This window comes from Schistocerca piceifrons, chromosome 2 (genome assembly GCF_021461385.2).
Source record: "Schistocerca piceifrons isolate TAMUIC-IGC-003096 chromosome 2, iqSchPice1.1, whole genome shotgun sequence".
Taxonomy (NCBI): Eukaryota; Metazoa; Arthropoda; class Insecta; order Orthoptera; family Acrididae; genus Schistocerca; species Schistocerca piceifrons.
The window spans coordinates 853353526-853425614 of NC_060139.1; the positions used below are offsets into that span (position 1 = coordinate 853353526).

At 43.9% G+C, this 72089-nt stretch overlaps 1 non-coding gene across 1 annotated transcript; it reads left to right on the forward strand.

Annotated features, from left to right (window-relative positions):
* Window positions 1-32676: 32676 nt before the first annotated feature.
* On the forward strand, window positions 32677-32763 carry LOC124778184. Its single transcript, XR_007015888.1, has one exon. It is a non-coding gene; the product is annotated as a U6atac minor spliceosomal RNA (small nuclear RNA).
* Window positions 32764-72089: the final 39326 nt, after the last annotated feature.

The following is a 72089-nucleotide window of genomic DNA, read 5'->3' on the forward strand; positions in this document are numbered from 1 at the left end:
TCGTGCCGCCAATTACCGCACAGCCAGTGACTTGCGCGTTTGTCTTTGTGCTTGCTGGCTCCGAGGTACACGACGCCCTCTTTTGCAGGCAAACTGTTCTGCTGCTCACTTTGTCTTGTCGCCTGAGCCGCAAGAGCGACGCTCGTCGTCGTCGCTTTCGGTGAGTGAAAATACGCTGTCCCTCAACTGTTGCTTTTATGTCAGAAACAGGATTTTCTAAACCGTATATCGTTGGGTCATTACTGCGAAAGTCCGGCTTTTTGTTGCGGTGGAAATGAATTTTTTCTTGCATCGAAGCCAAAGATAAAAGTGGGACGCCCGTCGACCGGTAACGTCAGTAGCGGTAACGTGCAAGAATGATGAGAAACCAAAGAGTCACGCTCCACTTCCACCCTTGCCCTTGGAGTGTTTTCATGGTATTTACAGTGTGTGTCATAATTAATAGCGAAGGCTGACATACAAAATTATACTCCTACAGAAGCAAAACCGTTCCAAAGCGCCAGGGTTGGCACTGTACACAGAGGCTGGCAGTACTTCCGATGGGCGCAGCCTCGAATCCTCCCGCGGTCAGAAAAATGGTACCGAATCCTCCCAAGCCCGCAAGGGTCTGAAAAACGATGGGACCGAATCCTCCCATTTGCAGCAGGCAGCAGTTAGAAACTGGAATCATTTACAGCCTTGATTTCTTCATAATTAATTTAGTAAAATAGCAAATCTAGTAAAATTAGAGGCCCCGGCCCCCAAGGCGACCGGCGCAGCGCCAGCGACTAAGTCCCGCTCAAGGTCTGGCGCAAAGCGTGCATAAGTGAATCAACATTTTTTGTTTAAAACGTGGGAGTGGTAGGGAAGGAGATAAGGAACATGGAAGAGATAATTATATTATTGTCTATAATACAACATACAATGTGTCAGTTTGGGAGGATTCGGTCCTGTTACCTGCTTACCTACCTGGTTTCGGGAGGATTCGGGGCTGCGCCGATTCCGACTCCTGGACTCTTTATATCGCTGGAGAAGCAGGTTGTTTATCAGTGACCAGGAAGTGCTGGTTGTTGATGTCCAAGTAGTGGAAGTGCAGTCCCCACTTGATCGGACGGGTAATACTGGAGCTATGGGTTGGCTGTGTGCGTTGTGGCGGCCATCTGTCCGGCGCCTCATAAGTAGGAAGAGTGTGAATGTAGACGATGTGGAAGTAGCCCTGCTCTTCCTAGGCTCCGCGTTAAAAATTTCTGTTCATAATGCATTTCACTTTAAAGTCGCCATCTACTAAAGATCTACCCCATGTAGGAAGCAGTGAAGCGTGGCCAGGGAAGCTATATCTGGCACATGCTTCATACTTCAGAGTTTGGTACGGACCTGCGTATAACAAAACAAAATTATATATTTACTAAGATGGTATCTGTTCTTTCGGACATGTCCGAAAGAACTGATATCATTGGTGACCATGCAGCTCGTTAGAATCAAATTACTATGAAATTACAATCCTTAGCTGCTTAAATGCGTTGACATACGTCAACGAGGACAGATGAAAGTGTGAGCCCCGACCAGGACTCGAACTCGGGATCTCCTGCTTACATGCCAGACGCTCTATCCATTTTTTTTTAAATCTCGTTTTGTTCGCTTTTGTTCGTTGCATCTGCTCGGGGCGGACGTCGTAAGACATCCGTTTAAGTTCGTTGTTGATCGATTAGCTCAGTTTTTTAATTACAGACGGCAGCTAATTCTCTGACCGAACACGCTGAGCTACCGTGCGCGCTACGACTGCAGGAATTTATCTCTGGCACGCCTCCCGCGAGACCCACATTCTCAACATATTGTCCCGCACTACATTCGTAGTGCCCCTGCCCATTATACCCATTACTCGCGGCGCGTTGCCGATTCCCGTAAGAGTTCGGGCACTGTTTGTGCATTCACACAGAAGAAGAAGATGGCCAAGTGGCCGGTGAGCCTTAATTATATATATACTAAGATGAAAGAACAGATAGCATCTTAGTATATATATATAGTTAAGGCTCACCGGCCACTTAACCATCTTCTTCTTGTGTGCGAATGCACAAACAGTGCCCGAACTCTTACGGGAATCGGCAACGCGTCGCGAGTAATGAGTACAATGGGCGGGAGAACTACGAATGTAGTGCGGGACAATACGTTGAGAACGTGGGTTTCGCGGGAGGCGTGCCAGAGATAAATCCCTGCAGTCGCGCTATCCTCTGTGTCCTCGGTGGCTCAGATGGATATAGCGTCTGCCATGTAAGCAGCAGATCTCGGGTTCGAGTCCCGGTCAGAGCACACATTTTCATCTGTCCCCGTTGACGTATGTCAACGCGTGTAAGCAGCTAAGGGTGTTCATTTCATTGCAGAACAAAATTAGTTACTCCTGTGTGATGTCGAAATCGTTGAAATTTCCTGGCACATTATAATTTTCTGCTGGACCAGGATTCGAAACTATGACCTTTGCCTTAGCGGGCAAGGGTTATACTGACGGAGCTATGTGGGCATCACGCCCCAAATTTTCACTTATGACAGTACTTTTTCTTCTACTCTAAAAACTTCACAGAAATGTTCCTGCCTTCCTCAGGAAACTAGCACATCTGGAAGGAACGGTATTGCGGGGAAATACGGCATCGTTTCCAGAATTAATATTCATTCTGCAGCGGACTGTGCTCTGATCTTAAACTCGTTGACCTTTCATAAACCGTGCGGCTGGTCCCGGCGGAGGTTCGAGTCCTCCCTCGGGCATGGGTGTGTGTGTATGTCCTTAGGATAATTTAGATTCAGTAGCTTAGGGACTGATGACCTTAGCAGTTAAATCCCATAAGATTTCCCACACATTTGAACATTTTTTTGACCTTCCATAAAAAGCAAAGTACTGGCGGAAGTAAGGCTACGAGGAAGAGTCGTGCCTGGATAGTCGCTAGAGTTCAAAAATGGTTCAAAGGGCTCTGAGTACTATGGGACTTAACATCTGAGGTCATCAGTCCCCTAGGACGTAGAACTACTTAAACCAAACTGACCTAAGGACATCACACACATCCATGCCCGAGGCAGGATTCGAACCTGCGACCGTGACAGTCACGCGGTTCCGGACTGCGATCGGCCTAGTCGCTAGAGTGTTCCCCCGTGAAAGGCAAAGGTTCCGGGATCGAGTCCCGGTCCAGCACCTGCTCTCTCCGAAAGTCTCAGACCATCATTTGATCTTGATGTCGCGTTCCTTTTCGCTTCGCTGAGGTCCAGTGCGAACCGACATTAAATCCCGCTGATGATGTCGCGGCAACCTGTTGACAGAGCGCGGCGGCTGGTTTTGATAAGGTAGACTGGGCTGGATGCGCCAAGTAAGGTGGGCCACAGCCGCACGCGCAGTGTGAGCAGGCCGGCGGTTTGTAATACTCGGCAGCGCGGGGCGCTGTCCCCCAGCCCGCAGCTCATCAGCATTCCGCGGCTGCGTGCGCCCGATTTAAATGCGGCGCCCGTATTTGCATAGGCCGGCCTTTCGCCACTATAAACTAACCGGCACACTCCCGCTGCGCCACTCGCGGGAATCCTAATAACTCCGCGTTACAACATCGCCCACAATACACCGCCTGCGTCCGGACAGCAAACTGCAGCCTCTGATAGGTCCTCGCATCCGGGAAGAGGTGAGCTGCAATTCCTAGTAGTTTTCTACAGTTTTATTCCTGCGACCCCGGTTACGTTTCGTTTCATGGCCGACTACACGTAGCGGAATACCGTGGATGAATATCGTATACTGTTGCGGTTCTTTGTTTCCTGGCTTTCGGAATTGCAGCCGCATGACGCTGACATCTCACCGCGATATTTCGGCTGACAGTCATTTGGCCATCATCAGGTCAGATTTACATCGGAGATTACTGGGTGCACGTCACCGACTTTAAACTTACCTGATATTACCTCGGGCGAGAGTTAGTTTTATTATTTTCACCACTGAATTTTATCTTCGCGCGCCCGCTGTTCTACAGTGGGTCTACATGACATACCACAGGGCTCTACAAACTGCAGAGGCCCGTCACGCAGTCATGACATATGCGATTACGCCTCCACACCATATTTTGTGTAAACTTACAAGGAGACCGTACGAAGTTACCCTTGCCAATTTGGTTCATATTGACAGGGTGTATAGGACTCGACTAGGACTTCAACATTTGTACACTGTGAGATGTAACTCACGGCTATTTTCGAAAAAATCGAGTTTGAAAACTGTAGGCGTGCTTATATACTTTGAATGTCTTTTTGTCCAAGGAGTCCACAGCCGTGCGAGAGAGTGCTTAGTTTCTTACGTGTGAGGGCTCTCGATCGAATCTCGCCGCCGGTACCATTATTTTTTTATTTCCACGTAATTCTACCAACAGATTTATTATGAGTGTGCAAAATATGGATATTTAATGGATATTTTATGGATATTCTTCTGAAAAAACGAGAGACATTTTTACTTAAGGAGACTGGAAATAAGAAAAAGGATACAAGAGAAACTTTCATTCATTACACTATTTTTATTTATATTATTGGATGTACATTTGTGACAAGTATAATACTTACATAACCTATGAAACACTGCACGAATCAGGATGATACTGGTCGTAGAAACATGGGAAATAATAATTATTGCGATGTACAGCACATGTAATCAACAGCAAATTTTTCGGTATGCATGATTTCTTCAATGTGTCTACTACAAAAGAAATTTGGTCTACATTCATCAACGGTTCTCGGTCGTGACACAGTTTCACGGCGTACTATGCATATCGAAGCTTATTACTGAACATTAGTGCAGAGAACTTACAAAAAGAATAGTACCGGCACCGAGATTCGATCCAGAGCCCTCTCTCGGCTGCCAGTCCTACGTAGTATTTATCCAAGCCTAAAATTTTCAAACTGACTTTCTCGAAACACAACCTAAAATGGTTCAAATGGCTGTAAGCACTATGGGACTTAACATATGAGGTCATCAGTCCCCTAGAACTTAGAACTACTTAAACCTAACTAACCTAAGGACATCACACACATCGATGCCCGAGGCAGTATTCGAACCTGCGACCGTAGCAGCAGCGCGGTTCCGGACTGAAGTGCCTAGAGCTGCTCTGCCACAGCGGCCGGCTGAAACATATACTGTCAATATGAACCAAACTGGTGAGGGGAAGTTAGTACGGTCCTGTTGTTAGCGACGCGCGCCAGTGCAGAACTACGTTAATGCGGATGCCTGGTTCTCATTCTAAATATCAGTTCAGTTCATTATCTGAGATAGAAAGATGACTGAAGTCTGTTTGGGAGAGCACTGGAGTGTATGTAGGTGTAGGATTGGTGGGATGTGTAAGTAAGCCGCGGCAACATACGAGGAGAAACTATAGGATAATTGGAGTCGAGTTTGCAGATAGTGTAAATTGTTCGGAGGTGTTGAATGTGACCGAGGAGAGGCGGGAATTTGATGATTTGGTAAAGGATCCTTGTGGTGGATGGTAAACCGATTGTTCACTGTAGGCTCGGTCCACAGGTTATATAGTGGCGCGGATTGCTATATCGAATTCACGCGACTGGCTGCCGCTGTCGGAGACAACGTGCTCCTAACCCGTTGCTTCTCCACGCCGGGTGATGTCTTCGTTACGTCTGGTTGCCGCCCCTTGTGGGTGTGACACTGTTATCCGGCCGCTGCGGGCGCTCCGTGTGTACAACCACTGAGGCTTATGCTGTTTCTGGCCTCGCCTGCGACGTATACTACACTGCGCGCTGCTACGATGGAGGGGTGGTCTATCCGGCAGGGATGGTAGCGGATACAACTGTGATGTTCAACCTCTCAATAAAAATAGGAATAAAACGAGCGCGCGCCCGCGGGGGCTTGTGTGTGTGTGTGTGTGTGTGTGTGTGTGTGTGTGTGTGTGAGGGGGGCTGCAATGGCGAGAATCAACTGACCAACTGGCTTTTTTTTTTTTTTTTTGTAAATAACAAACTAGGGCACACAAACAAATGGATCAAAGAACAGATGGCTTAAAAGAGGTAACTGCGACCATTATGAAGAACCAATGAAAGTGTTGAACATGTATCAAGACGAGTGGATGGTAAATGCACCAACCGAGTTCTTTGCTTAGATCAGATTGACGCGGTATTAGAAAACAACCAGGCGGCACATGTAAGCTTACAGCTTAAGTGTGTAATAAGTACTTCAAAAAGTCTAGACGGTCACATATACCTAAACTATGTCAAATAGATGATTTAATTCACTATTATGCTTAAGCGTTTATCTAGGTTAGCTATTTGTTCACGTAGGACTCACACAGTAATGGTGCAATTAAAATTTACTACTGTTTTTGAGTTGGTTGTCGAGCCTGCAACATCTGTTTCATGCATCACGTAATCTACCCTGAACCAAGATCGACACAATGATTCAGCGAATTACAGAGCTAGGAAAAGTTCGAGGAAAAACTGAAATGTAGCCAAATATAACGAAAGTCGAATGACAGTGGTACGTACGGCTCTAGTTGCAGAGAGACGCCGAGCAACGTAGCAGCGCACAGTCAGCTAACTGTCAGTATGCCTCGACTTGTAAGTGATCGAGCGAGATGGCGCAGTGGTTATCACACTGGACTCGCATTCGGCAGGACGACGGTTCGAATCCGCGTGTAGCCATCCAGATTCCGGATTTCCATCATTTGCCTAAATCGCTCCAGGCAAATGTCGGAATGGTTCCTCTGAAATGGCACGACCGATTTCCTTCACCATCCTTGCCCTGCAACATTCAGAGATTTTGCTCCGTCCCTAATGACCTCGACGTCGACAGGACATTAAACCCTAATCTCCCTTCCTTCCTTTCTCGTTAGTGCAGAAAGGCCGAAAGGGTGCGAAAGTTAAGTTTCAGGGAACACAGGTATTTGATGAAAGTTTTTTAAATACTAGCTAGGTACAACAACTCAAATGTATGCTGTATGAATGACCTAATATTCAAATGTCCGAGATGCGATTCTAGAGAGTCGGATAAAAGCCCGCACAGGACTACGCTGAGCACAGGTAAAAGAGTAAGATTTCGTCAGGTGCATATGGGGAAAGAATATGGATTCCTAGGAGAAGACTCTATTTAATTATGAGCGTAGTTATAATCTTCAAATAACTTACATGGATAAATCCAGATAACGTCCTCAGAAACCGCCTATATTTCGACAGATACATTCAAAGCACATTCCCATAAATTATTTTAACTTTCGATTCGCCGGGAGAAGCTCCAGTTTCACACTGTTATAATCTGTTCCAAAATGATGGCAGAATTCTAGCGAAGGCACAGTCGAAGGTTGAGCATGACGATAGTAGCATACGCAGTGTATCGTGTTGGTATCAGCAAGCCTTGGCACGCCGAAATAGTACGCGAAGTGTGTAACACGTAGCGAGCGTGCTGTACGAATACTGCGCTACAGTAGTGGACGCAGAAAGATCATGATGTGCTCCACACATGCTGTGCTTAGGGACGACAGTTCAGTACTAGGTTCAGTAGGGTATTTGCTATCGATACACGACCTAAAACTGTATCGCTCTGTCGATCATGTAGAATAAGGTAGCAGCGAGATGTGTGGTACACCTCCTTGCCATTTAAAACTGACACATTCTGGAGTGGTTAGTCGTTTTGAGGATAGCTTGTAAAAAACATCGATTTACAGAGATTGCAGATGTTACTCCTACGAAAAAGTTACTGTTCTGAAGCATTCGGAACAAATTATCCACTAGGATCTGCCGCACCCTACACTTCACACTGCACAACCATTCCTCTAATAACATTTATGGGATGAACTCGACAGGTGTCCGGAAGAGCACCACAGAAGCATCTAGGTGCAAGTGAAGGAAGTATTTGTTCGAGAATGGAGGAATATTTGCCACTGTTGGCGCGCACACACAGCTGTGTTCCACGCCAAAGACGATACAAGAAATTACGTACAAGGAAGGCACACACATAAAGTATTAAATGTTAAATGGTATATTTCCGGTACGTAGCCTCACTAATCCACTGTTATTCCCAGCAGATTTTAGGCACCGTGAAATGTTTAAACATGGAGCAGCTATAACATTAAAATATTTTGTTCGTCACAATAACTGTAAAGATCCACATTCTAGAACGACGTTAAAATCTTAGAGCAGCTAACAGTGCGCCCGGAGGCTACGCGTTTGTCTTGAACATCAGCATTCAGAACAAAACGACTTTCGTAGCTTTCGGCAGCAGTAGAGCATTCCTGGCGTATTGAGCTCTTAAGACACAACAAAGCAGTTAAGGTGAAAACACACTGTCGAGGTACCTGCATACATACACGAGAAAGAACTCACACATGGAATTACACATAAAAGGATTTGATTGAGACTGAAAAATCTTTTGAATAAGTAGTAAGCAAAAATTTTCGTATTTACCAAAGTTACTTTTCGCCACTGGCTCTCCCCGTACCTGTAACAAGAAGGAAAGAAACTGTTGGTGACTCCACTTCACATAACCTGTCGGCGTATAAACAGAACAAAAGTTCACGAAAAATGAGAGACATGATATAGGCGCCAAGCAAACACGGAATAAGCAACATGTGAAAGTCCCATCTTGTCGAGGTTATCACGCAGGCAACACTAGCAGGTCAAGGATGTCAGAGACAACCGACAGCGATTTTAACGAGAGAACAATTCGAGCATTTGCTAGAAGTGATTTTGCTTATGTGTAAATCAACAAGATACGGGTTAAATTCTTAATTACGAGTAGAAGGTTGAGGGACAAACTATTAATTACGAGTAGTAGGTTGCAACATTTGAGTTCCAGAGAGGTAACAGGTTCAAGAAAGCTGTTAATTATGTAACAAGTTCGACGTAGTTCACGAAGCACGCTGAAACCAGCGAAACAAGAAAGCAGAAACGGAAAAGTGAATGAATGTAAACGAGGACACGTTATTACAGTTTCAAGCGTATCCTTGACGTACAAGTACGTCTAAAAATAGCAAAGTTTCGTAGCTTTCATAGCACTTTTGGTGACATATTCCTTACAGTCGTTTTGAAACAATGTTTCTCTACAAATATGACACAGTGCAGTTTTGTTACTCTCGCCTGTAACAGAAGAATCGTTCCATAAGAAACTAGATTTCTCTTTTCTGTTCAACGTTGACCCATTCGAAACCATGTCACCCTGTATTAACATATCAGGCTGAATTAATTTTGGGTTGCATAATGTACGATATTTCGGCTGATGATTATTTTGACGGCTCCGTAGCTAAGCTGTTATTGGAACCAACTGCAACGCGAAGCACCTGGGTTCGAGTCTCTTCACGCGTGAGATGCAACACCAAGAAAAAGAAGCGACTCCAGCAGCTAGCATTAACCACTGGTAGCGTGGCACGCAAACCACATTTGTTTCAGTGCTACCGTCCAATGAAGTCTTAGGCAGGCAGAAATACAGCGACGCGTCGCAGAGGCCATGTCCAGTTGCGCTAAGGGCTGTAATTCAGTACTAGGTGTCCGGTGAACCACGACTGGAAACGAAACGTTCCGTTTCGCCGGCGACCGTCGTGGCATTCATCGTAACTGATTCAGAGAAAACACGCTAAATCCACGTCTCGATGGCCAGATGCAAGTTTGAATCCCTCTCCTTCCGTGTGTCAGTCCAGTACTCAAATCAGTGCCCCAAGTGGCTCACAAGCGCTGTTCCAGAGGGTGGGGGATTCGTGGGAATCATGACGCCATCCTCCACTTCTTGATAGAAGCCTTTATATTTTTAAGTATACCACCTTCCAAATTTCCCAGCAACTTTCAGAGTACAAAGTGGCGTGAAAAATAAGAGTCTCGAACCAGGGTTAGGAATTCTAGAAATTACAAGTAGCACTTTTCGTTTGCTTTAGTGAGGACCTGCCTCCAGCTAGGAACTGCCGCCCATTTACGGGTTGACCGTACTCGCTGTCGACAACAAATCCGATACGTTCCGTGAGTCCAATACTAAACCTGGTAAACGACAGAAAGCAGAGTGAGGCAAGAAAGACATGGAAAACTAACTTCACGAACACATGTGTAAACTACTGAAAGAAACAGCATTTCACTCATTTACATGCTCGTATTGCGGTAGTCTGAAAACTTGTATACAGCATCGAGGTGCTTCGTGAAATACTAATGATCGTGAACGCTCACTAAGATATTGCGTAAAATATGAAGTTGTCGAAGATGTCAGATTTGGTTCCAACTGTAGTTCTTAACTTAATTTTTCTCTCAAATTATCGTACGAATGCTTGCGGTGTTTCCCTGAATTGCAGTTTCAAAAATGTTCAAATGTGTGTAAATCTTATGGGACTTAACATCTAAGATCATCAGTTCCTAAACTTACACACTACTTAACCTAAATTATCACCCATTACACCCATGCCCGAGGGAGGACTCGAACCTCCGCCGGCACCAGCCGCACAGTCCATGACTGCAGCGCCTTAGACCGCTCGGCTAAAATTGCAGTTTCTTCGAATTTACGCAAAAGCGATGTATAAAGCATTCATCTACAAAAATTATGTTATTGTTGTAAAACATTTTATACGTTTTAATGTAATTCAACAATTTATTATCTGTATATAAAAAGTAACGTCCTGACTTACTAACTGACTGACCGACTCACTCACTCACTGATTCATCGTCCAGGATAGAAACTTGAAATTTCGAGAGGGTGTTGATATTATACTGTAGGCGTCACCTACGAAGGGATTTTTCGAAATTACACCCCTAAATGAGTCGAATTGGGAAGGAGAGGTTCTTTGAAAATATGTCGCTACTAAGCCAATTTTGAAGCTAGACCTACAAAAATTGGTATTTGATTTCTCGATCAGAAATAAAGAAATACGTGTTTCAGCATTTATGAAAATTTAACGCCAATGGGGTGAAATACTGGGTGAAAGTTTTTTAAATAAACCATTATTAATGAAGTACCAAAGTATTTTCAAAGCCACTTCTATGAAAATTAGTATCTATATTCTCGGTTAGAAACAAAAGAAAAAAAAAAGAAAGTGTTTCACTGTTTTGGAAATTCAATTCCCTAAGGGAGTCCAGTAGGGGATGAAAAGTTTTATGAAATTATTTGATTACGATAGGTAAATCTATGACAATTTGTGTTTTGCTTCTCTGTTAGAAATAAAAAAAAAATGTGTTTTAATGTGCTTGAAAACTCAACCCGTAATGGGCTGAAATAGGGGATGAAAAATATTAAAGAAAATATTTGATTATATTCAAATATTTTTACAGCTAAATCTGTGAAACTTGGCTTTACACTTTTCAGTTTGACGTAAAGAAATATGAATTAGGATGTAAAACTTTCTACGAATCGCTTTTTGGTCAGAAGTACATTCGTAAAAGACCTTGCTTCTTTGGCCTTAATTACTTGAACAGTTTAGAAGGTGTAATTTGTGAACAATAAAAATTCGATTAAAAAAATTATCTGTGCAGACCATAGAATATACGTGAGCGAAGCAACGGGCGCTAAGCTAGTTATTATTAAAATAATAATCGTTATTATTATTAAAGCCGTGTTCATCTTTGACACGTTAAAATTGGGGGTGAAGGCAATTTATATCTGTGGGAGGAGGGGATAGACAGTAAACAAAATCGTCCAGAATCAGGACTCCCTTCTGCTCTAGCAGAGGAATCATTCGTCTGGGTGCCCTGAGCGCGTGGAATTCGTAGGAACGGGCAAACTATCGATGCACAGGGGGGCGACTGTGATGGCCATGAGGTAACACACAGCGCCATTCCATTACAAGCAGTTACGTGACTGTGGGGGAACGGGTGCTGCAGATACAAACCAATCATCAGGTTACCTTCCATTAGGTTCAAATGGCTCTGAGCACTATGGGACTTAACTCCTGAGGTCATCAGTCCCCTAGAACTTAGAACTACTTAAACCTAACTAGCCTAAGGACATCACACACACCCATGCCCGAGGCAGGATGCGAGCCTGCGACCGTAGCGGTCGCGCGGTTCCAGACTGTTGTGCCTAGAACCGCTCGGCCACCCCGGCCGGCTCCATTAGGAAAGTGGGTGTACTCAGCGACTGTTACGTAATTTATAAATGATACAGCACAGCAATCAGTCTTCCTTTTTATTGAAGATTTTATTACTCAAATCCCGATTTCGGCTAGTGCCTACCCATTATCAGTGCACTATTTTTTTAATCTCGATGCATGTTAGTTCCCTGTCGGTCGGGCATCAGTCACAGAAAAGAACTGTGACTGACGCCCGAACAACAGGGAACTAACATGCATCGAGATTAAAAAAATAGTGCATTGATAATGGCTAGGCACTAGCCGAAATCTAGATTTGCGTAATAAAACCTGCAATAAAAGGGACGACTGATTTCTGCGCTCTATCATTTATAAAATACAAACCAACTAGCTACGCAGGGTGAATCCTACTAGGAAGCCATGGAGGACATCATTCCAGTCACTCAGAAGGAAAGAAGGACGCTAACAAAGGAATATGAGACTGTCCTACGACACTGCCCAGTTCCCCACAGGCGGTGTGATTCTTACAGTGTGCTACATATAGACTGACTGCGCTCTGAATCCATAAATAGGAGCAGACACTTATTTGGTTTGTGACCTACTGTCTATTTTGAGTGTACAAAAAGTACGGAAGTTTTGCATGTTATCTGAACTGCTACTCAAACTATTGGGTGCAACTAGAATATTTTAATGTCACTCAGAGTGGCTGGTTGATACACCTCAACGATGAGATAATCATATTTCGTAGATATTTTTTGTACATTTTTTAATGTCTTTCACGTTCACTATGTGCGAGTTTCAACTATATTCGGTCTTCACATTATTTTTAGCACGTGCATTTCTATGTCTCTCATATCATATTGCAATATTTGCCCATACTCGCATTACAGTAACGGCGCTAATGACGCATATGCCGTGCGCCCGAAAGTCAAACCCAACCAACCATCTATCTTCATCACTTGTAGCCAAATTACCTGAGAGTAAAGGCCATGACTGTTGCGAAATGATGGCGTTACACTGGTATCCGTCACAATACATCCCTATTTATGTTACGTTCAAAATACGACGACACGTTTCGACCATGTGAAGATATATGTGCATATACAATATAAGTTAAACAAACATTCCTGTTGGTGAAGTAATGTAAAGCTGATTGTGAAACTACAGAGTGTAAAGTATGTCGAACGTTTATCAGTGGTATGCTAGTTGGAGAAGGATAGGGGAAGGAGAGAAAAATAGAAGTCGACTGGGGTTAGTCGTTGTTTTTATGATGTAGGAACTAGTACGTTGAATGTCACGGCTTGTGAATATGCATAACAGGACTTGAAAGTTCGTAGTAACATATTTCCGCTGCAGGTGCTTTAACGCAAGATTCGTACAGCACTTTCTCTGAAATCCAAACATTTCTCGTTACTGTTCTCCCCTTCCAGTGTCTCATTTGTGCCGCATTTATTGCAGCACTACGTCACAGAGCAATCTGTCATTGGTTTTCAAGAATGACACTGCGAAACGGCTTGTCCGCCCCTGTTGTGCTGACTTCCACAATGTCAAAATACAGCTGTAAGGCAACATATACCGATGTGTGTGGAGTGTAATGTCCAGTCTCACCAGCCCATATATTGTAGTACTGCATAGCAGCGTAGTGTCGTGGTTTGAGCGAGCCTTGGATAGCCAAAACAGCACGCAAAACATGTAGCACAAAGACTGCTATTAGAATACTGCAGTACACCAGCCGGCGCATAGGCATCTTGATGGGTCTCTCACAGGCTGTATTTACGGAGGCTTCAATGCGAGACTCACAGGGATATTTGGTGTCGATATTATCATACCAGTATCTTAAAAGGGATGGAGGCAGGACAGAGGAGGAGCGCTAAATGATACATCACTTGTTTGAAAATATGTTCTCGAACCGAACCTGCAGGTGCCCGTATTGTATTATTATGCATGTATGTGAGACTTGAAACGAATGATCAGCCAGGCAGTGCGCAACTCTCGACACATATCAGTGCCGGTCAACTCGTCGTTATGAAGCTCCGACTTGGTAGCCACAAGTAGCAGCTCACCTCGATCATGTCGTGCCCACATGTTAGTTCCCCGGTAAAGCGATACAGCGAAGCGACGGGTGGGCGTGAAACTACAAGAGCACTTGACTGCAGCCGGAAATCGTAAATCTCTCTCTCCATGATGGGAATGCAACCACGTTCTCCGGTACCACGTGAGCGTCGCCCGACATAGCGCTGAGCTCCGCGGTCCACAGATAACTCTTGTGCTTCTTTTACCCGTTGCCTGGTAATGGCCCGTGCTGCTCCCGCCTGCACTTGGCGGAGACGCCACGCTGCAGGTGTCTGCTTCGCCTCTCCTTCCCCCCACCCGCTAGCTCTGTCCCTCTCTAGAAGCGGTCGCACTGTCAGCGGCTCGTATTTCACCGATCGCTGCAGCCATGCTTCACCGCCGCTTCGAGGACAACAGCTTGTAGCGGCGCCCCTTACGTGGCGCAAAGAAACCAACGCAGCCCAGTCGACCATGTTAGAGAGAGAGAGAGAGAGAGAGAGAGAGAGAGAGAGAGAGAGAATGTATAACGAATCGGGCTACTCATCCTCTATGCAAACCAACTCTTCCACAATCATGTACCGTCCTCTGCCTCCAATTTTGTCATATTTTTTCAACTTACGGCAAGTGAACCCGTATGAAGAAGACTTCTTTTTTTTGAGGCATCAATCTTATGACTGGTTTGATGCGGCCCGCCATGACTTCTTCTCCTGTGCCTTCCTCTTCTTCTCAGAGTAGCACTTGCAACCTACGCCCTCAATTATTTGCTGAATGTATTCCTATCTGTTTTCGTCTACAGTTTTTACCTTCTACAGCCCCCTCCAGTACTTTGGATGTCATTCCCTAATGTCTTAACACATGACCTATCATCCTACCCCTTCTTGTCAGTGTTTTCCACACATTCCTCTCCTCTCCGATAGTGCACAGAACCTCCTCATTCCTTACATTATCAGTCCACATAATTTCCAACATTCTTCTGTAACAACACACCTCCAATGCTTCGATTCTCTTCTGTATCGGTTTTCCCGCAGTCCACGTTTCACTACCACACAACCCTGTGGTCCGAACATGCATTCTCAGAAATTTCTTCCTCAAATTAAGGCCTATGTTTGCTACTAGGACACTTCTCTTGGCCAGCAATGCCCTTTTCGCCACTGCTAGTCTGCTTTTGATGTCCTCCTTGCTCCGTTCGTCATGAGTTATTTTGCTGCCTAGGTGGAAGAATTCCTTAATTTGGTTTACTTCATGACCATCAATACTGATGTCAAGTTCCTCGCTGTTCTCATTTCTGCTACTTCTCATTACTTTCGTCTTTCTACGATTTACTCTCAGTCCATATACTGTGCTCGTTAGACTACTCATTCCATTCAGCACATTCTGTAATTCTACTTCACTTTCACTCAGGATTGCAATGTTGTCAGCGAATGTTATCATTGATAGACTTTCATCTCGTATTTTAAGTCCACTCTGGAACCTTCCTTTTAGTTCCATCATTGGTTCTTCGCTGTACAGATTGAATCGTAGGCATCCCTGTCTTACACCCTTTTTAAACCGAGCACTTCGTTCTTGGTCTTCCACTCTCATTACTGTCACTTGGCTCCTGTACATATAGTATATTGCTCGTCTCCACCTATAGCTTACGCCTGTTTTTCTCAGAATTTCGAACGTCTTACACTATTCGACGTTGTCGAACGCTTTTACCAGATGGACAAGTCCTATGAAAGTGTACTGACGGAAAGTCATCTATTAAAACAGAAGTAATTTCTGGCGTTCCCCATGGTAGTGTTATAAACCCTTTGCTGTTCCTTATCTATGTAAACGATTTAGGAGACAATCTGAACAGTCGTCTTAGGTTGTTTGCAGACGATGCTGCTGTTTATCGTCTAGTAAAATCGTCAGAAGATCAAAACAAATTGCAAAACGATTTAGAAAAGATATATGAATGGTTCGAAAATTAGCAGTTGACCCCAAATAACGAAAAGTGTGAGGTCATCCACATGAGGGCTAAAAGGAATCCGTTAAACTTCGGTTACACGATAAATCAGTATAATCTAAAGACCGTATATTCGACTACATACTTCGGAATTACGACTACAAACAATTTAAATTGGAAAGAACACACAGAAAATCTTGTGGGGAAGGTGAACCACAGATTGCGTTTTATTGGCAGCACATTTAGAAAATGTAACAGTTCTACTAAAGAGACTTCCTACACTGCGCCTGTTCGTCCTCTTTTGGAGTACTGCTGCGCAGCGTGGGATCCTTACCAGACAGGATTAGCGGAGTACACGGAGAAAGTTCAAGAAAGGGCAGCACATTTTGCATTACTGAGAAATAGGAGAGAGCCTGTCGCGGATATGAGACAGGATTTGGCGTGGACATCATTAATACAAGGGCTTCTCTCGTTGCGGCGTGATTTTCTCACGAAATTTTAATCACCAATTTTCTCCTTCGAATGCGAAAATATTTTGTTGACGCTGACCTACATAGGGACAAACGATCACCATAATAAAATAACGGAAATCGGAGATCGCACGGAAGGATATAAGTGTTCGTTTTTTCCGTACGCTGTTCGAGAGTGGAATAATAGAGAATTGTTGTGACGGTGGTTCGATGAACACTCTGCCAGGCACTTAAGTGTGATTTGCAGAGTATCCATGCAGACGCAGATGTAGATATAATTTATTACCGCTAAGCTAGCTAAATCGTCTGCACGTAGGAACTTAGTACTACCCGTGCGAGGCCGCAGCGGATCGTTAGTTAATTATAATTTTGCAATTGCAGGTTATACTTTCAAGTCATTTGCAAGAGGTTAAAGTGCTGAAAACACAAAAGTTGTCAACATTAGTAAAACAGGTAAAAAGGATGTAAGATTATACAGCTCATGTTACCGTTCGTCACATACGCCGTCGACATGTAACAGAAATAACACGTATAGTAAGCCAAAACGCTGCTATATTCAAAGACTTTTCTTAGGATGTTTTTTTATGGTGCTATAAGCTTACTTTAGCTCGATGGCCATCGTCAAACGTATGGAGTTGTTAGTGCACATATCTATGTCTATTTGTAACTACTAACAATTTTGCATAAATGTGTCATAGTACTTACTTTCACAACACAAAGTTAACGCTGTCGCTGTCTAACATCTTGTACTCCTCTGTATCGTAGGCAAAGCACAGACGAAATTGTAAGTATGTGTCACTAGTGGAATTTGTTGCTGAGCACTATTCAGTAAGACCTATTTAATATTTTCCGTAAGTTTGGCAGCTAATTCAACGATGTTATATGGTTACATAGTTGGCTTATTCACCTCTGGAGCTCAGGGTAGTAGTAGTACATATTTTGCTAATGTTAGCTGGTGTTGTCTTTGCAACTAATTTACTACTGCCGCCCTGACCTCCACAGATGAATAAGGCAACTATATAACAAAATAACATCGTTGACGTAGTTGTCAATTGGAGCTGTCAGACTTGCGGAAAAAATTAAATAGGTCTTAGTGAGGAGTATTGCTCAGCAACAAATTCCACCGCTGAGACACTACACATCTAGAGAATAACAATTTCGTCTGCACTACACCTACAGTACGCAACTATACAATGCATCAGACAGCGACAGCGTTAACGATGTATTGTGGAAGTAATTAATGGGTGTTACAAAAAGGTGCGCCCAAACTTTCAGGAAACATTCCTCACACACAAATAAATAAAAGATGTTATGTGGACATCTGTCCGGAAACGCATTTTTTCCATGTTAGAGCTCATTTTAGTTTCGTCAGTTTGGAGCACGTTATCATGATGGCATACAGGATACTCTACCTGTGCTGCTAGAACATGTGCCTTTACAAGTACGACACAACATGTGGTTCTTGCACGATGGAGCTCCTGCACATTTCAGTCGAAGGGTTCGTACGCTTCTCAACAACAGTTCGGTGACGGATGGATTGGTAGAGGCGGACCAATTCCATGGCCTCCACGCTCTCCTGACCTCAACCCTCTTGACTTTCATTTATGGGGGCATTTGAAAGCTCTTGTCTACGCAACCCCGGTACCAAATGTACTGTAGAGACACTTCGTGCTCGTATTGTGGACGGCTGTGATACAATACGCCATTCTCCAGGGCTGCATCAGCGCATCAGGGATTCCATGCGACGGACAGTGGATGCATGTATCCTCGCTAACGGAGGACATTTTGAACATTTCCTGTAACAAAGTGTTTGAAGTCACGCTGGTACGTTCTGTTGCTGTGTGTTTCGATTCCATGGTTAATGTGATTTGAAGAGAAGTAATAAAATGAGCCCTAACATGGAAAGTAAGCGTTTCCGGACACATGTCCACGTAACATATTTTCTTTCTTTGTGTGTGAGGAATGTTTCCTGAAATTTTGGCCTTACCTTTTTGTAACACCCTATATATATATATATATATATATATATATATATATATATATATATATATATATATATATAAATTACAAACAGATATAAATATATGCATGTACAACTCCATATGTTTGCAGATAGCTTGATAATGGTCATGGACCCGAAATAAGCTTATAGCGCAAGAAAATGACATCTTAATAAAAAGCGTTAGTAGCGTTTTGACTTACTGTGCATGCAATGTCCTAACAAGGCATTTATAACACTGCAAGCCCAGAAGAATTCAAGATAGAAATAAATCTCGTGAAACTGGCGAATCCTGGCAAGAACCATATAAACTCAGAACCCTCTTACTCATTTTATAAATGTTGACAACCATGGTATTTTCAGCACCCTAAGCACTTGAAAACTTGCAGTTGTGGAAATTGTAATAGATAATGCAGTCCATGGCGAAGAGGTTGTCACTTAAAAAACACGTAACTGTTTTAAGATAGCAAATTTCTCACATAAGGTATAGAATAATTTTCTGGCGAAATTAGCATTCTATCAGAAATGTTGTAGCACAAGCTTCTTCTGTCCTAAGGGCTTCCTTCCTTGGTTATAATATTTACTTTGTTTTCAAAATAAATATTGACTCTGCAGCCGAGTGTGCACTGATTTGGAACTTCGTGCAGTTTAAAACTGTGTAAGACAGAGGTAATGACAGAACTGAAGCTGTGAAGGGGGCTGGTAATACAATGGAGTTTAAAAATCATCACTCCGTTATATCTTCACAGTGGCTTTTAAAGGCAATGAATGGTTATTAGGTAACACTTCTGTATTACAGTAATTCATATTTTAAGTCACCCTATGCTACTGGACTTAGAATATACATTTACGATTTGTTTCTTAAAATAAAGACGTATGGGAGGTGGTTTGAAAAGTTTGTGATGACTAATAATGGAGCAAGGGCGTCAATAAAATCATCTGTTGTTTCAAACAGAACACGCAACAACCATTCGCAGCATTAAGGATGACAATCGGGCTCTATAATGACTTCTATTTGGTTCATTCACAGTTATGACACAGCAAACACATAGACCATTCGTTCTGTAACTAATATTCCGCTAGTGTTAATGCATGTAACAACATGATGGGCAAAATTTATCCCCGACTAGACACAGAGAGAGAGAGAGAGAGAGAGAGAGAGAGAGAGAGAGAGAGAGAGAGAGAGAGAAGACCCATGGCTTTGTTTCGCCTCGTCCTCGTACTATTATCCCATTGGGGTTTCACTGAGGAAACAACGCCATAAAAAGAAAGTCCGAACTGTAGCGCGAAACTATGCCAGCTTCTTCTTAGCCTGGAACTGTAGCCGTAAAATACTCGTCAACAGAAAAAATGATGACTTCGCGGAATTACACGATGAGCCGACCACCCTACGTCCTCGAGACAGCAGTTCGGATTCGTTCCAAAGGCGCGCGCGCGCGCGCACACACACACACACACACACACACACACACACAACTGTGCGCGTGGGATACGCAAAGAGAGAGGGCGAGCAAAGGCGTAAAGAAGAGGGGGGATGAAGGGGGGGAACAAAACGAAGACAAGGAAAAGGCACGTTGAAACGTCTAGGAGCTATTAAGAAGTCGAGAAAAGGTGCTCATATTTTTTAATCTTAACTTCTATTGAATTCCAACCATGGACATTTGTTCTGCAAGTAACAAGCCAACTTCCATCATCTTGCAGTCGAGAGGGAAATCAAGTTTCGTGTGTTTTTGCTATCTTTCCTTTCCTCTTTGCCCCTCTTTCTCTTGCGTCTATCATTCACTGGGGTTCTGTTGTTCTGATGGTCAACCTCGCCAGGTCTGTCGTAAACGCATTTCTTTTTACACGAAAATGCTTCTTCAAAAATCATATATTGTATATCAGAAATGGTCGGACTTATCGGTGAGGAATATAATAATGCATTTCTACGCAGCCCTCATGCTGGTAATTAATGCAAAAGCAGTAACGCCTGTAGAAATTTCAGTACCCAGTAAGAATAGTCATTCTGAACAGAATCCGTGAGTCAGTGAGATGAAGGTCACAGCAGCTTTTCTACCGGGATATCCTGTGTGAATAATTCATTCGTAAATAATGAAGAGAAAAATGTAATGGATAACCAAAAGAGATAGGTTTGTTATTCATAGACCTAAAAAGAGCCGGCCGGAGTGGCCGAGCGGTTCTGGGCGCTACAGTCTGGAACCGAGCGACCGCTACGATCGCAGGTTCGAATCCTGCCTCAGGCATGGATGTGTGTGATGTCCTTAGGTTAGTTAGGTTTAATTAGTTCTAAGTTCTAGGCGACTGATCACCTCAGCAGTCAAGTCGCATAGTGCTCAGAGGCATTTGAACCAAGCCACATAAAAAGAGCGCACGATAGAGTACAAATGGTTAAATTATGGACGGCAATAGAATTAAATGGTAAACATTCAGGATAAAATAATGCAACAGGAAACTTACTTAAAGGTAATATGAGTACGATGAAAACATGCGGGGTTTCCAGATCGCTTTTCTGTAACTAGGGGCTTCGAGTAAGGCTGGAACATTACAGATGGGCTGAACAACACTAAAAAGATATCAAGACAAACGAGACGAATATTGGGAAGTGTATGTTAAATATTATCCAACGACCCTGCCGCAGTGGTAACACCGCTTCCTGTCAGATCACCGAAGTCAAGCGCTGTCGGGCTGGGCTAGCACTCGGATGGGTGACCATCCGATCTGCCGAGCGCTATTGGCAAGCGGGGTGTACTCAGCCTTTGTGAGGCAAACTGAGGAACTACTTGATTGAGAAGTAGCGCCTCCCGTCCCAGAAACTGACACACGACCGGGAGAGCGGTGTGGTGACCACATGCCCTTCCATATCCGTATCCAATGACGCCTTTGGGCTGATGATGACACGGCGGCCGTTCGGTACAGTTGGGCCTTCATGGCCTGTTCAGGCGGACTTTTAGTTTTTATGTTAAATATTAATTCAAAATGGATATTTAGAGAGTGCACTATAAAATTGTAATAAAATAAAATTACCAACAGACTTTTCTAGTTTAAAGAAAGTACGTGGGACATTGACAACTGATTTGGGTTGTTCAAACTATGTCGATTGAAGGGCCCACTCCGCGATGACAACGATGATGAAGATTATGCAATACCAGTGCCACCTATGTACAGAAATGGAAGCTCTTTACATGACCGACGCCGGCCGGTGTGGCCAAGCGGTTCTAGGCGTTTCAGTCTGAAACCGCGCGGCCGCTACGGTCGCAGGTTCGAATCCTGCCTCGGGCATGGATGTGTGTGTTGTCCTTAGGTTAGTTAGGTTTAAGTAGTTCTAAGTTATAGGGGACTGATGACCTAAGATGTTAAGTCCCATAGTGCTCAGAGCCATTTTGAACATGACCGACAGACTGGTAATCTTATTTGCAGAAGGAGTAAGTGTCGCAACAATACAACAGAAAATCGGAAACTGTCAGGTCTAAATTAAATAAACGCAGATATACTATGAGCGCTGAGCAACCGTAAAGCACCGGTAAGTAAGTGCTTGATCCTCAGAAAACGAGAAGACAGAGATCCAAAGTACTGAAATTTTTATTAAATTCATTGTGGAAATTACATGAAAAACTGCTATGTAGTAGCCTGAAATAACACAGAAAGAAGATGTAAAAGAATCTCAATTTAGATCCAAAAAAAGGGAAAACAACTGGAGAGGCTCGGGCAAATAAAAGTGATCAACACATTGTAAGAAAAGTTCGTAATTGGTGTAATGACATGGCGATTTACCTTATTCTCTACAATGAGTAAATAGGGGCCCTAGAAATCTCTGCTAGAGTCTCAGGACTACTGCAGAAAAGGGAAAGCAAATTTGGTTTGTTCGAGAAGAGGAAAGCATCTAACTGTTGGATACCCACAGGTCTCAGCTCACTACTTGGGACGGACATCTGGGATATTGCTCTAGAACCTACAGCAGAAACTAGGTGGCCCATCCCAAGCAAAAGATTGCATATACGCCCACAACCTGATGATAGTAGTAAGCAGAACTTTAGGTATGAGCTAAAAGAAAATAATCACTAAATTATGCCACTGCTTGAGATATAGTGTTCAGGAAAAACTAAAAATAACCGCACATGTAACATTTTACGAGCTGCTCAAAGAAAAACGTAGAAATTCGAATGGAAACGCGACCTATATAACAATTCGATTAAGACATATGCTTAACTGCTTGGGACAGCACACTGACGAAAAAAAAGTCGTCAACATATTCAAATTGTCTGGTGAAGCGTTCCTAGACTCCTGAACAAAATTCCATCGTAAAATGACGATTCAAAACACGTTCGGCAGTCTAAATTTCTAATTGTTATTTTATTGATTAACCAGTTTCAGCGCTACATTACGCCATCTTCAAGCCGCCTGACCGACTCGTACAAAGAATCCCATCTCTGGTTCAGTCAAAATGGGGGCCAGTATTCAGTGACTAATATCCGTAGATTTCTTCTTAACAGCGATCCCTTCGATCATCACTTGCCAAATGTTAGACAAGCATTCTTCCTACACGTCGGTTAGGGGAGCTGAAGTGGCGTAATGTAACGCTGAAACTGGTTGCTCACATCAAGTAACAACTGAAAATTTAAACGGCTGAAAATGTTTGATACGACATTTTTTACTGAGCAGCCGAGGTTCTGCAACGGTCTCTATTACAGAAAATTCAAACGGGTCTGCAAATGAGTTCCACTTACCTCTAGACAGCATTATATTGTATTACGAAGTTATACGCAATCACTTCGGGAAGAATCGGCTGTCATTCCTCCACAGGCATTAAGACACCTCATTTAAAGTGTTCGCAATAGATTTTATCGATCATAAAGGCGATGCCACTCGCCTTCCATAACAAAGGGGCGTTGTTGTGTGTTTGTATGAATCTTGACGAGATGCTCCTTCGGCGTGTAATACTAGCGGCGCACACTTCCGTCGTGGCGCGGCACAGAGTCGTAAATCGTGTTTGGAGCCGGGCCGCGTGTTGGAGGCACGTGGAGTCACGCACGCGGCTGGCGAGACCACCGCAGTCGCCGTGACACGCTGTACCAGTACAGGGGAGGGGAGGCGAGGCGGTGCTCTCTTGGCGGCGGGCCAACGGCTACGTTAATGAAATTCTGGAACTCAGTTCTACAGCACCTACCAACATTCGGAAGCAGAAATACAAGTAATCCTGAAATGGAAAACAAAAGTCGTAGCCGTCAATAAATTCTTCTGGGCTGCTGTCGAATGCGTTGTGAATATATAAAATTGTCTGGCGTTTGGCCACTATTCCATCTGGCCTTCCTCAGGGCTTTGTGCTGAGCTGACTGCTGAATGAGAGAGACTTTAGATCTTATACAGTAGCTGATGAAGCTGTTTATGCAATTTGTTGGGGTATTTGAGAGTAGGAGGAGGGGTGTTAGACGTTCTTTATTGGTCTTTATATTATTCCCCGTCTTTGGCAGATGAAGGCGTGCTTGATTGGTGTTTACATTATTTCTGGCAACTGTTGCAAACAGGTGAATTAGGAACGGGGGGGAGGGGGGTAACTGTGACGTAGCGCTGTTTACTTGTTGCCAGATGCGGCCTGCGGCGTGTCTGCGCTCTGCGTACTTACGGCCATCGCGATCTCCCGCTCGACTGTGTGAGTTGCTTTGCGTGCGCTGTAATCCCGTAGCGTTGTCACTACTGGCACCCAAAAGCCGGAAGCCTGTACCCGTCCTCTCTACACATGTTGGCGGCTCGCTTGGCTATTTCTATCACCTCTTTAATCTTCCTCCTCAATGTAAATGCCTGTTTCGACAGTAAGCGGTCTTCACGGAACAAGCCGGCTGCTGTGGCCGAGTGGTTCTTGGCGCTTCAATCCGGAACACGCGTCTGCCATGGTCGCAGCGTCGAATCCTGCCTCGGGGCATGGATGTGTGTGATGTCCTTAGGTTAGTAAGGTTTACGTAGTTAAAAGTGTAGGGGACTGATGACCTCAGATGTTACGTCCCTTAGTGCTCAGAGCCATTATTTTTCACGGAACATTATCTCTTAATCGCACTCATCGCCGCCGCTTACCTTGTGCATTGTCCTTTCCTGCTCTGAAATTCGTGTGCTGAACGGCCGCCCCGTCTCGCCTACAAACGTCACTCCATATTCGCAACCTATTTCGTAGACTCCTGCGGTGTTTAGCGTATCGACCGCATCTTTCGTTGAGTCTAGAACATCTTTTAATTTGTTATTTCCCCTCCTCCTACCCTGAAGTACCTTATTAAATTTGCCGGCCGGAGTGGCCGCGCGGTTCTGGGCGCTACAGTCTGGAGCCGAGCGACCGCTACGGTCGCAGGTTCGAATCCTGCCTCGGGCATGGGTGTGCGTGATGTCCTTAGGTTGGTTAGCTTTAATTAGTTCTAAGTTCTAGGCGACTGATGACCTCAGACGTTAAGTCGCATAGTGCTCAGAGCCATTTGAGCCCTATTAAATTTCATAACAGCGTCTCCTGTACTGTATAACATCTGAAGTCTCTCTCATTCAGCAGTCAGCTAAGCTATTCACGTTGGTGTGTAGAATATATGAGTCTGGCGACATACCATCTGACTTTCGGAAAAGCATCATCCACGCAATTCCGAAGACGGCAAGAGCTGACAAGTGCGAGAATTATCACACAATCAGCTTAACAGCTCATGCATCGAAGCTGGTTACAAGAATAATATACAGAAGAATGGAAAAGAAAATTGAGAATGCGCTAGGTGACGATCCGTTTGGCTTTCGGAAAAGTAAAGGGACGAGAGAGGCAATTCTGACGTTACAGCTAATAATGGAAGCAAGGCTAAAGAAAAATCAAGACACTTTCATAGGATTTGTCGACCTGGAAAAAGCGTTCGACAATATAAAATGGTGCAAGCTGCTCGAGATTCTGAAAAAAGTAGGGGTAAGCTATAGTGAGAGACGGGTCATATACAATATGTACAACAACCAAGAGGGAATAATAAGAATGGACGATCAGGAACGAAGTGCTCGTATAAAGAAGGGTGTAAGACAAGGCTGTAGCCTTTCGCCCCCACTCTTCAATCTGTACATCGAGGAAACAATGATGGAAATATAAGAAACGTTCAAAGTGGAATTAAAATACAAGGTGAAAGGATATCAATGATAAAATTCGCTGATGACATTGCTATCCTGAGTGAAAGTGAAGAAGCCGGCCGAAGTAGCCGTGCGGTTAAAGGCGCTGCAGTCTGGAACCGCAAGACCGCTACGGTCGCAGGTTCGAATCCTGCCTCGGGCATGGGTGTGCGTGATGTCCTTAGGTTGGTTAGGTTTAATTAGTTCTAAGTTCTAGGCGACTGATGACCTCAGACGTTAAGTCCCATAGTGCTCAGAGCCATTTTTTGAAAGTCAAGAAGAATTAAATGATCTGCTGAACGGAATGAACAGTCTAATGAGTACACAGTATGGTTTGAGAGTAAATCGGAGAAAGAAGAAGGTAATGAGAAGTAGTAGAAATGAGAACAGCGAGAAACTTAACATCAGGATTGATGGTCACGAAGTCAATGAAGTTAAGGAATTCTGCTACCTAGGCAGTAAAATAACCAATGACGGACGGAGCAAGGAGGACATCAAAACAGACTCGCTATGGCAAAAAAGGCATTTCTGGCCAAGAGAAGTCTGCTAATATCAAATACCAGCCATAATTTGAGGAAGAAATTTCTGAGGATGTACGTCTGGAGTACAGCATTGTATGGTAGTGAAACATGGACTGTGGGAAAACCGGAAGAGAAGAGAATCGAAGCATTTGAGATGTGGTGCTATAGACGAATGTTGAAAATTAGGTGGACTGATAAGGTAAGGAATGAGGAGGTTCTACGCAGAATCGGAGAGGAAAGGAATATGTGGAAAACACTGATAAGGAGGAGGGACAGGACGATAGGACATCTGCTAAGACATGACGGAATGACTTCCATGGTACTAGAGGGAGCTGTAGAGGGCAAAAACTGTAGAGGAAGACAGTGATTGGAATACGTGAAACAAATAATTGAGGACGTAGGTTGCAAGTGCTACTCTGAGATGAAGAGGTTAGCACAGGAAAGGAATTCGTGGTGGGTCGCATCAAACCAGTCAATAGACTGATGAAAAAAAAAAAAAGCACAAAGTCCTGAGGAAGGCCACTTGCAACAGTGGCCGAAACGTGGGACAATGATATATACTGACTATGCGGTACAACGTCCGGAAGCCTACTCTTACAAAGGACATAATGTTCATTTTCCAAACCTTTCCTCTGGAGATGCGAGCTGCTGTTTTAGTGCGAGCTGGCAAATCTGTTCCTCCTCCTTGACCTACGTTTGAAATCGTTCTTGGACGTGGAACCACTGAAGAACTAATAAAATCTTGTCGGGTTTCTATACCGGCATACCCTTTTAATTTAGTAAGTTCATCTCATGATGGAGATATAAAGTCGTATCACATTGTAGGTAGGAGACTGCAAAAACAGGTTCAACCGCCTAATCGGAAAGAGTTTTTTTTCTCCGCGTAGAGTGGCCCCTATCTTTGTGGATATGTGAAGGGTTGTCTAACGAGTACTTGTGGAGAGTAGGTCATTGTAATGTATGCGTGTATAGTGTTGTGTTATGTCCGTGAAGATGATGATGATGATGACGATGACGATGATGAGAGAAGGGAAGGGGTGAAACCCGATGCCGGCACATACCCTACTCCTCTCGAACAGTCCATGGGGTGGTAGCTTCCACCAGCATTCGATCCGGCTTACCCGCGAGTCAAGCTCCACAGCGAAGGCGATGGAGATATCGTTCACCACAACACTCAGTTTGTACAATAATTTGTATTTTCAGTTGGAAAAAAATACTGTTTCACAATTTTCCTAGTCATGAACATCACTTAACAAACTGAGCCGTGCACACCTTTCCAAGTGCACTAGCACTACAGCACACGGAGTCAAATATAGTATGTTAAGTAGAGGTTAGCCGCAGATTGGCAGTGGGGTTTGCAGAAAACTGAGGAAGCGGGTCACGCACGGAGTGAGGAGTTGCGGTGATAAAGAGCGCGGGGGGAGGGGGGAAGGGGGGAGGGAGGAGCAGGACGGCAAGTTTCGCCTGCCTCCGCAGTGGAAGCACCGTAACGTGCACTTCATGCTTGCGCGAAAGAAACAGTCACGCCCGGAGGTACAAACCACTTAAATGTTATATAAACTGGAGCTATCTTCTATATTGACATGATTAGAAAAGCTCGTAATTGCAATAACTACGTGCAGTTACGAAACTGAGTGAACTGCAAATCAGTAACACAGCAGACAAGAATGTCTATCTCAAACACTATCGTCAGACAGCTAACGTTGGCTGCCATCAAAAACAAAAGGCTTTCCGACTTTTGTCGATTCAGGTCTAGGGAGCCGAAAGACTAACTTATAGTTAACACACTGCAGCCTTGCAGTCACGTCTCACGTGGAAGTTAAGCGCAGAAACAAAGGGAAACAGTACATATGGATCAAAAATGGGGAGATAAGGCAAAGCTGTCTTCACCTTGAAGGATGGTTTGCACATCTCATTGCTTTGCTAAGTATTAGATGGTATGGCCCTGTCTTCCACCGACCTTTGAGCTGACCTACGCTTCACGGTTCAATTTTGCATGTTCCACATTAGTGAATCATAGCCAGGGGTGAAAGAAAAAAATCTTATGACTCGGTGGGGTTGCTGATAATAATCCACCTCATACCTTTATCTCCCCACGATGCAAATACGAATGGAGACCACCTTCTAAGGCCAGTATTAAATGCAGCTGGATAAAAGCACCATATTGTTCTGTATCAGAGACTTTTGAAACGCACTTCTATCGACGTAAGGAGTGAGGTGACGCAGTAGTCACCACACTCTCATTCCAGAAGAGGGCGTCTGATCATCCGGTTTAGGTTTTCCATGGTTTCCCTAAATCGCCAAAGGCAAATGGATGGATGGTTCCCATGATCAGGAGATGCCCGATTTAGTTCCCCTAATCCGAGCTGTTTTCCGCTTCTAGTGACATCGTCGCCGATGGACTTAAATCACTAACCTTTCTTTCTTCTATTGACACCACTTTTATCACTTTCTTCCTGGATGGAAGAAGGAATCAAATCCAGGTTAAATGAAAGAGTGGATTTCGCAAAATGTAGTACAGCAGAACTAAAGGAGCCAAGAAGTAGGCTTTATTCACGCTGTAAAAAAATGGCTCTGAGCACTATGGGACTCAACTGCTGAGGTCATTAGTCCCCTAGAACTTAGAGCTAGTTAAACCTAACTAACCTAAGGACATCACAAACATCCATGCCCGAGGCAGGATTCGAACCTGCGACCGTAGCGGTCTTGCGGTTCCAGACTGCAGCGCCTTTAACCGCACGGCCACTTCGGCCGGCCACGCTGTAACAGTCAGAGACGTGGGAGAAACGATAGTCTGAATGTCCTCTGGTATTTGTCAATTGTTCCTACATACTTGAGTTTCGATTGTGCTGCACCATACTGGGAACCGGGCAACAGTAATCTGAATGAAAGTTTTCGTGATACAGAATGATGTCGCTTGCTTTTCAACGCAACGGAAGTCGTGTATTGCTTGAAACTTATACTTTCAGTCGTCATAGCATTCTGGGGCGCCCATCCCAAATGGTAGCGCAATATTAACGGTGCTGGTCGTCGACTGGCGTCTCGTTACCACGTCGAAGTGTCAATTCCGCGATATAAATAAAATATTCTCGCACCTGGAGACTTGTCAGTTCTACAGAGGCCGAAGCAAGATGCAAACTTGGCTGTAATAAAGACAGCAACATGCCTGACAGCCGGAACGCCCACGTCCGTGCTCTGCCCAAGGTAGAGACTTATCCAACACGACCTTTCACCCTCTACCCATCCACTTCTCTCTGAAATATTAGAAAGCAATGTCAATTCTGTGCATGGGAGGTAAAACCGAATGTCTTTCTTTAACTGCAGTCAATGATCGCAAAAGAATTTTCGTTAGACTACGATGACCATCTTCAGATCTGATTAAAATATAAGAAGCCTTACATTATTCTAATATGATTAACATAAATAAGACATCCTGTATTTAATTCAGATCTGAAAGTGGTAATTATTGTCTGACGACAATCTCTTTGTGATCATTGACTACATTTAAAGATATAAATTCTGTACTTGTGAGTCCGAATGCATTGTTAGTTAGAAACTTCGAAAAGACAACGGTAATGGAGTTACAAATTAGAAAATACACTGCGTTTGACGACAATTTGGGAAAAAAATCGGCGTTCAAGTATACTCTATGTTTACGAAAGAAGCGTGAAAAAAAAAATAGAATCGTTGACAACTGGAAATACTTGATGTTATTTACAAAATATTATCGAAGGCGAAAGTAATTATGTGTTAAAATCCCAGTGGTCGTAACTAAGACATAAAACAGTAGGATGATAGTTACGAAACTGAGCTATGAATCGTAAAGTTGAATTACCGGATGGAGGATCATGAATAATCCTATTGAAAGGGTACAGTACCGCCCGACATTGAAAATAGGTACAACATACTTCATTATTTTTGTCAGAACAACACATTTTTTTTGTAAAATAACTCACTTTCAATTAATACAGCGAAGCCGGATACCAGTGTGGGAAAGAATGACAATTTATTTATTTAATTGATCACATGTGCACTCCCACAAAGTAAATCCCTACATCCAGTTTGGTAAGATCTGTGAAATGAATGAATGTATGGTCGTCTGCTAACCGCAGATAGTGAATGTGAATATATGATCATCTTTGAGTCGATCCTTTGGCCACCTTTGGTGGGACCAAAGAGATGAAATTTACCAGAGCTTTGAGCGCCTGAAATGTGGCTGACCAATACGATAGCAAGGTGCTTCCCCCACCTCGACAGAGATGGGAGATAACCTCAGGAACGGCCATGTTTCAGCACTCTGCCGCTGGATCTTGTGCTGTTAAGACCTGTTTTAGTTGTGCTCCGTAATGACGAAAGAGTGGAGACATGGTATGCATGTGGAATATTTAAGAGTAGTTTGAAATAATAATTTCTCTATTTCAGGAACTTTCGTGGGGGGGGGGGGGGGGAAATTAAATGCCAGGCAGGTAATATTAATGGGATTGTAGTAATCTTCGGAAGTGACCAACGGTCACAATGAAACCACGTGTAGCAATAAGTTGAAATACTTCCGTGTGCTTAAGTTAAGCTGAATTACTAGCGTGTGTACAATAAGTTGAAATATTTAAGAAATAGCGTGTGTACCATAAGTTGAAATATTTAAGAAATGGCGTGTGCAGGACTTGAAATTAGAGACGAGTACATCCACGTGGTGAGTACTGTGTGAGTCTCAAACTGTGTATGAGACAAAAGACAAAGAGAAGTACTCGTCCATGGTATCAGTTGAGGACTCGCGTGTGTGATGAATACGTTCTTAAAATTACTTTATGTAATATGATTCCGTGTGACGCTAGATTCAAACTCTGAGAGAGAAGCAAGGTGAGTCGGCTGTCTATCCAGCAACGCCACTTGGCTTGCATTGCACAGGAAGACGTGCAAATATCTCCAGAGTTCATAGTAGGAAAATAGAATTACAAAGTGGTGCAGTGTCGTATGAAACTGGGATAAATATTAATTGAAGTGGGAAAGCTGAAAGTGATAGAGTTGTGACTATTTAGTGTAGTATTTCATGTTGTAGTGTGGTGTATGTCATGTAATTTGGGTATGTGTGGTTTGCATGGGAGAGTAGCGAGGTAGTTTCAAAAGATTAGTGGGTTATGCTTGTTCCTTCAGTACCGCTCGGTCTGGAGGAAATTTTAGTGATGATGATTGTGAGAGTCGAAATGTGAGGTATAATAAAAGATCCACCATCCTATCCAGAAAGTGCACTGTAGCGTTAAAAATAATTGCGAGACCATAATATAGAGATTCACCATTGTAAAGCCAGGCCCACTGGGCGGAATTTCTCATGTGTTATTGTTGTAGGTTGTAGAATTTGTGTGTTTAGGTTAGAGAATTTATCGGAATAAATAAGATAGTGAAAAGAAAAAGATTGGTGGACTTTTACTTCGAATTGTATGTTGTCATAATGTCCCGAATTTATAATGTGTGCGGTGGCCACGTGTTGACAAAAGCCGTTAAATAAAAGACAAAAAGAAAATGTGGTATTGCCAGTGCGTAGTGTACAGTCAGAGTTCTGTAAATTACTGATAGTCAGATGCGTGTTTCCGTTGCGTATTAATCATATAGGAGGATAACTTGTAACTTGAGTGTGAGTACTAGAGTTCATGTTACTCGATAAATAAGAATGAATCCACTCGCTTGGCAGACCACTCATCTCGCAGGCCTGACTGCTTGATGCCACAGTATGAGCAAGGCATGTGGGTGCCTCTCACTATCATCGTCTGGGGAATTGAAAATGCAACTGTAGTCCGGCACGTACCCACTGTAACGACGAGTCTTGTTAACCGCCCGGAAAAAAAAAGATTGTTAACAGCGACTGGGGATTTTGTATTTGGTATCTTACTCTGAGTAGAGTAAGTGGGTAGAGCAAACCAAAGACTGCGATTCATTGGCAGAACGCTTAGAAGGTGCAACAAGTGTACTAAAGAGACTGCTTACACCACGCTTGTCCGCCCTATTCTGGAGTATTGCAGTGCGGTGTGAGATCCGCATCAGGTGGGACTGACGGATGACATCGAAAAAGTACATAGAAGGGCAGCTCGCTTTGTATTATCGCGAAATAGGGGAGATAGTGTCACAGACATGATACGTGAATTGGAGTGGCAATCATTAAAACAAAGGCGTTTTTCGTTGCGACGGGATCTTCTCATTAAATTTCAATCACCAGTTTTCTCCTCCGATTGCGAAAACATTCTGTTGGCACCCACCTACATAGGGAGAAATGATCATCACGATAAAATAAGAGAAATCAGGACTCGCACGGAAAAATTTAAATGCTCGTTTTTCCCGCGTGCCGTTCGAGAGTGGAACGGTAGAGAGACAGCTTGAGGGAAGTTCATTGAACCGTCTGTCAGGCACTTTATTGTGAATAGCAGAGTAATCACGTAGATGTAGATGTGGAGTCAGAAAATTTCCAACCCAATTTTCAACTAATTACATTACATGGTACCAAAAACAGAAAAAAAAAACAAGTAGCTGCGAAAAAACATCCTGAGTAGGCCTATCTATGTAGCATCTAGGGAAATATACAAAAAGAAAAACTAATATATATATATTCTCAGTGGCATGTTCTGTCGTGGTTTATGGAAGGAGACACGATTAGCATACCCCTAGACAAGGATGGAACACATTTATGGTGGAGGCGCTTAAACCATTTTTTTTCTGTCTCCATCAGCCTGCTACATTTATGCCATTTACGTCGACACCTCTGCTCCTGTACTGGCATATTTGTGATCTGTTATATATCGTTAACTGTTTGCGCTGTAACTGTTCGTTTGCACTTCATAATACGTGTACATTTTTGACACAGTTTTTACATTTTCGGAAATACCATTTTGACTAGCTGTTACTATGATTTGAAATGCGTCCCGGCCCGAAACTAGTCACCCAGTGAGTAAAAAAAAGTGGAATTTGTAACTTGGCTGGTTTTTCGTTGTACTGAGTTACATCAGTCTGTTGCATTCTTTTCTCTGCATGCATATCAAACTACCTAGAACAGGAACGAGCGGGTTGGGGAGATGCTTAGAACAGTTCTTTAGTAATTCCGAGAACTCTTATGTCTAGCAAATTAGTTGCACTTTCATTGAAATGACACTAATTTCTGAACATCGTTTCGTTCTACATGTGAGAACACTATGCAAACGTTGACTCCAGTCGTATAAATTTGTTATAGCAAATCAGCCCAAAACTGATACTAACGATCATCTTGAATTTTTAAGCTCCTGAAACACAGTGTCTTACCGATTACTGTACTGCAAGTGAAAGATGAAAACATGCGATATTGAATAACCACACGCAAGTACGTGTATTAAGTTGCTGTGGTCAACTAATTAGCATCGGCTGTTCCATTGTCCGAAGGTTTTTTTTGCGTGATTCCTTTTCAGCAGCGCTGCAACGTTACCTATAAGATAGGCGATAACCTGTGCTGTAAATAAGCCTATACACTTACGCTCTTCCGTGCAACTGATGGAGTGTACTTCTTGCTACAGAAGAACGTAATGCATGGAGAAGTCTAGAGGAGATGGTTACCCAAGGGTGTATGTAAAATGACTGATTATTTTCTGCTACAGAAATAATAATAGTCTCCTATAATAGTGTACTTCATCTCTCTCTCACTCTCTCTCTCTCTTTTCAATTCCGCAATCGCGAAACAAACACTCATAAAAACACAATTCAAAGAATAATTTACGGCGTCAAAGCAGCTCAGAAGATATATTGTGTAGCAGCTCACAAGATATATTGTGTAGCATTTAGCGTTACTGCTTATTTCAGTAGTGGATTATCCTCGTAAAAAAAGAGAGAATAAAAAAGGAAGGTAACGAAGAAATGCACATGAGCAGGTTAAGCAACCGCGGGACAGTACTACATCTTGTCTGATTCTTCTCGTCAGAAGAGGCTCTGTTCCCATGCTTGAGAAAAACGATCAACAAGGTCCGCTTCGTAGCAAAAACTTGATTTTATTTTAATTTACGCCGAAACATGTTTTAACACAGTTATGGTGTTGTCGGTGGTTATTTATTTAGATCTTATTATATCACATTCCGTTCTCCATGCAAGCACCTATGCTTTTCAGCCAGTGTTGCACTAATGGGTCGGCTCTAAGCCGAACTAGATGAGTTATCAACTGTTTTTGATGTGTCGGCAGCTGGGCCAACACCTTGTAGATCGAGATGGCTGAAAATGCACGCTAGACTAACGCAGACGGGCGTGAAGTACTGGAACAGGCTACGTAATTAATGCTATGAAGAAAAGTACGTAGCTGGAGTAATACTTATCTTTAATCAATCATTGTGGTACATCGCTCTTGACGATACACAGGAGACTTTAATTACAATCACTGTAAGGCTAATGGCGCCTTGCTAGTTCGTAGCCATTAACTTAGCTGAAGGCTAGTCTGTCTCTCGGCTAATGAGAGAGAAAGGCTTCGTACATCTAGTCGCTAGCTAGGTCGTCCGTACAACTGGGGCGAGTGCTTGTTCGTATCACGAGACCTGCCTTGTGGTGGCGCTAGGTCTGCGATCACACAGTGGCGACACGCGGGTCCGACATGTACTAAATAGACCGCGGCCGATTTAATCTACCACCTAGCAAGTGTGGTGTCTGGCGGTGACACCACAGTTTTTTTATGTGTGGTTACTATTATTGCGTCATTTTGCAGGGGCTGACACCGTTACACACTTTGTACCTGCAGGGGAAATACAAATTATTATAACTTGGTGGAGTTACCTCTAATTCCAGCGAATTATAAACGATTAAAATTATTATTTATTTTCTTTATTTGCGTTGTATTAATTTGAAAATTTAGCTAGCAAAAACATGTTCTAGTCAAACCATAAACATAATATTAGCGCACGTCGATCAGTAATAGCAGTGACATGATGTTAGTTTCACAAAGATCAATTCATTCACGCCGGAACTTTTGACGTTATTTATAAAATATAGTTTCAAGGTAGAAATTTTTGCAAATTTGATTAGAATCACTCTCAACTATATCACTGAAATTTTCACATGTACTGCTAAACACAACAGCTAGACCCTACATAAAAAACTAAACTACCCTATACATTTTTATAAAAAAAATGTTCAAGTAAACGTATTGTCCACTGAAAACTTTTTTTGTCTGTACCTCCTGATATATGCAATAAAGTAAGCTCTAAATATATTTCAGGGCACCTAATATAATTTAGTGACTATTTGAGTATCATGTCAAATACTGTAAATATTTTGGAATTGATACAAACTTTCGAATCAGTGTGCATATACTTCCTAGGCCCAAGTAACAAAGACGATAGTAATACTTAACAGTAAGCAGAGTTAGTTGGAACAAGTTACAAAAATATATAGACTCACATGTTTCTCCAGCGTATCAAAAATGCACCGTTAGTCTATGCAAAATCGCGCAAGAGAGGTTATACATTTTAAAGAAAGTCTGAATAATTAAAAAAAAATTGAGCTACACATGGGCAGTTAGAAGTCCTCAGACGCGCTTGAACCGGTTTGCCCGTCAGATCAACGCGACATCTGCCGTAGACACACAATGCCGGTAAACTGTCACCGGTAAAACCATGATCACAACAGATTACGCTATAGCGATACGCTGCAAAAAAGTGTTATGTAATGTAAAGAATGGCTCAAGAAAAGGCGGTCGTATTGACATAATATGTTAAAATTAAATGAAATCGCTTAATTTTAATTATTTTCTTTACATTTGGTTATACAGCCGCTAACAATCTTTTGAAGGTTAAAACCATTGTACCACCGGGCTGTAAAGTTTCTGTCAAAAATAAAAATTTATTAACATTCGCCACATGCCTATTTCGGCATTTAGAGCATCGCAATGTGGTACTTAGACATACTCGTAGATGCCCTCGCCAAGTACAGATCTGTAGTGAATGTTAATAAATTTTTAATTTTGACAGGAAGTATATAGCCTCGGTGGATCCATGCTTTTAATCTGCATCAGATTTTATTTTACCTGCTTCAGTATCGTCGACGCTACTTTTGATATCTGACCATAAGTTCTATGGAATCTCTGGAACATTCAAGAAGGCCGAGCGGTTCTAGGCGCTACAGTCTGGAACCGCGCGACCGCTACGGTCGCAGGTTCAAATCCTGCCTCGGGCATGGATGTATGTGATGTCCTTAGGTTAGTTAGGTTTAAGTAGTTCTAAGTTCTAGGGGACTGATGACCTCAGAAGTTAAGTCCCATAGTGCTCAGAGCCATTTGAACCATTCAAGAAACTAAACAACATGAAGTATCATGGACAGGACATGTTTCGAGCTGGTGTTCATCTGTATGACGGCATATCCAAGAACGACCGTAGACCTGGAACATCCCATCTCAATGATCCCGACAGTCGTAAATGACGATTTCGTCGAGTCGGCCATAGGGGTCCTCTGATGTGAAGCCCCATGGTCAACAATATGCGTTAAATGGTGCTGCTAGAACATGTGCCTTTACAAGTACGACACAACATGTGGTTCATGCACGATGGAGCTCCTGCACATTTCATTCGAAGTGTTCGTACGCTTCTCAACAACAGATTCGGTGACCGATGGATTGATAGAGGTGGACAAATTCCATGGCCTCCACGCTTTCCTGACCTCAACCCTCTTGACTTTCATTTATGGGGGCATTTGAAAGCTCTTGCCTACGCAACCCCGTGCTCCGAAACACTTGTGTCTGCACTGACACTGTGTTCTGTCGTCAGATCTCCCCCTATGCTGGTTTACAGAGCAGGCGAACCTCCGACATCTACTTTCTATGATGAGACGTGGACGTCCAGCACCCCGTCACCTAGTCATGGTTTCAGCGTCCTTCTAGTACAGTACTTTCCATAGATACAACAGTAGCACGCAAATAGCGCGACAAGCGTCGGCGTTTACGAGGTGCCTTCCTAGCTACCACACTAACAATCAAATTCGCTTATGCCAGTGGAGTTCTCCTTTTGCAGTCCATATCGTCGATAGAATTATTCCCCATTCATCCTTGCTCTGCTTCCTTACATGCCCACAACGAGCTTTGTGGCACTCGTGCGGAGATGAAATATGTTGACATTTGTAAGGAGCCCAAGATACTTCAGACAGTTTTTTGCTAATTTAGACCTCGGGCTAAGCTGCAGAACAATCTGAAACCACAACCATTTTTTTTCTCTTCCTGATTCATTGGCTTCGACAACGCACAAACGGTCTACCTGCAAAAAGCAGCTTATCCCACCAAGAGCTCTTGGATCCGCAGAAGTGCCTCTTGGCGAAAGTGTCACTCCAATAGGTGCTCCAACGTCCCCCCCCCCCCTTCCCCTCCCCCTCCCCAATGCCATCAGGCGGCACTGAGTCTCGTGGTGTGCATGTGCAGAGGCCGTAATGATTTTGCTCATCAGCACAAGCGCAAAACGATTTGCAGCGGACATAACTGTGATCCAGAGAAACATATAATTGAACTATATTAGTAAATTTCGTTAATTGCTACTAATATTGTTTATTCTGGAGTGTACGAACTGTTTGTTGCCAGTAGGGTACTTTCTTTTCTCGTACTTCCCAAAAGGCGCCACTTATTATTTTCCATCGCCGTGGTAGGCCTACGCTCTGGGGACGACGGTTCACTGCGACAGATTTCAGTAAACGACCTGTGTACTCTTTTTGACATAGTGCCACCGCCCAGTTGGTTATCCACATCCACATACACACTGCGGTTCACCCGAACTGCTCCACCCACACATCCACCCACAAACCCACTCACCAGCACACACACACACACACACACACACACACACACACACACATCAATCTGCCTGTACAGTCCAGAACCTGCGCAAGTCTATATCCCTTCTTTTAGTTAAATTGTGCCATAAATTTCTTTTCTCCCAGATTAGACTGAGTTATCTCCTCATTAGTTAGCCATGTACCCATCTAACATTCAGCGTTCTTCTTTAGCATCACATTTCGAAAGCTTCTATTGTCTCTTTGTCTGAACTGCTTATCATCTACGTTTAACAAGGCTATCCTCACCTTCAGAAACGACTGGCTAACACTTAAAATATATATTCGATATTAACCAATTTCTCGTTTTCAGAAGCACTTTTCTTGCTACAGAGTCTGCATTTTGTATCATCCCTTAGCCGCTAAGCGTCTAGCGGCCTCAAACCACCTGAGGATAGCAGCGTGCTGCTAAAACGCGCTGTCCTATTTTCATCAGCAAGTGCTGGCAGAAGGGGAAGTAGTTTACTTTATTGTGGAGAACTTGGCCTTAAGACGGAAGCTGTTTATTCCTCCACGTGCAATTCTTAGGGGAGTGGGCTAATCAGACTTGCCCGTGAGGTACTATATTAGGGCCGCGAGCGCGAGGGCCTAGGTCGGTGAATGCACGGTCTCTGTTCCTCGGGGAAGCGTTGCGACAAGATGATGCCAACCGGTTCCAGATGCCTGTCACTCCAGAGGGGGCATTCCTCACGTACCTGCAACTAGCAAGCTGTGCGCAACTGCGAGCACAACTGCTTCCATTTCAGTCTGGAAGAGACCATGCCCCAAAAGGCAGATCCTGCCCCACATGTGACGAGGGCTCTGTTGTCAATAAAATCGTCTACATCTGACAGACACTGAAAGTAATATTAATGAAACGCAACGATCTGTACACTGAATACACTGTGGCGTAAGGAGAGTAAGGCAGCAGAGGCGCACGGCCAGGGCGCTGATGGCATGAAGGTGCAGTTTTGTGAGGGGTGAAAATAATGGAGGAGGACGAAAGAAAAGGGTAAGGAGAGGGCTAGTAAAAGGGGGTAGAAGTAAAAGTAGAAGGAGGAGGAAGAGGAGGTGGAGCAGAAAAAGAAGAAGAAGAAGACACACACATACTCTGCAAGTCACCATGTGGTGCATGGCGGAGGGTACCTTACACCACTGGTAGTCATTCCGTTCCCTTTTGCACTCGAACTTCAAAAACATTTATACCTCCGTGCGAGCCTTAGTTTCTCTTATTTTTTCTTCGTGGTCATTAGGCGAGATGTAGCTTGGACGGCGAAAGAAAAGGATAAGAAGGAGGGCAAAATAGAAGGGGTTACAAGTAAAAGTAGAAGGAGGAGGAGGACGAGAAGGAGAAGAAGAAGAAGAAGAAGAAAACATACATACCCCGCAGGGCACCAAGCGATGCATGGCGGAGGATACCTTACAAAAAATGATTCAAATGACTCTGAGCACTATGGGACTTAACTTCTGAGGTCTTCAGTCCCCTAGAACTTAGACCTACTTAAACCTAACTAACCTAAGAACAACACACACATCCATGCCCGAGGCAGGATTCGAACCTGCGACCGCAGCGGTCGCGCGGTTCCAGACTGTAGCGCCTAGAACCGCTCGGCCACTCCGGCCGGCGATACCTTACACCACTGGTAGTTATTCCGTTCCCTTTTCCACTCGAGCGAGAAAAAAAAATTATGCTCCGTGCGAGCCTTAATTTCCCTTATCTTGGCCGGCCGAAGTGGCCGTGCGGTTAAAGGCGCTGTAGTCTGGAACCGCAAGACCGCTACGGTCGCAGGTTCGAATCCTGCCTCGGGCATGGCTGTTTGTGATGTCCTTCGGTTAGTTAGGTTTAACTAATTCTAAGTTCTAGGGGACTAATGACCTCAGCAGTTGAGTCCCATAGTGCTCAGAGCCATTTGAACCTTATCTTGTCTTCGCGGTCATTACGCGAGGTGTAGCTTCGTGGCAGTAGAATCTTTCCATCTTTCTGCAATCAGTACCAAATGCCGGTTCTCTGAAGTTTCTCAACAATACTTCATGATGACAATGTCATTTCCCCTCCAGGGATTTCCTTCTGCGTTTACGGAACACTTGCGTAATACTCGCGTGTTGACGGAATCACCTGTCACAATACTAGCGGCACCCTTCTAAATTGGTTCGATGTGCTCGTTCAATTTCATATCACTCTGAATCGTCACGTCTCGATATTTAATCGACGTGACTGTATCAAGCAGCGCGCCACTAATACTGTATTCGAACGTTAAAGGATTGTTTTTGTTACCCAACTGTATTAATTTTAATTTTTCCACATTTAGAAATTCTATCCAAATCAGACTGTATCATCCTACAGTCACTCAACTACGACACTTTCCGCACACTAAAACGTCATCAGCAAATTAAAGTGGGTAGGAAGCACAGAAGTATGAAAAGAAATCAAGAGACGAGTGGTTGAGCAACAGTTCCATTAGACATACCTATCGTTGACATGTTGTTTTCCTCTACTAGATGGAACCATTTTTGTTATGCTAAATGGACCAACAAAACAAGAGTGTAGTGATGTACATTTGCAAGGAATCCGATTCTGGACTGTGTATTTTTCATGTTTTGATTTGCGTAATAATAGTTTTTGAAATGCGTACTTTTTACGTCATTGTAAAGTCGTTTTCATCTCGATAATTGAATAAACAGGCTCAGCATCAATGAAGATTGAACGAAAAAATCGAGAAACGTTGTATCCGGCTGAGAGGGCGGTGACCCAACATCGGGTCATTATTCGAGCAGTCGAATATACCTGGAGAGTGAAGAAAAGTTCAAAGGTATTGCGGCGGGCAGCTGGAGTACACTTGAGAAGGTCATCGACTTACAGTGCGCAGGAAATAACTTGTTCTTACGTACCTGTGCGGCCGGCACGGTAGGGGTGGCGAAATCGGTAGTGGGAGAGCGGTGTGTGGGGGGCTCCGCTGCGAACGGTCACTCGCGGCAGAGGAGCTGCAGCTGTAGCATAAGAACACGTCTCAACATAACCTGTAAGCTGCAGCTAGCGAATTTGCAAACAATGGTATTAACGTGTTATACCAATAGGATCAAAAATTCGACAAACATAGACGTTCGGACTCAATAGTTGATCACTAGAACACGAAAAATAAATAGTCGCATAAATAAAGGATTAACCAAACTACGCATTACCGGAATGAAATTATGTAAAACAAAAAATGGGTAAAAATTTAGGGTAGCAGACAACGTAACTTACACGATACTGAAAATGTAAAATATTGAATATGTGTCGCGTGGAAGTTGTGTCAGTCCCGTGACACAGGGTTCGTCAATATCGTCTACATCCATGCTAATAATAGATATGTGAAACCGTCGTATCTTTCTGTTTGTCTTTGAGCACGCTGATCTCCAGAAATAGTAGACGAATTTTCATGGGGTTTTCGCAGGTAAACTTGAGCATAGTTTGGGGCAGGTTACAGTCATTAGTTCATCAAAACCTGATCACGGAAAAAATTGATATCGTGCTTTAAAATTATGCTAAACATTCTTGTTTGTTTGTCTGAACAGTCTTATCTCCAAAGCTACTATACGCATTTTTATGGAGTTTTCACTGGTAACATCACTGTAGCTAAGGGCAGCGCATAGGCTATATTTTATCAAAATCAGATCACGGAAAAAAATTCACAGGTATTTCAAAAATGTATGTATGTGTGTACGTAGGTAGGTTTCTGATCTCCTACGAAACCGCTGGATCTATTTCAACCAAACTTGGTATACAAATCACTTATTGTCTGGAAAGAATCGCTGTGAGAGTAAGAACCACATACCTATTAACTTGAGGATGAGAGCACTGCTTTTTCGCTGTTTATTTAGTAAAACTGTCGCACGAGGCAAGACGTTTACATTTATTGCTTCTTTGTTGCTAACCCTATTCGCGACTCGTTTAGCAGACATTATCCTCATACGTTGCTAAATCTAACAGTACAATTATATTATTGTAAGACATATAGTTGAGGAGATATGAGGGAAGGATTGATGCAGAGCGAGAGGGGGAGGAGGAGATGGGAAGGGGGAGAGGGGAGCAGCAGCGGAGAAGGAGATGGACACAGAGCGAGGCAGCGGACATGGACGGAGAGAGGGGGAAGAAGGAGATGGACTGATAGAATACAAATATTAGCTTTGCGCATAAGATCGTAGCGTTTTTGTTTTGCATATTGGTATAACGGTTGCGATTGGTTCATTTATCTACTGTGATTTTTTATTTGTAGTTCACTGTTGCTGTTTGAGTTTACATATTGTCCTTTTGTCATTTAGAGATAGTGAGTGGAGCTGTGCACGGTAGAAAATGGAATGTCAAGTGGAGAAATGGGAACATTTCCGACATATTCTTCTTTTTGAAACTTTGAACATAGCTGCTAAGGTTCAGTGACCGTGTCAGAATTACATTAGAACAAATAAGCCCTCGGTCACAAATATTAAGCCAAAATTGACCAGGTTTCGACGCTACTATGAGCGTCGTCTTCAGAATTAAATTAACTGTTCTAAAACATATTAGGTATATAATACATTAATAAAATTAAAGTTTGTACTGACTGGAAAGAGATGCAGTACTTACAAGTCATATTTTAAAAAATCTAAGCCGAAGAGGCGACGTCATGAATAGTTGTAAATAAGATGGCGAGCCGCTAAGGGCTGCTCGTACTTGAATGAACAAGGGTTGCAACAAGACTGAGGTGCCCACTGGACACGTACCTAAAGCCATAGGCGATAGCAATATTCTGCATACCGAAAAGAAGGGGAGTAGGTTAGATGTTTTAGAGGAATTGGAGATTTTCAAACATCTCTCTCGTCATGATGGCCTCGTTCTCAACGAACAGCTGCAGCTGCCAAATAAAAACTTTTTCGACAGTATAAAGCCATTGCTTGATCTTTGATTCAGATTTCCTCATGTAGTTTGCCGAAATGTTGTTCTCCTCTTACATCTTTGCTGTTTTCTTGTATCTCATTACTGACGTTTTTTTACGTTACAAAATGTATCTCTGTTTAAAGCAGATAAATATGTAACTTCATCCTATTATTATTAGTGCTTACGCTATGCCTGAATCAGCTTCATCACAATTTCATGTGTCTAATTTTGAATGTACAGTAGCCTAGTTGTTTCTGCGGCTACTAGATGGCGCTCGTAGCAACACCATGTTTACTTGCCCACACTTTCTAACATGGGCACCTCAGTCTTGTTACAACCCCTGTTCATTCAAGTACGAGCAGCCCTTAGCGGCTCGCCATCTTATTTACAACTATTCATGACGTCGCCTTTCCGGCTTAGATTTTTTTAAAATGTGACTTGTAAGTACTGCATCTCTTTCCAGTCAGTTAATGTATTATATACCTAATATGTTTTAGAACAGTTAATTTAATTCTGAAGACGACGCTCATAGTAGCGTCGAAACCTGGTCAATTTTGACTTAATATTTGTGACCGAGGGCTTATTTGTTCTAATGTAATCTTCTTTTTGAGTTCGACAGAGGGATGAATGCAGTGAAGGCAGCCAGAAACATTTGTTCTGTCTGAGGGGCCTATGTCATTGGACAGAGCACGGCAAGAAAATGGTTTTCTTACTTTAAGGATGATCGTTTTGACGTTACTGACCGGGGTTTGATTAAGGTCGTTTAAATGCATTAATCCACAACAATACACATCAGTGTACTCGAGAACTGACAAATGTGACGAACTGTAATCATACCACCATCGTGGGATCTTTGCAAGCAATGGGGAAGGTTTAAAAATCAACTATATGGGTACCGCATGCTTTAACTCAAACATCACAAAAATCAGTGAGTGGCCATATGTGCATCTCTGCTTGCTCGTCATCATCTGGCTCATGAACAACATCGAACATCCCTACCCTGTATCGTTACTGGTGACGAGAAATTGTGTCTTTTTGCTAACGTAAGGGAAATGAAGGAAAGACTAACTCAAACAAAGGAGCAACTTCTCGCACAAAGATCTGTGTGCATCCACAAAAGATAATGTAATGCATCTGATGAAAGAACGACGGTGTGATATACCACGAATTGCTTACCCGAGGTGTAACCATCACTGCTGACATATATTGTCAACAGCTGAGACATATTGCAGACGCAGTCCAAGAACAACGATCAGGAAGCATATGTGACGTGGTGCTACTTCACGATAACGCACGCCCTCATTCTGATACACTCCTGGAAATGGAAAAAAGAACATATTGACACCGGTGTGTCAGACCCACCATACTTGCTCCGGACACTGTGAGAGGGCTGTACAAGCAATGATCACACGCACAGCACAGCGGACACACCAGGAACCGCGGTGTTGGCCGTCGAATGGCGATAGCTGCGCAGCATTTGTGCACCGCCGCCGTCAGTGTCAGCCAGTTTGCCGTGGCATACGGAGCTCCATCGCAGTCTTTAACACTGGTAGCATGCCGCGACAGCGTGGACGTGAACCGTATGTGCAGCTGACGGACTTTGAGCGAGGGCGTATAGTGGGCATGCGGGAGGCCGGGTGGACGTACCGCCGAATTGCTCAACACGTGGGGTGTGAGGTCTCCACAGTACACCGATGTTGTCGCCAGTGGTCGGCGGAAGGTGCACGTGCCCGTCGACCTGGGACCGGACCGCAGCGACGCACGGATGCACGCCAAGACCGTAGGATCCTACGCAGTGCCGTAGGGGACCGCACCGCCACTTCCCAGCAAATTAGGGACACTGTTGCTCCTGGGGTATCGGCGAGGACCATTCGCAACCGTCTCCATGAAGCTGGGCTACGGTCCCGCACACCGTTAGGCCGTCTTCTGCTCATGCCCCAACATCGTGCAGCCTGCCTCCAGTGGTGTTGCGACAGGCGTGAATGGAGGGACGAATGGAGACGTGTCGTCTTCAGCGATGAGAGTCGCTTCTTCCTTGGTGCCAATGATGGTCGTATGCGTGTTTGGCGCCGTGCAGGTGAGCGCCACAATCAGGACTGCATGCGACCGAGGCACACAGGGCCAACACCCGGCATCATGGTGTGGGGAGCGATCTCCTACACTGGCCGTACACCACTGGTGATCATCGAGGGGACACTGAATAGTGCACGGTACATCCAAACCGTCATCGAACCCATCGTTCTACCATTCCTAGACCGGCAAGGGAACTTGCTGTTCCAACAGGACAATGCACGTCCGCATGTATCCCGTGCCACCCAACGTGCTCTAGAAGGTGTAAGTCAACTACCCTGGCCAGCAAGATCTCCGGATCTGTCCCCCATTGAGCATGTTTGGGACTGGATGAAGCGTCGTCTCACGCGGTCTGCACATCCAGCACGAACGCTGGTCCAACTGAGGCGCCAGGTGGAAATGGCATGGCAAGCCGTTCCACAGGACTACATCCAGCATCGCTACGATCGTCTCCATGGGAGAATAGCAGCCTGCATTGCTGCGAAAGGTGGATATACACTGTACTAGTGCCGACATTGTGCATGCTCTGTTGCCTGTGTCTATGTGCCTGTGGTTCTGTCAGTGTGATCATGTGATGTATCTGACCCCAGGAATGTGTCAATAAAGTTTCCCCTTCCTGGGACAATGAATTCACGGTGTTCTTATTTCAATTTCCAGGAGTGTAGATTGACAAAAATCTCTATACAGGAGTTGGGTTGGGAAGTCATTCCGCACCCACCTCATTCATCTGATCTTGCTCCCTCAGATTTTCACTTTTTCCACTCTCTATCGAACGACCTTAAGGATGCTTCCTTTCCGAATGAAAGTGCGCCCAAAATGGCTCGACAAGTTCTTTACCTTGAAACCGCGTGATTTCTATAGTCGCGGAATCGAAAAGCTACCCCAGCGTTGGCAGGCGCTCTAAATAGTGAAGGAGAATATATTATTGGGGACAAAAGTTTCTGTTACGTCTGCCTGTTGTTCATTAGTTATGGGAAACCGCTATGAACTCATGCACCAACCTAACAGATACATACAACGGTGGGTATTCAGCTGTTCTAAACACAAATTTTTTTTATCCTTCTTCCACTACTTTCGTGAGATAGTGAAGTTTGGGAAAAACTTCAGCTATTAGTTCCCCTCCTTATTTTGTGACTGTAACAGTGAGCGGCTGCTGCAACCCTCTCAAATGTAGTTTGTAATTAGAGTTTTGTTTCCTTGTCTGTTTCTGTTAACATACAAGTAAATTCAGTGGCACTGGATATAGCCACATGTGCCTGATTATGAAGCACCTTCCCAGCAAGTATGATGAGTGTTGGCAGCAGTGCCGTGTCATGCAGTTCAGAGACAGGAATGAGAACGCTCCAAGTGCGCAGGTCGGCAGGCGACAGATCACTGAGGCGGCCGCTCCTTCAGATCAGCGAGATGGACTCACCCGGAGCTCACGGAGAGAATGCGTTTCTGTGCAGAGCCCACGTTATTTTGCGTGAAACCTGTTACGAGTACTCTCATAAATACCCAAACATTCACTAAGCCTGAAATCTGCCTTCTATTACTCTTGCTAAACAGATAAACCTTCCTCCCTTTTTTTATATTCCTATTAACTTCCATATTCAGGGATGCTGCAACGGCCTTATGATCACTGATTCCCTGTTCTGTACATACAGAGTCGAAAAGTTCGGGTCTGTTTGTTATCAGTAGGTCCAAGATGTTATCTCCACGAGTCGGTTCTCTGTTTAATTGCTCGAGGTAATTTTCGGATAGTGCACTCAGTATAATGTCACTCGATGCTCTGTCCCTACCACCCGTCCTAAACATCTGAGTGTCCCAGTCTATATCTGGTAAATTGAAATCTCCACCTAAGACTATAACATGCTGAGAAAATTTATGTGAAATGTATTCCAAATTTTCTCTCAGTTGTTCTGCCACTAATGCTGCTGAGTCTGGGGGCCGGTAAAAGGAGCCAATCATTAACCTAGTTCGGTTGTTTAGTGTAACCTCCACCCATAATAATTCACAGGGACTATCCACTTCTACTTCACTACAGGATAAACTACTACTAACAGCGACGAACACTCCACCACCGGTTGCATGCAATCTATCCTTTCTAAACACCGTCTGTACCTTTGTAAAAATTTCGGCAGAATTTATCTCTGGCTTAAGCCAACTTTCTGTACCTATAACGATTTCAGCTTCGGTGCTTTCTATCAGCGCTTGAAGTTCCGGTACTTTACCAACGCAGCTTCGACAGTTGACAATTACAATACCGATTGCTGCTTGGTCCCCGCATGTCCTGACTTTGCCCCGCACCCGTTGAGGCTGTTGCCCTTTCTGTACTTGCCCAAGGCCATCTAACCTAAAAAACCGCCCAGCCCACGCCACACAACCCCTGCTACCCGTGTAGCCGCTTGTTGCGTGTAGTGGACTCCTGACCTATCCAGCGGAACCCGAAACCCCACCACCCTATGGCGCAAGTCGAGGAATCTGCAGCCCACACGGTCGCAGAACCGTCTCAGCCTCTGATTCAGACCCTCCACTCGGCTCTGTACCAAAGGTCCGCAGTCAGTCCTGTCGACGATGCTGCAGATGGTGAGCTCTGCTTTCATCCCGCTAGCGAGACTGGCAGTCTTCACCAAATCAGATAGCCGCCGGAAGCCAGAGAGGATTTCCTCCGATCCATAGCGACACACATCATTGGTGCCGACATGAGCGACCACCTGCAGATGGGTGCACCCTGTACCCTTCATGGCATCCGGAAGGACCCTTTCCACATCTGGAATGACTCCCCCCGGTATGCACACGGAGTGCACATTGGTTTTCTTCCCCTCTCTTGCTGCCATTTCCCTAAGGGGCCCCATTACGCGCCTGACGTTGGAGCTCCCAACTACCAGTAAGCCCACCCTCTCCTCCGTTAGTGAGGATACATGCATCCACCCTCCGTAGCATGGGATCCCTGATGCGCTGATGCAGCCCTGGAGAATGGCGTATTGTATCACAGCCGTCCACTATACGAGCAGGAAGAGTCTCTACATTTGGTACCGGGGTTGCGTAGACAAGAGCTTTCAAATGCCCCCATAAATGAAAGTCAAGAGGGTTGAGGTCAGGAGAGCGTGGAGGCCATGGAATTGGTCCGCCTCTACCAATCCATCGGTCACCGAATCTGTTGTTGAGAAGCGTACGTACACTTCGACTGAAATGTACAGGAGCTCCATCGTGCATGAACCACATGTTGTGTCGTACTTGTAAAGGCACATGTTGTAGCAGCACAGGTAGAGTATCCCGTATGAAATCATGATAACGTGCTCCATTGAGCGTAGGTGGACGAAACTAAAATGAGCTCTAACACGGAAATTAAGCGTTTCCGGACACATGTCCACATAACATCTTTTCTTTATTTGTGTGTGAGGAATGTTTCCTGAAAGTTTGGCCGTACCTTTTTGTAACACCCTGTAGAGCACTGCTGCGTGGCATTTTTGGGCCGGCACGACAGTCTTCAATTCGGCAGTATCGTGATGTCAGCGTTGTTTACCCTTGGCTATTTGTTGGCGGCATGATGGACATTCACAGGTTTACTGGCTGCTGGCACAAAAAGAGTCAGTCTAGCAATTTAGCGTCGTAAACCTTTAAATGTGAAAGCGAACGACAGAGAAGAGGGTTGAGAATTCTCAATATCTGCTATGAAATTGCATAATCGATGTGTCTGCAAAGGTGCTATGAAAAGACATTACACACCAGACAGAAAGAATTAATACTCATTTAACAACGAAAGAGCAAAAAATTACTACGATCGAGAGACAAGGTTCATTCTTGTTTACATCATGAAGCATTCTGTGCCAAATTTGCAGGAATGGTATAGGAATTAAAATCCATGGAGAAGAAATAAAAACTTTGCGGTTCACCGATGACATTATAATTCTGTCAGAGACAGCAAAGGACTTGGAAGAGCAGTTGAACGGAATGGACAGTGTCTTGAAAGGAGGATATAAGATGAACATCAACAAAATCAAAACAAGGATAATGGTATGTAGTAGAATTAAGTCGGGTGATGCTGAGGGAATTAGATTAGGAAATGAGACACTTAAACTAGTAAAGGAGTTTTGCTAATTGGGGAGCAAAATAACTGATGATGGTCGAAGTAGAGAGGATATAAAATGTAGACTGGCAACGGCAAGGAAAGCGTTTCTGAAGAAGAGAAATTTGTTAACATCGAGTATAGATTTAAGTGTCAGGAAGTCGTTTCTGAAAGTATTTGTATGGAGTGTAGCCATGTATGGAAGTGAAACATGGACGATAAATAGTTTGGACAAGAAGAGAATAGAAGCTTTCGAAATGTGGTGCTACAGAAGAATGCTGAAGATTAGATGGGTAAATCACATAACTAATGAGGGGGTAATGAATAGAATTGGGGAGAAGAGGAGTTTGTGGCACAACTTGACCAGAAGAAGGGACCTGTTGGTAGGACATGTTCTGAGGCATCAAGGGATCACCAATTTAGTACTGGAGGGCAGCGTGGAGGGTAAAAATCGTAGAAGGAGACCAAGAGATGAATACACTAAGTAGATTCAGAAGGATGTAGGCTGCAGTAGGTACTGGGAGATGAAGAAGCTTGCACAGGATAGAGTAGCATGGAGAGCTGCAACAAACCAGTCTCTGGACTGAAGACCTCAACAACAACAACAACATGACAATAAACGTTTCCGATTAAATATGCGCAGCAGCAAGTCCTGTGCCTAATCAGGCAGCGTGGCGTGGCTTTGGGCGAATTGTGCGGTCTCACTGAGCGCTATGGCACGAGGGTCAGGGCACGGCTCACGAACCGTATTCTTGAACACCCCTGGTGTACGCCGAATAGCTGTGCAGCTGTTGAGCAACTGACTGCCCAGATGAAACAAGGGGGTACCAGCCGTGTCTCCCCAACGATCAACGACTGTTCAGTGAACGTTGCTGTGTATGATCCTCCAGAGCAGACGCCTGGTCCATGTGCCGTTCATTGGCCACAAAGGCGAGAATTTGGCTACCACAACTAGACATTCATTGAATGCCGATAGATGGACCTTTCGGGGGAATCACGTTTAATGCTACATCGGACTGAAAGCAAAAATCCTGCCGAAGCGTCCAGGTCGGAGGAGGAAGTGTTATGGTCTAGAGAATATTTTCGTGGCATTCCCAGGGCGGTTATGTTATTCTGGATCGGCACTAGTATACATTTATCCTTAGGGACCGTGTACACCCCTACAATCAGTTTGATTTTTCTCGGTACAATGGCATCTAGCAAAGGACAATGCAACGAGTCACTTAGTTCGCAGTGTTCAAATGGTTCAAATGGCTCTAAGCACTATGGGACTTAACGTCTGAGGTCATCAGTCCCCTAGACTCAGAACTACTTAAACCTAACTAACCTAAGTACATCACACACGTTCATGCCCGAGGCAGGATTCGAACCTGCGACCGTCGCAGCAGCGCGGTTCTGGACAGAAGCGCCTAGAGCCACTCGGTCACAGAGGCCGGTCCTTAATCCGTGCTGATTCTTGGCGAGAAGATAGTTTTCCTCCATCGACGTCATAACGTTTGAGCTAAGAATACTCTCTCGGATCCTGCAACAGACAGACGTCAGCGAATGTGGTCTGCCATTAAGTGCATTCGATCTTTTAACCTTTTTCTAAACAGAAGCGCCCTATGGGGGACTATTCAGATGCACGCAAGGCTTACTCGAAAGTGAGGTTAACATGACGTGTACGACAGATGTGTGCGCTTCTCAGAATGCGCGGTATGCTCGTCGAATTCTAGCGTGACTCTTACACCATCCAAAATCTGATCGGAATTTCGTGAGCGCCTGGCGTTTTCTAAGATAATTAGATACTGTACAATTTAAAGAAAGATATTTGATTAATACGCAGATATAATAATCAAATTTGTATTAATTGTTCCCGACTAGCGTAACAGAAGTATTGGAAGGCTGTATTTCATAAACACAATATTTTGCGCTCGCGCCGGCCGGGGTGGCCGAGCGGTTCTAGGCGCTACAGTCTGGAACCGCGCGACCGCTACGGTCGCAGGTTCGAATCCTGCCTCGGACATGGATGTGTGTGATGTCCTTAGGTTAGTTAGGTTTAAGTAGTTTAAAGTTCTAGGGGACTGATGACCTCAGAAGTTAAGTCCCATAGTGCTCAGAGCCATTTCAACCATTTTTTGCGCTCTCTTGCAAGATTAAAGTGACAGTGATGCAGTTCTGCTACCTTGGAAGTAAAGTAATTCACGACGAACTAAGCAAGAACAAAAGAAGCAGACTAGCAAATGCAAAGAGGGAATTCCAGGCCAAACCCAGTATAATATCCAACACAGGCCTTAACTTGAGGGAGAAACTGCTCAGAATGTATGTTTGGAGCCCAGCACTGTATGGTCTGAATCACGGACTGCGAGACAGCCGGAAAGAAGAAATGAAAAATTCTTTAGCTTTGTACTACGTACGCTTTGGAGTATGAGTCAACTGTCCATTTGCATATTTGTAAGAAACCGGAAGACAGTGCCTGACTCAGAGTGCATTTTTTTTAGAAATACGAATCGTGAATTTCTGTCAAGTATACTCACTTTCTAAAACAAAACGCGTTCGTTGAGGTTGCTTCCGTTGGCTTCCTCCATGGCGTGGAAGGCAGCGACGGATGCGGCAACGATATTGATTGTCGCGTGCAAGGCGATATCGTAATTAAGTGATTAAAATTCAACACCAGCCACGCCAGGAGCATTCGCTGACCAGCGGTAAACAGCACGAAGGAACAAATTTACTCAACTGAATTAACGTGAGAAACACTTACAAGACGTGATCAAAGGGTAAATCATCAACGGGTGGACGCCACTTACAGCTGATTGTGAATACATTAGCACATTATGGATAGCAACAGGTACTGGATTATGTTGTGTGATTTAACCTTTCGGATTGCAATCAATAAAGTGGAATGAGGATAGTTTAATATGCTTGTGGGTCTGCAATACTCTCTCTCTCTCTCTCTCTCTCTCTCTCTCTGTGTGTGTGTGTGTGTGTGTGTGTGTGTGTGCTAGTTAAAAGTAAAGTTGGCTGTGTGCGTAAGAGAAACCATCTGACGTCAGTAAAGTTTGTATGGGACGCTGCAGTTTACGGTGTGGCGAACCTCAACCAATTGGAGGCAGATATTACTCCCTCCTAGCTATAAAAACCGAGTTTTATGTGTTAGTCACATTTTGTGTGCAAACATAAATCGCAACAAATGTAGAGTGCCTAGCGACCACATTATTCACTGCAAACTCTTCCAAAACGGCGGCTTACTTACTTTCGATGCACCGCAGTGGTAATCAATGGAAAGATATACTGTTCATTATTATGCTACAAAGTGAGAGTGTAAAATGTATAACAATCAAGTTATATAGTCGAATAGTTTCTTTAAAAAAAGACAGCTTAGTAAAAAATATGCGAGAATCTGAAAACAGTTACTGTACATTAATTTTTGTATGTTAAGTGAGAGCACCAGGTACTGAGCAGCACTGCGAAACTTATACACAAATATGGCTAAAGGGGCGCAACATTTGAAAAAAAGTCAGTTATTCGCTCTGCGCTTCCCTTTCGAATGGGTACAGGCAGAGCGCGGAAATTTGTTCGCATTTTCTCACGCGTTATCGTAATCGTCAACACCATCACCTGCTGTGTAAACACCACCTCCAGACCTCTCCATACATTATGGTCTTGATGGATGTGGATTTATCTTGTTACTGCTTGTTTCCTAATATCATCTACCAAGCTTCGACTACGTCATAGTCTGGATATTTTCTTACCCCTTGAAATCCAATAGAGAACTTCCATGGTCCCTCTTTCATCCATCCAACTGGATACACAACACTTTCATCGCCCACCATTACTTTAGTTTTATTATAGTTGTAATTGTGTCTACCACACCAGTTAGCTCTGTGATCTATTTGTTATCCTTTTTAATTTTTTTCTGTATGCCCTAGTAACTAAAACACGCATCTATTCTGTGCTTGATAAGAAATCGTCCTGTTGATTATCAATTCTTATATTTCACTAGCTATACTCGGTCATGGGTTGTTGTGGTTCATTCTGGTTGAATGGAGTATAAAGAAAAGAGAAAGCACACGTTTCTGATATGTTTAATTTTGCAATGCTAGTTTGCGTGATGGCACGTTAACAACAGACGTTGGAGTCATTTCCCGCAACTGGTCAATGCTTCGCAGTTGCTAAACAAGTATGGTTATTCACTTTACATCAGAACTCCTTCCACCCCTTCTCTCTTCCCATCTCTTAGCCCCATCACTTTTTTCATCTCCTTTTTCTTTCACTTCTCTCTGTCCATTTCCTCCCTCCCTTCCACCCTCCTCTTACCTCTCTCTTTCTCTGACTTTGAGCCTTGTTTAATGACATTGTAAAGAAACCTTGATTGGGAAATGAAGTCGCTAGAAATGATGGAGTAAATCGACTCGGATCATTGGTATACGGGGAATGAGAGAGACTTCTAGAGCTGTTAGATTTGGGGTTGGGTTCGTTGGGGAAGAAGACCAGACATCGAGGCCATCGGTCTCATCGGATTAGGGAAGGACGGAGAAGGAAGTCGACCGTGCCCTTTCAAAGGAACCATCCCGGCATTTGCATGCAACGATTTAGGGAAATCACGGAAAACCTAAATCAGGATGGCCGGACGCGGGATTGAACCGTCGTCCTCCCGAATGCGAGTCCAGTGTCTAACCACAGCGCCACCTCGCTCGGTAGAGCTGTTAGATCTGTGAGGACAGTACTTTCAATGACAGTATTTTACATAATTTTGATCTGCAAACGGGTAGGATTAGAAAGTTTGTGACAATTCAAAGTGGTCAGTAGTATTATGATCATAAGCCTATAAGCTATAAATACAATACTGTCGATTAAAAACTATGTAGCCTGTGTCCTTCTGTACGTTTATTGCGTATCGTCTAAAAAGTTGAGGTAAATCGGTCAAGAACTTTCCGAAACTGTTGGTATCAACGTTCGCCCTGTATGAATTACGCGTATATTTGTATATTATATGTGGCGTCCAATAGGTGTGTATTCGAATGCAACACAGCGTCAAAATTTCAAGTCAATCGAGCGACTGTTTTTTGAGTTTTGCGAACGCAAATAAATGCAGGCTGAGTTGTTATATATACAGGGGCACTTGGAAGTTCGAGATAGCATGATCTTTCGTTAGTTGCTAAAGCTTACATGCTGCAAAGGAAAACGTTACAGTATCATCAGCAAAACGAAGCTCCTTCAGATATGCTTCATTTTTTCCCTGTTTTCCCTGTTTAATGATCTGAATATTTTCTCTAGGAATGCTAAGAATAGGTTCCTCTATAATGCTCAGTTTGTCTCTACCCCGATGCAATAAGGGAAGCTGTAGTATTCAGGTATACCCCCTTCAGTGTAGCACTGGGTGTGGCTCATTGGCCTGGTAAAAGGTTTTCAATTGGGCGTCACTTTGGCGACTAGTGTGCCCCTAATGTACACCAGTTATCCACATGCCGTTCCTGGCGCCTCTTCACAACGTCGAGAGGTGAAGGCTAGATTAAAGGCAGAGTGAAAATTTCCGTGGGTCGACCGACATTCGATCGCGCGACCTCTCGGTTTCCAGGCACGTGCTTTATCGTTAGACAACCAGATCCGACTAGTATACTGACATAGATTGAATCAGTACATAGCGTTTGAAAGGCTGGCTCTGAGCACTATGGGACTTAACTTCTAAGGTCATCAGTCCCCTAGAACTTAGAACTACTTAAACCTAGCTAACCTAAGGACATCACACACATCCATGCCCGAGGTAGGATTCGAACCTGCGACCGTAGCGGTTGCGCGGTTCCAGACTGTAGCGCCTTTAACCGCTTGGCCACCCCGGCTGTTTGTACAGCCTGTGGTCTGAGGATGACACGGCGCCCGGTCGGTACAGTTGCGCCTTCGTGGCCTGTTCGGGCGGAGTCAAACGCATCCCAGAAACTACGAAACCCAGACAGAGTGGTAATCCGCCTCCTATTGCTGTGTTCTTAAATGTAAGACAATGTAAGTAAGTAGACCGGATAAAAAATTCGTCACCCCAGAAGACAACGCGCTGATACCGTATAACACCGCTTTTGGCCTTGATAGCTGCCTCAGTTCGGCGAGGAAGAGCGTCCACAAGATTCTTCACATATGCCGTATGGGACTGCAATCACACTTTGACAGTTACAACCTGTACAGTTACCAAACTGAACTAGCGGCTCCGGTCTCGTAACGGCCAAGAGAGCGGTGTGCTGATCACATGCTCCTCCATATCTGCATCCAGTGACGCCTGTGGGTTGAGGATGACACGGCGGTCGGTCGGTACAGTTGCGCCTTCGTGGCCTGTTCGGGCGGAGTTTAGAGTTAAGAGTTATCAAACTGCGGGGACGTTGACAGCTACGTTTTACCCGTTGTTGCCAAATAGGCCGGGACATTTTATATAGGATTAAGATCGGGCGGTTTAAAGGATCAGTCGAGGTGTGCAATAGGCTGCCTGAGGTGTTGGTCAAACCGGCTGCCATTTTCTTGGAGTGTCCTCAGGATACTAATCATGAAAATGTACAAGAAATGGCAAGAAAGATGAGATAGTTATACCGTTTTACAAAAAACTGACAAATTGTCTTCGGAGAAAATCCGCAATCACTTGTACAGCAGATTTTATTGTCTGTCTATATCAGTGATTCCCCACCTTCCCCTGCGACCTCAACACCTGCACACCTGAGTGCAGTCAGCTATTTAGTAGCCCCACTCCCCCCGTTATCACAAACGAGCATAACGAAACTCTAGAATGAGAAAGAATTTTCTTTGACCAAACCACAAACTAATGGGTCGGTGAGACAGTTAGTACTGCTTATTTCTAAAACGTTTTTTTATAAATGATGAACCAACGGGGTTAAAATATGTGAACTATACTTATTGTTTGTAAATCACTTGATTGCTAAACTATTTACTTCTGAAACTACAGAAATACAAATAGTTAAGTTTGCCAGTTCCTTGTCTGACCACTGCCACTGATTATAATAGCAATAATAATATTGTGTAACACCTATAGCAGTATAGTAGACACTGCATACCTACTGCTGTGCTTTACTTTCAATTTTGTTTCTTTTATGTTGTGAGGTGTATAATGAAACAATTTCTGTTGAACTGCTGGAACCACTTACAAATAGGAGGAGGAATTTTGATGAGATGTTTAAGCATATGTAATACATCTGTCTCAATTTTACTATTATAGAGGCATGGTACAAAATGGTTCAAATGGCTCTAATCACTATGGGACTTAACATCTGAGGTCATCAGTCCCCTAGACTTAGAACTACTTAGACCTTACTAACCTAACGATATCACACACATCCATGCCCGACGCAGGATTCGAACCTGCGACCGTAGCAGCAGCGCAGTTCCGGACTGAAGCGCCTAGAACCGCTCGGCCACAGCGGCATGGTACAAACCACAAAGAAAATGTTTAGGCAGTGGACTGTGTGAGGAAGATATCTGTACTTTTGTTTCACAAGCTGTAACCCCCACCACATTGTTTCACGCGTTAACACTACTATCTCAAAAACAATATATATTTATTGGTAAAATGTGTAATCCTTATTAGTCTCACAAAATAATGATAATGACAACAATATTAAGAAAAAATTTAGTTTTTTGACGAAAGCAAAACTGAACTTCATATTTTTATCCCTCAGATAATTTCATTTTACCCGTTTGGGTGGAACTCCAGCCCGGGTTGGGAATCACTGGTCTACACTGCTTTCATTTTTACGGTGACTGGTTTCGGTTCAACATGAAATATCGTAAGACCTGATTGTATTGATTACAAGATACTCGTTATCAACCCAGTTTACATGCTGCGTCACAGGATAATGTATGGTACCGAGGCTGGCTTGTCAAGAGGGATCCTTTATGTTTACACGTCGGCGCCAAAATTGTGTGGTTTCTCATTACTGTCTGCTATGATAGTAAGGAATGAGGCATCGTCATTTCTACACAAAATCGGAATATAGTGACATCATTAATATCTCAAACTAAACGTATAATGAATGAGAGGCCCAGTGGTTAGCATACTGGACTCCCACTCGGTAATGCGAAGCTCCAAATCCGCATCCGGCCATCCTGATTTATGTTTCCCGTGATTTTCCTAAAAAAATTAAAATCAATAGTTTTTAAGTGTAGCTGCATGAGAACGATAATGTGTTCATCGTCAATGTTAAAACTATACATGTATGCATATCTGTAAACTGACTCATTCCACATCATTTCGATAAAAAATGAAGGTCACGAGCTACGTGACCGAAATATCGTGCAAGTACGACGCTGATATCCGGCAGAACACCCGACAACCCAAGATGTCATTAGATCGCCGGGAAAGCCTGAAGAGTTACATCAAATGTTTTGTTGTTTGGAAGGGAGATGCTGCTCAGACTGCTTCGCCGACTACTCCAAATGAATGTGATAGAACTTCTTCCAGCAAGAAACTTTCTGACAGCAAAGAAAAATCTGAAAACTATGAAAGTGACAATAATGATGGGAATGAAATAATTAACATTTCCTTGCTCTCTAATATTTTGAAACATAACCTATTATGCCAAGTTTGCAAAGAAAGAGGACTGTAATTGAAAATAACTTCACACATTGGTTTGGCATGTAAAATGTTATTGAAGTGTAACAAATGTGCTGCAGAAGTTTCTTTTTCTAATTTTAATAATATTCCTCGGAGTGGTAATAGTGGAAAGAAGATGTTAGGCTAGTGTATGGCTTGCGTTGCACTGGCAAGGACAGTGTTGCAGGGACAATGTTGTGTGGAATTATGAAATTGCCAAAACCACCGACCAAGTTTGCATTTTATAATGAATTGGTGGGATCTTCTGCTCAAGATATTGCTCAAGCAACAATGAAGAAAGCACTTGAAGAAGCTGTGACAGATAATGGGAATTGTAGAGATTTAACTGTTGCTTTAGATGGATAATGGCAACGTAGAGGTCATAAATCTCTAAATGGAGTTGTGACAGTTACCAGTGGAGACAGCTGCAAAGTAATTGATGTTGCTGTTCTCTCTAAACATTGTAGATGTAAGGGCAATACCAAGGACGAACACAGTGAAAGTTCTGAAGCAAATTTTCACGGCGCGAGTGGAGCGATGGAAGTAGAGGCAGTGAAAGCAATTTTTTCCACGTCACAAGAGTGGTACAATGTACGATACACTAACTATCTAGGAGATGGTGATTCTAAGGGATATAAAGCTCTAGAGGAACTCAAACCTTATGGCAATGAAATTCACATTAAAAAACAGGAGTGCATTGGACATGTGCAGAAGCGCATGGGGACTCGCTTGCGCAAACTAAAGCAGACATTAGGATCCCAGAAGCTTAGTGATGGTAAGACCGTTGGAGGAAGAGGAAGATTGACAGATGAAGCAATTGATATATTGCAGAAGTATTATCGGTGTGCAATTAGGCAAAATACAAGAAACATTGAGCATATGAGAAGAGCAGTATGGGCATTATTTTTTCATACTGCATCAACAAATGAGCACCCACAACATGCACTGTGCCCCACAGGTGATGACTCATGGTGTAAGTACCAATCAAGAAAGAAATATGCCCATAAAAACAGTTTACCAAATGCTGTAATTGATGCAATTAAGCCCATATTCAGAGATTTATCACAGCCAAGTTTATTGGAAAAGTGTTTACATGGTGAAAGTGTAAATAATTAGGATTCCCAAAAAGAGTGTTTGTACAGATAAAAACATTGCATTTTGGAATGTATGATGAAGTGGCAACATACAATGAAGGAAACATTATCAAATGTGATGTGCTGAAACGTTTAGGTTTCCAATCAGGACACAACACCATTTCCACAATGCGCCTAATTGATGACGAAAGACTAAGAGATGCAGGAAGAAGAGACAAAAGCCTACGACATGCAGTAAAAGGGAAGAAAAGACCAGTGAAAAGGAAACTAACACTGGAAAAAGAAGAGAATGCTGATAATCCATCATATGGGGCAGGAATGTGTTAAAATACTTTGGAAGCCATTTCCCATAACTTTAAAATTTTCATCTTTGAGGAACATTTTCTCAAAAACTGCTAACAGTATACCAATGAAATTTACACACAATATTGTTTACTTCTTTTCCTTCATTTTATAACAAATTGTAAAAAAAAATGTATAATTGAAGAGTTATAGAAGAAGAAGTGCAAAATTTTGGAGAAAAAAAAAATAAGCATCTGTTTAAAAAAAATGTAAAACAAAAACCAATAAATATTTCTTAACATGGCCTTCTAACTTTGTAGAGAAATATTCACTGAACATGTAGTCCAAATTTCAGAGCAATATGTTAATGGTTTTAGAAAAAATGTTCCTTCTATTCGCTAAAATTAACATGGAGGAGATGGATCGTTTCGGCTCCCCTTAAGAAGGAATACAAGCAAAAAACCACTGCTACTCTTCTATCTTGCTAAAAGCAACGTTTTGAACCTCTTGTTGCAGAAGCAGAAATTCATAGGAAGTTCATAGTATCAGTCAAAATATACAAGACACCAGCTGGTGACTGAGTTACTAATGATACTTCGGATACATTATTAGCTTAAAAGCAGAATGTGATAATATTACGCGGAAATTTTAATTTACGCGTTTAGGCGCAGCTATAATGAAGTCTCTCATCATTTTATTAACCTATCTCTCAATCATAAAATTTATAACAAAAGTTATGGAAACCGCCAGTGCATTTTATAGACATCAAATCTGCAAAGCAGTCGCGTAAATACTCGTCGTTAAAACACAAGACTGATAAATTAATAAGGAACTGCAGACTTTAATTTTCGAGATACGGGCCTTACATACAGCCTCAGTGAGAAATGCAGTGCATTCTCAAACATACTCTACACTATCAAGAAAAGTATTCCAAAAGAGTGTTGATATATTTCAGTTCCAATTTTCTTAATTATTTTTTGTAAGTATGAATCGTCATACAGAGATGAACTGCCGCTGCTGTTAAACACAGCAGTTTATCGCAGTAGAACTTCACGACACACTGGCATTCGAAATCGTTCGTGTGTGGCGGTGTGGAAGCGAGCGACCAACTGCAGGCCACACCGCTGACAATACTGCCAACAATTTGTTGAGTGTTTAGGTGACCTAAGGACTCTGTACTGGGCATTCTCAATTGTTCACTGATGTCATCGACCCTGTGGCGACTTCTTAGTTGGCGTCTGATTTACACGTTGGCATGTGACACGCACGCTGCACAAGTAGTCGATTTTTTCGGCCAGAAAAACGGTCGCGTGAACGGGGCTTTAGACATATGTGGCTGTGAACACAGTGACAAGGCGGCGAACGTTTCCCTGTAAGACTTGACGGCATTAAACGTCCCGTATTATCTATTCATACAGGATGGTTCAAATGGTTCAAATGGCTCTGAGCACTATGGGACTTAACATCTGTGGTCATCAGTACCCTAGAACTTAGAACTACTTAAACCTAACTAACCTAAGGACATCACACACATCCATGCCCGAGGCAGGATTCGAACCTGCGACCGTAGCGGTCACGCGGTTCCAGACTGAAGCGCCTACAACAGCACGGCCACACCGGCCGGCACACAGGATGGTCAGAAACAGTCCGAGAAGCTTGTTCCAAGGCAAAAAATTGATATGTTCCACCAATTCCGAGTAATTTAGCACTGAAGTTAGCCAATTAGCAGTTGTGCGCGCAAAAATGCGTAAGGCGCGTACGCGCTGGGCCAACAAAGGCCGACGGAGACTGGATTCGGCCGAACGTTGATCGCCAATGCTTTGGCGTTCGGCTTCTCATCCACACCAAACGAAGGGCTTGGGGCAAGGGGATTCGGCCATGTGGAATCGTGGTTGAGTCTGATAATTTTCCGACGTTGTTGCTGTTTTGTTATTCTACTAAAGTAGAGTTTCAATTACGTTCTCACCGGCGTATTATGATGGAAAAAGAAGGCTTAGCAGTCGACGCATGTGCAGCGTTTATTGAGCTGAAAGAAGCTGAACTTCAGAAAAAGAAGACGAAGAAACGACACTGGTAGACAACCTCTCTTTTAAAATGTAGTGAGGGCTGTGGTGGGGCAAATGGTTCAAATGGCTCTGAGCACTATGGGACTAAACATCCATGGTCATCAGTCCCCTAGAACTTAGAACTACTTAAACCTAACTAACCTAAGGACAGCACACAACACCCAGCCATCATGAGGCAGAGAAAATCCCTGACCCCGCCGGGAATCGAACCCGGGAACCCGGGCGTGGGAAGCGAGAACGCTACCGCAAGACCACGAGATGCGGGCCGTGGTGGGACAAAATTAATGTCTACCTTAAAGCTGAATTGGAACACGGACTATTTCATAATTTTTTCCTATTGAAAGCTACAGATTTCGATTTGTTATTGAATTGTGTAGGCCCTAAAATTACAAAGATAACACTATTTTCGGAGAGCTTTACCTGCAGCAGAAAGCGAATAGTGACTCGCAGTTCTCTGTTTCTCTTTGACGTTCTCGGCGGTAAGATGTCAATAAAGACCCCATTTCTTTTTCACTCCGAACACATCATTTTCTAATAGCTGAGTCATTTCCGTCCAAAAGTCTAATCATTTCAGTCTGTTTTTATAATCGCAGCTATAGCTGGCCATAAACATCCCCATTCACGATAAAACTGTCAGCTTTAATGCTCTCTCCATATTCTGCTCCGTACTGCACAAGTCGCACTCGGCATGTTTTATTGAATGATTTCGCACTTTAACGGTCAACTATTGTACTTTAAACTGCATATTCCAGAGTTTCTGATGTTGTTGTTGTGGTCTTCAGTCCTGAGACTGGTTTGATGCAGCTCTCCATGCTACTCTATCCTGTGCAAGCTTTTTCATCTCCCAGTACCTACTGCAACCTACATCCTTCTGAATCTGCTTAGCGTATTCATCTCTTGGTCTCCCTCTACGATTTTTACCCTCCACGCTGCCCTCCAATACTAAATTGGTGATCCCTTGATGCCTCAGAACATGTCCTACCAACCGATCCCTTCTTCTGGTCAAGTTGTGCCATAAACTTCTCTTCTCCCCAATCCTATTCAATACTTCCTCATTAGTTATGTGATCTACCCATCTAATCTTCAGCATTCCTCTGTAGCACCACATTTCGAAAGCTTCTATTCTCTTCTTGTCCAAACTATTTATCGTCCATGTTTCACTTCCATACATGGCTACACTCCATACGAATACTTTCAGAAATGACTTCCTGACACTTAAATCTATACTCGATGTTAAAACATTTCTCTTCTTCAGAAACGCTTTCCTTGCCATTGCCAGCCTACATTTTATATCCTCTCTACTTCGACCATCATCAGTTATTTTGCTCCCCAAATAGCAAAACTCCTTTACTACTTTGAGTGCCTCATTTCCTAATCTAATTCCCTCAGCATCACCCGACTTAATTAGACTACATTCCATTATCCTTGTTTTGCTTTTCTTGATGTTCATCTTATATCCTCCTTTCAAGACACTGTCCATTCCATTCAACTGCTCTTGCAAGTCCTTTGCTGTCTCTGACAGAATTACAATGTCATCGGCGAACCTCAAATTTTTTATTTCTTCTCCATGAATTTTAATACCTACTCCGAATTTTTCTTTTGTTTCCCTTACTGCTTGCTCAATATACAGATTGAACAACATCGGGGAGAGGCTACAACCCTGTCTTACTCCCTTCCCAACCACTGCTTCCCTTTCATGTCCCTCGACTCTTATAACTGCCATCTGGTTTCTGTACAAATTGTAAATAGCCTTTCGCTCCCTGTATTTTACCCCTGTCACCTTTAGAATTTGAAATAGAGAGGTTCTTGTTAATTAAAAGGCGAAACCGTACATACTAACGAACTCTCGGTCAATTAATACGTTAGCTGTCGTTGGGTGGCCATCGTTGCCTAATGTGTACGCGACTTAATGCACAGACATCTGTAGCTCCGTGAGTTACCACTTATTCACATGCTCCTTACCAGTTAAAATCTGCGTTTTTCGGAAGTGATAAATTTAACGTAGATCAGCAAAAGCTTCGTTTGTTCAGTTTTAGGAGACCAAATAAGGACACGTTTGGTGACACTATCTCTGGCTCACTTCAATGCTAAATAACTCGGAGACGGCGCAATGTGTTAGTTACTTCTCAGCAGAACCTCCCCTGTAACAGCTTTACAAGCTATTCAGATTGTTTCTGACAGCCATGCAGAGTCGCGGCGTGCAGACAGTTGGCAGCAGTGAGGCACTGGGACGGTGGCAGGAATTTGACGAGCGGCCACAGTTTTGAAAGCGCAGCTAAGCCGCCTTTACGAGCGCGACGCGGCCGAGCCCGCTGTATGCTAATGCGGCGCTGTTCCATTATTCAGGCCCGCCCCTCTCGCTGCCGGCTCCTCGCCGCAATTACAGCTAACTGGCGGTCGCTGCGACAGGCGATACCAGCTGCGGCCGACCGCTCTATTTCTAAATCTACTCTACTGTGCGACCACCTTGTCCCTGCCACTTTTCTGTCGCCGAATCGGCGCAAGTTTGTTACTACGTCGCCAACGTCATCCATTTTAACGCTCAAGAAACATAGCCTGGCATTAAAACTAAGGGCACTATCGTTGGGCAATGCGAACACACGGAAATAAAGTCCTGTCACAGCTCGCTGCGCACAGGCGAGTAACAGCAGCGCGTGATCGCCACTTCAGAAATCGTTTCGGCGCACACACTACGACATCGAAGCTTCAATCGCGCAGCATTAGTAGACTGGAAGGCAACCATTATACGGAGGTAGGCAGAGGAATGCAGCCAGTGCCTGATAATTCGTTTTTGAAAACATTATGTAACGCAACAGGAAGCTTTCGGCTCGTCCATTGGTCAGTTTACGGCTGCATGTTGGTGATACTGGCACTAAGAGAAGATGAAAGTTAAGGTTTCGCAGCAACACCTTCACAAAACTTTTCACGCTCTAGATACCATACGGCTCTCTTCTTAATCGTGGTACTCCTTGCGAATTCAGAACGTTTCAGTTGCACATACAAACTGGCTGTATCCGTGGCAAGCTGAAGGCAGCTGTGCTAGCGTTGCGGACACTGTGCACTGCCCAGTTCTCCCACGGCTACAACAGCTTCGCAGCGATCGACGACATAGTAGCGCAGCGACAGTGGTTAGTAGACACTATACGGCGAGTTCGCAGTTCCACTGTCGTGGCGTCCGTGGCTCCACCGTTTCACATCTGTATCACCAAACGGCACACCCAGTGCACGGTGCACGATTCCAGTTGCAAGTGGCCTGTTTGTTGATTTAAAAAAAAAAAAAAAAAAAAAAAAAATTCCATCATTATAGACTGAATTTAAAATGGTGACATATTCATTGAAGTGTCTAATCTTATGTTAAATGTTTGGCACAGTAAGAGAAGTATTACAATTAGAATCTGTGTGTACGTCTTGAGACAGCTTAGTTCACAGCGTGCATATTACGCAGACTATAATCATCCGTCATTTCAGAACGAGTGAAACAAACTTTAAACATAATTACAAACCTTTTGTAAATTTTTTCTCGCTCACAAGCCTAATGTTAAGTATTTAAAGCGCTAATGGGTCTGAGCACTATGGGACTCAACTGCTGAGGTGATAAGTCCCCTAGAACTTAGAACTACTTAAACCTAACTAACCTAAGGACGTCACACACATCCATGCCCGAAGCAGGATTCGAACCTGCGACCGTAGCGGTCACGCGGTTCCAGACTGTAGCGCCCAGAACCGCACGGCCACTCCGACCGGCTTTAAAGCGCTACTTCATTTCTAAAATAATCAGAAGTGTGAAGCTGTTTTATACACGGGAGTTTCGATTCTTTAAAGAGAGGGAGGTGGGGTGGGAGAGGGAGGTTACTGCTGTACTGCTTAAAAGCGCAAGGGAAATGGCGCTGCGAGCGGGAGGTAATAAGTCGCTCGTGTGCATCGAGCCTGTACACAATACAGTCGCGAACAGACGCTGATCGTGGTTTCCACATTGGGGAAGGTGTCGAATCTGTTACAAGTATGGTAAAAGTCTCGAGTGCCGGTGAGTCCTACCGATCTTTTGTCTTCTTCAATTATGTCTCAAAATACTCGTCTTTGGCAGTTCTGCATAACGAAAACCGTCGAAACAAACCTCAAGCACAAGCAGTAAAAACGGTCTTGAATGCCGGCAGTTTTTCACAAGAATATAAAACTCACAAGTACTCAGTCAAAATACATTCACGATAAGAAACCTGCTAATAATGCACATTATAAAGCAAACGAGGAACTTCCTAGCACCGGAAAATTACGAAATATGTTTCGCGTCTTCATGTCTTCTAATCGAACGTCAAACTATCTCTGGGTTGCGACGATTAATGTTGGCGTGTTCTAGTACACTCTACGTCTACACAGTATGTGGCAGAAGGTACTTTGCGCACCAGTGTCACTTCCCAGCTTACCTGTTCCAGTCGCGAACTGTTCGCGGTAAGAACGATTGCTGGCAAGCTTCCGAGTGGACTAAAATCTTTCTAATTTTAAATTGATGGTCTTTCGCGAGATATGTGTAGAAGAAAGCAATATATTGGTTGACTCTCTAGGAATGTACGCTCTCTAAATATTAACAGTACACCGTAAAGTGACGCAGAACGCCTGTCTTCCAGCGTCTGACACTGGAATTTGTTAATAATCCCTGTGACGCTTTCGTTCTTACTAAATGAATCTGTAACGAAATGTGCTGCTCTTCTTTGTATCTTCTCTATTTCCTCTATCAGCCCTATGTGTACGACCCATTCTGACGAGCAATATTCAAGTATTGGTTTGATTTGTGAGCTACTTCCTTTGTTGATGGACTACATTTCCTGAGGGTTCTTCCAATGAATATCAGTCTAGCATATGCCTTACCTGTGGTAACGGCACTCACGACTGCAGGGAGTACCGCACAACAGTCGGTAAGTCGCGCTCGAAACACTCGTAGGCAGTACGAACTATACCGAGATCCGGCAGGAGCCGCAGCTCCGAACCCAAGGGCATCTTGTGTGTCGATAGCGATTGGTCGTTGCCTCGTTAAATACCAGAGCACTGAGCTACTGCCGACACTTGCCTTCAGAGCGGCGAGTCGTGTACAGTCTCATGTGACCGCCGAGTCTACAAGTTGCGGTGTTCGTCCGACGTCTCCGTGACTAAGGCTCCGTAGTCATCATAGGCCAGGTCTGCACTCTACGTATGCATCACCAGTATGGAAAATAATTTCTTGTAGTGGAAGGTCAAACAGTATCAAAACTTATTTCATTATACAGACATCAAAAAAGTTTTGCATCACCCCGGTTCCCAGAACTCCTGAAGATAGACATTGACTGTGGATATTGTATCACAGACACAGTCCCTTTGATTGTTCAGAGATGTCACTAAACCTGCCCAAATATGTAAACAACCATGCATGAGCAGCGCCTTTTAGACGATCAGTTCTAGTCATTCCACTAGCAAGGAGGTACACGGCTCGTGTTGTCTGTAGTTAAACCATGCCTAAATGGTCATTACCGTGGTTCGATTGCGTCTGCATTGTTATTTTGTGCCAGGTAGGGCTCTCAACAAGGGAAGTGTCCAGGAGTCTCGGACTGAACCAAAGCGATGTTCTTCGGACATGGAGCAGATACAGAGAGATTCGATGATATGGCTCGCTCAGGCCGACCAAAGGCTACTACTGCAGTGGATGACCGCTGTCTACGGACTATGGCTCGGAGGAACCCTGACAGCAACGCCACCATGTTCAGTAATGCTTTTCGTGTAGCCACAGGACGTCGTATTACGACTCAAACCGTGCGCAATAGGCTGCATGATGCTCAACTTGACTCTCGACGTCCATGGCAGGTCCATCTTTGCAAACACGACACCATGCAGCGCGGTACAGATGGGCCCAACAACATGCCGAATGGACCGCTCAGGATTGGCATCACGTTCTCCTCATCAATGAGTGTAGTATATGCCTTCAACCGACAATTGTCGGAGACGTGTTTGGAGGTAACCCACTCAGGCTGAAGGCCTTAGGCACACTGTCCAGCTAGTGCAGCAAGGTGGAGGTTCCCTCCTGTTTTGGGGTGGCATTATGTGGAGCCGAAGTACGCCGTTGGTGGTCATGTAAGGCGCCGTAACGACTGTACTATCCGTGAATGCCTTCCTCCGACCGACTGTGCAACCATATCGGCAGCATATTGGAGAGGAATTCGTCTTAATGGACGACAATTCGCACCCCCTTCGTGCACATCTTGTGAATGACTTCCTTCAGGATAACGACATCGCTCGACTAGAGTGGCCAGCATGTTCTCTAGACATGAACCCTATCGAAGATGCCTGGGATAGATTGAAAAGGGCTGTTTATGGACGATGTGACCCATCGACCCCTCTGAGGCATCTACGCCGAATCGCCGTTGAGGAGTGGAACAATCTGGACGAACAGTGCCTTGATGAACTTGTGGACAGTATGCCACGACGAATACAGGCATGCATAAATGGAAGAGGACGTGCTACTGGGTATTAGAGGTACCGGTGTGTACAGCTATCTGGACCACCACCTCTGAAGGTCTCGCTGTATGATGGTGAACACGCAGTGTGTGGTTTTCATGAGCAATGAAAAGGGCGGAAATGATGTTTTTGTTGATCTCTATTTCAATATTCTGTACAGGTCCCGGAACTCTCTGAACCGAGGTGATGCCAAACTTTTTTTGATGTGTGTACTTTAAAGGACCTGTAATAATTCGAAACATTTAACTGTGCTGGACATTTCACGAGAAGATGCATCATTTAAGTTGAGTATTTCTTCATATTTAATAAATATCATTTTATTATTGTTGGGAATCTTTCTGGTTGAAGATAACCTACGCCATCCCCCTACATTACCAACAAAATGGCGCAGTCGGCATTACCCACGATTAATTTTATATTGTCGTCCCGCTTCAGATCGCTCTGTACGCTTACTCCTACATATTTTATGGAAGTAACTGCTTATAGTGGTTGTTCTGCATTCATCCAATCATACAATAAAGGATCTTTTTGACTACGTTTCCTTAATACGTTAAATTTGTTGATGCCAGCTGCCACAATTTTTCAGTGTTGCAACTTTTCTGCATCGCCAGCAAAAAGTATCGCTGAGCTTCCAGCGTTGTCCACTAGGTCATTTACATATATAGTGAAAAGTAATGGTGCTGTAACAGTCCCCAGGGGCACGTCAGAAGATAGTTTCACGTTCAGAATGACATGCTCTGTTCTGGTTGCTAGAAACTCTTTGTCCAATCACACAGATGATTTGATATTTCCTACGCTCATATTTTGTTCATTAGACGGCAAGGAGGAACTGTATAGAATGCCTTAGGGGATCCAAGGGACACAGCATTTACCTGGCTGTCGGTATCCACTGCTTTTTGCGTCTTGTGAACGAACAGAGACAGCTGGCCTTCAGACGATCGCTGTTTTAGGAAACCCATGTCGGTTCCTGGACAGGAGATTTTCGAATTCCAGAAATGTCAAAATAAGCGAGAATATAACATGTGGCAAAATTCTAAATCTGACCGACGTTGAGATGGTAGACTGCCGTTCTGTGAGTCTGTTCGACGCCTCTTCCTGAAAACGGGCATGACCTGTGCGTTTTTACAATCACTAGGAACTCTTCGCTCCACTAGAGACCTACGATACACTGCTGCTAAACGAGGGGCAAGTTTTTCACTCACTCTGTGTAGGAATGAACCGGTATGTCGTCGGGTCCAGTGGCCTTCAACGAGTCGGTTCTCTGATTAACTGTTCCAGGTAATTGTGGATAAAACACTTAATAGAAATTCACACGAAGCTCTGTTCTTACTACCCGTCATAATCACTTCTCTCTCTCAGTCTACAGATGGTAAGATGAGATATCCAGCTAAAATTATAACATGACCACGGATATTCCCCAAATTTCCCGCAGATGTCGGGCTACTACTGCTGCTGAGGCAGCGAGTCTATAAAAAGCATCTGATGACCGTGTTTGATCCACCTTTAACAATTATCTCCACCAAAATTATTTCTCATTCGGAAACTCTACTCATCTCACCGTATACTATCGTATTTTTTAAAGCTATAAACACACGTTCGCCACCAGCGTTCAACTGCGATAAACATACCAGTCGGATACATGTACTCGTTTATGTCCGAAATAGACACCTTATGTTATCCAGAGGAAACACAAATACCGTTCAAATGTTTTCGATGACGTTAACCACATCTGGGCATCGAAATGAATCGATCGTAACAGATGAAAATTTGTGCCAGACCGGGACTCGAACCCGTATCTCTCGCTTAACGCTGGCGGTCGCCTTAACCGCCTCGGCCATTCGAGCATCCTTCCCATCCGACCCAAACTCCCATCCTGCTGCCTGCTACACACTACCAGCGTAGCGTCACCTACCAATGAGCCCCTCACTCGTTATTTCGGGTCCCCGCAAGACATCGGCTTGGTGTGTATCTGCGTTGAAAAGTGGAACTTTGGCCGTCGCACCGTATTGACATCCAGGGTGAATCACTTAAAACTTGTACCGTAAATATTCCGAAAATGGAAAGCACTTCTGATGTGAGGTTTTCACAGAATGGATCGGTAGTCAGGAGCTCGTACTGTTAGCCATTGGGGTTGCCAAGCGGTTCTAGGCGCTACAGTCTGGAACCGCGCGACCGCTACGGCCGCGAGTTCGAATCCTGCCTCGGGCATGGATGTTTGTGATGTCCTTAGGTTGGTTAGGTTTAAGTAGTTCTAAGTTCTAGGGGACTGATGACTTCAGAAGTTACGTTCCATAGTGCTCACAGCCATTTGAACCATTTTTTTTGTTAGCCATTAAACACATTGTAATAATACTTAGAAAATGTATTTTCGTGCAAACCTACACTTCTTTAAATGGAACAACTGGAAATAGGATAAATAAGGCAGTGGCGTCTGTTGAAGGATTCTAGTCCGAGTCGTTTACGAGATATATTTTGAAAAGTTCTCACACTGACACTTGTTTGTTCCATTCAACCTGCCTAGTTGCTAGGTACGGTGTTATTACGCTTGATTACAGCGTGCTTGTGTGTTCTTTGAGAGCACTGCAACTTACTAGTCAGTTAGTGTGTGACAATCCAACCAATAGGTCGTGAGTGGACGATGGGATTTACCGACCCAGAACAAGCCGACATGCTTATGGTGTGTAGAGAGTGTAGGAAGAATGTAGATCGTTTGGTACGGTGTAAGCGCAGAAACATTCCAACAGACGACAACCATCTCGGCAGTTGTTTATCAATCTCTTCAACCTGTTATATGGAAGTGGGAGTGTAACACCTACAGAACTTAACGAAAGGAAATGTTAGAACCGAAGAGGAGGAAATTAATGTTCTTGCTGCTGTTGCAGTTGATCTGCACGTTGGCACCCGCGCAATGACACGAGGAAGTGGCGTGGGTCAGCCGAGTATCTTACGCATTCTACATCGGCATATATTGATGAGTCAAAACATTATGACAACCTGCCTAATAGCTTGCTTGTCCGCTTTGAAACGAAATCCATCACTGATCCTGCGGATCAGAAACCGGACAGTTGGTTGGTAGGTTTATGGAGGAATGTGACAATACATATCTGCGCACAGGTCATATAACTAGCGTAAATAACGGGCTGCCGACTTGCGCATGCGGTGATGGCTTCCGATAGCTACCGAGATAGGTTCCACAGGATTTACATCAGACGAATTTGGTCGCCGAGACATCAACGTCAGTTCACTACAATCCTCCTCAATGTAGCACGGTTCTGGCTCTCAGATACGGACAATTATACTGATGAAACATGACATCGCCGCCGGGGAAGACATCAAGCATGAAGCGATGCAGGTGGTTCGCAGCTGTCAGCGTTTCTTAGTGATTGCAGGTCCGATGCAAGCGCAGCATAATGTCTTCTACAGCATAATACAGTTCCTTCCAGCCTGCGCCCGTGGCGCGCTGCACATTTCCAGCTGCCGTTCACCTCGATTACTGCGTTTGTGGAGATGACGAGCGACCTAATGTCCGAGGGTAATCCCAAAAGTAAGGTCTCCTATTTTTTTATGAGTACATAGACCTGTTTATTTCTACAATGATTTATACCAGTTTACAGCTTGAACATGTAGCTGAATCGCTGGGACCACAATTAACTCTGACAGGTACTGTGAGGCTCTGAAAAAACTCAAATGGCCAATTCAGAACCGAAGAAGAGGAATGTTGAGCAAGGGCATACACATTCTCCATGACAACTCTCGCCCACACATTGCTCGGCAAACCGTTGCTCTCCTGCAACAGTTTCAGTGGAACATAATCACCTACCCACTGTATAGTCCTGACTTGGTGCCCCGTGACTATCGCCTGTTCCCTAGGTTAAAGGAACATTTGGCCGGAATGCGATTCAGCTCCGACGACGAGGTGAAAGAAGAGGTTCATAACTTTCTGAACAGCACGGCGGCGAGCTGGTATGATATGGGCAGACAAAAACTGCCACAGCGTCTACAAAAATGCATCGACAGAAATGGTAATTATGTCGAAAAATAACTAAATGTTCAAGCAGTAAACTGATGTAAACAATTGTAGAAATAAAAAGATCTATGTACTTATAAAAAAATAGGGGACCTTACTTTTGGGATTACTCTCATAGCAAAAATGTGATTCATGTGAAGAGCAGACACATTTGCATTGATCGACGGTTGAATCACGACGGTCCCATGCCCACCGCAATCGTAATTGACGATGTCGTTGGGTCAACATGTGAATACGAAGGGGTGGTCTGCGGCACCACTCCATGTTCAACAATGAACGATGAACAGTGTTCTCCGAAACACTTGTGCGTGCACCAGCATTGTGCTCTCTCGGTAGGTATGCCATGTATCACTACCTATCCTACTTTACAGAACAGCCAGACTCCGAACACCGCGTTCTGTGTAGAGTCGTGGAAGTCCAACCATTTAGCGCCCAGTGGTAGTTTCAGTGTCCTTCTCTCTCTTTCCGTAGATGCCCATAACAGTAGCACGTGAACATTTGACCAGCTTCGCCGTTTTCGAGATATTCGTTCTCGGGCTCCGCTTAATAATAATCTGCCCGTTGTCAAAGTCGCTTGTCTCAATGGATTTCCACATTTGTAAGCCATATCTTCGCTAGGGTGATCCCCGTCCGTTTCTGCTCCGCTTATGTACTTTTGCTACCTTTTCACGTTCCCGCAACGCAACCAGTCCGCAACTCCACCAGACAGCATCCAAAGTCG